The sequence below is a fragment of the Silene latifolia genome, chromosome Y (assembly GCF_048544455.1).
Source record: "Silene latifolia isolate original U9 population chromosome Y, ASM4854445v1, whole genome shotgun sequence".
In the NCBI taxonomy this organism is placed as follows: Eukaryota; Viridiplantae; Streptophyta; class Magnoliopsida; order Caryophyllales; family Caryophyllaceae; genus Silene; species Silene latifolia.
In genome coordinates, this window is record NC_133538.1 from 440585891 (window position 1) to 440657979 (window position 72089).

Consider the following 72089-nt stretch of genomic DNA (forward strand, 5'->3'; position numbering starts at 1 on the left):
TCCATAGTCATCAGTCTGTATGCACCATGGCCAACAACTCCTTCTACCTGGTATGGTCCTTCCCATTTGTAGGCGAATTTGCCCGCTTTTCAATTCTTAGTGTTTTGAAAAACCTCTCGAAGGACCAGGTCTCCTACCTCCAGGAGCCTGGCTTTCACATTCTTGTTATAACTCCAGGCCACATACTGTTTGTAGGCAGCCAGACGGATTTTTACGCTTGCTCGCAGCTCGTCAATTGTGTCCAGGCTTCTGGTCATCTCTGTATTGTTCAGTTCCCCTATCATATTTTCATACCTGTGAGTGGGAACTAGAACTTCTGACGGAATGACTGCTTCTGCGCCAAACACCAGGCTGAAGGGTGTTTGACCTGTTGCTATCTTTGGTGTCGTTCTGTCTGACCATAACATTAGTAGCAATTCATACGCCCACTTTCCTCCTAACTCCTGTAACCTCTTTCTCAGATTATCCATGATGATTTTGTTTCTGGATTCAGCTTGCCCGTTGGACTTTGGAGTCCTAGATGCTGACTTTTTTAAGGTGATGTTCCACCTGGCACAGTATCCCTCGGTATCGTTTGAGATGAATTGTGAGCCATTGTCACATATGATTTCTGATGGGATACCAAATCTGCAAATGATGTTACCTTTTATGAATGAAATGACTTGTTTGTCCTTTACCTGCGTGAATGCTTTTGCCTCTATCCTCTTAGAGAAGTAATATGTCATTGCTAGCATCCAGGTTCTATTTCCTGTGGCCCGTGGTAGAGGGCCTACTATATCCATGCCCCACGCCATGAATGGCTAGGGGGAAATAATAGGGTGCAAGGGCTCTACTAGCTGATGGATCATTGGTGCTGAGCGTTGGCAGGCGTCACATTTTCGTGCGTATTCTGCTGCATCTGCCTTTATTGTAGGCCAATAGTATCCTTTTCTGAGGGCTTTATTTGCCAGACTCCTGCCCCCTGCATGGTTTCCACATTCGCCACTGTGGAGAGCATGCAACACAGTCTGTGCTTCTTCCTTGTTCAGGCACCGTAGGTAGGGGCCTGCTAGCGATTTTCTGAACAATTTATCATCAATAAGTATGAATCTGGAGGTCTTTACTCTGAAAGCTCTCACTTCCTTCTTATCATCTGGTAGCTTGTTATGGCGCAGCCAGTCTAGGTAAGGTGTGCGCCAGTCGTCTGCTTGATCGGCTATTTGGTCGGTGTCCGCTTTGTTTGGTGGGAGTTCTCACTTTCCTCTCAGAATCGCTGGATTTCTTTCTCGCTCTGTGGATCCTCCAGTTCACCTCTGTCTATTTCGTCCGCCTTCTGAATAGACGGTTTCAGCATGTGTGCTATTGGAATGCTGGATAGCTCTGTTGGTTTAAATGTTACCCCCAAAGTTGCTAAGGCGTCTGCCTCCACATTCTGATCTCTGGGGATCTACTTAAGCTTGCAAGTTTTGAATTTCTGTTTTAATTCCTTTGCTACTTTTAGGTATGCAATGATCTTCAAATCTCTGGCTATAAACTCATCATTCACGTGGTTGACTATTAATAGAGAGTCACTCGATATGAGCAGGTGCCTGACCCCTAACTCCAATGCTAGCTTTATTCCTAATATCAAGGCCTCATACTCTGTTACATTGTTGGTTGCCTTGAATTCGCATCTTACTGCTTGCGCTATCAGGTCTCCCTGTGGTGACCGCAGGATTAATCCTACGCCTGCCCCCCTTTGGTTGGCGGCTCCGTCAATATGCATCTGCCAGACTTCTGTCTCCTTGCTTCCTTCTAAGGTGAGGATCTCTGTATCTGCCGAATTCTGGATGGCAGGACTGAAGTCTGATACGAAGTCGGCCAACGCTTGTGATTTGATTGCTGTTCTGTGGTCATATTAAATGTCGTACCCACTGAGGTGTACGGACCATTTTGACATTCTGCCTGACAGTTCATGCTTCCTTATGATAGCTATTAGCGGGTAGTTGGTCACGACATGTATTATGTGGGACTCAAAATAGGGGCGCAGTTTGCGAGATGCTACTACCAATGCTAGTACTAACTTTTCAAGAGATGTGTACCTGGTCTCTGCCGGCAGCAGAGACTTGCTCACGTAGTATACTGGCTTCTGCTCCTTTTCTTGCTCTCTGACCAGGACAGCACTCACTGCCACTTCTGTGACGGCTAGGTATAGGAATAATGGTTCTCCTGACTTTGGATTTGACAGCAGCGATGGGCTGCTGAGGTAGTGCTTCAACTCTCTGAAGGCTTGCTCGTGCTCAGAGGTTTATTCAAACTTCTGGGTTTTCCTTAGTACGTCGTAAAACAGCCTGCATTTATCTGAATATCTTGAAATGAACCTATTCAGGGCTGCTACCTTTCCAGCTAGTCTTTGAACATCTTTAGGCTTCTCAGGTGACTCCAGCTGCAAGACGGCTTTGATCTGCTCGATGCCGGCCTCTATCCCTCTTTGAGTTAAGATATAGCCCAAGAATTTGCCAGACGATACTCCGAAGGTGCATTTAGATGGGTTTAGCTTCATTTTGTATTCCCTGTGGGTTCTGAATGTTTCTGCCAGGTGCCGCATGTGATCTTTGGCCTTCTCTGATTTGACCACCATGTCATCAATATACACCTCCATTGTTCTTCCTATCTGTTCTTTGAACATTCGGTTAACCAGCCTTTGATATGTGGAGCCTGCATTCTTTAGGCCGAATGGCATGACGTTGTAGCAATATATTCCTCTTTCAGACATAAATGCCGTCTTCTCTTGATCTGCAGGATCCATCTTGATCTGATTGTATCCACTCCATGCGTCCAGGAATGTTAACAAATCGTGTCCAGCTGTTGCGTCCACCATTGCATCAATATGAGGCAGCGGGAATGGATCTTTAGGGCATGCTTTGTTGAGATCGGTGAAGTCCACACATACTCTCCACTTCCCATTCTTCTTAGGCACCACCACTACGTTAGACAGCCATTCTAGATATTTTACTTCTCTTATTTTCTTCGCTGCCAGCAGGTTATCTACTTCCTAGTTGATCACCTTATTTCTCTCCACTGCAAACTTCCTTCTTCTCTGTTGGACGGGCTTACACTTTGGGTCCACGCTAAGCTTATGTGTTATGATGGACGAATCTATTCCTAGCATGTCATCGTGTGACCATGCAAAACAATCCATGTTATCCTGTAAGAAGTTGTCTAGTTGCTGTCTTAAGCTTCCTGTGCATCCTGCTCCAATAAGCACGGCTCGTTCTGGGTGCAGCTTATCCAGGTTGATTTGATCCAACTCTTCTGCTGGAGGTTCGATGTATTCGTCCTGGATAGGCTGCTTCTGTAATTGCTATGCGGGGAGGGGGGGGGGGGGGGGCTGGTAGTGCACTTGAGTGCCTTCTTATAACAGTCTCTAGCTTCCTCCTGATCTCCTCTTATCGTTTCTACTCCCCATAGTTGGGGAATTTTCTGCACTGGTGGTATGTTGAGGGGACTGCCTTCATCTGGTGCATCCATGGTCTTCCCAAGATGACATTGTAAGTAGAGGGGCCGTCTATAACTAGGTACCTGACCTGCTTGTTGACTCCTCCCACATAGGTTGGGATGACTATCTCCCCTAGCGAGCTGGCTGTTTCTCCACTGAAGCCTAATAGCGGAATAGTCTTCTTCTGTAAATCCTTCTCGCTGAATCCCATGTTTTCTATAGTTTTCAGCATGATTAAGTTAACCGAGCTTCCTATATCTACCAAGACCTTTCTAACTGTGCAATTGGCCATTGATAAGGTGATAATATGTGCGTCATGATGTTCTCGCTCATCGTATGTATCTCCTTCATCAAAGCTGACTGCTGGTAGGTCACTGTGATAAATTCTGCACGAATTGGCTGGCCTATCTCCTTTGGTCTCTGTAGCATGTCTCTTAGCTGCTGAATATTTCAGCCTGCTTAAGTCTGAGCCGCATGTTATCACGTTTATGATTTTGGTGCATGTGGGTGGGTCTGCCGGTTTGGCGGACCCTACCTTATCTTGCTGCTTGCCCCCACGTGGTAATTGGTGGCTCAGCTTTCCTTGTTCATACAGGCGCTTGATCTCTCTTCGTAATGTATAGCAATCCTCAGTGTTGTGCCCAATATCCCGGTGGAACTCGCACTTCTTCAAGATGTCCTTTCTCCATGCTTGCTCTCCTACTGGTGGGTTGGGCCACCTGACTTCATCTCCCATCTCCCTGAGTGCCTTCAAGATTCCTCTGATACCTGTAGTGAATCCGTATTCTGCCATAGTGGGGAGTAGCTGATTTTCCTCGATTCTGTTGACTCCCCTCCCATATGGTCTGTATCTCTCATCCTTCTTGCTGGTGGTTTGCTTTCTTCCTGATTTCTCTACGGCTGAGGTACTCGAGATACTAGGCGCGCTTAGTAAGCTGGCTCTGGCTAACACATCTTCCTCCAACCTAATTGCGGCAGCTGCCTTCTCCTGTACCGCCTCGATATTATGGCATGGATGCATGGTTAACTAATTATATAGGTCAGAGTCGTGGTGGAGGCCTCTTCTGAAGGCTTCTACTGCTGTTGAGACATCACACTCTCGTACTGCCACCTTCTCATTGTTGAACCTAGTATTGTATTCTCCAATGCTCTCTCCTACCCCTTGGACGATTCTGTACAGATCTCCTGCGTGCCTCTATGGTTTTATGCTGCTTGCGAACTGTTGAGTAAATGCATTCGCCAATTCAGCAAATGTAGATATCGACCTGTTGGGCAGGCTCACAAACCATCAATGTGCCGGTCCTGTTAGGGTGGATCCGAATCCATTGCACATGCAAGCCTCCTTGACTTGCCCTATAGCTGTTACCGTCATCATTTTCTCTTTATACTGGCTGATATGATCAAAGGGATCTGCTGTGTCGTCGAAGAGAGGCATATTTGGATTTGTGAATCCCTTTGGCATGGCTGTGATGGATATGGTGTCCACGAATGGTGAGTCGGCGTAACTGTCTAGAGCTGCTTTCTCGAGTGGGGGTGGTAGCCCTGGGACCCTGCTCAGCATCTACTTTAGTTCCAAATACTGCTGATTGGTTATACTGGCTGAATTTGGGGTCCGCCTGTCAGCTGTCTGCATATTTCCTCCTGATCCGGGTTCTTGAAGGTTCTGATAGGCTCCGGCAGCTAGGGGGGTTGTAGTAACGATTGTCCCCTACTGCCCGTTCATTTGCTGGTTTGAATCGGATCCTGCTACAGGTGTCTGATCGATTGTTGCGGGGCTGCTGACGGGGAGGCCACCTGTTTGTGTCCCTATGCAGTTGGCCGGCTGCCAGCTATCTGGTGTGAGGTATCCTAACCCTCGTGGGGTTATTCTTCCATCTGACGGTACTGTAGGCAAATGTAATCTTGTTATTAATTCAGCTGGTATCTGCCTGCTGCCCGACGCTCCCCGTGTCAGATCTACCAAAGGAGATCTTCCTTCACCTGTCCCACTTACTGGGGTGTCAGACTGCTGCTTTAGGATATCAATCTGTGCCTATATCTCTCTATCTCTCCTTCTTGCTTCAACATCTGCTCTCCTTTGGTCTTCTCTCATGTTTTCCATAGCTTTTTGAAGATTTTCTACGCCAGTGAGTAAGATTTGTGTGGGACTAGGTGGCGGAGTGAGGCCTGAAGTTGCTGTTCCTTTATCTGACCTGGCTTGGGCCGCGACAGCAGGGGCTTTGGGAGGTAAAGATGTTTTTGTTGTCGGTATTATTCTTGAGGTGTGTCCGGGGACCTGTGTGGCCACTGCTGATGTTGGATTTTGAGTAGATGGTGGCGGTGGCGATGGTTGCCTGCTCCCTAACACGGCTTCACATGCTTGCTTTTCCATTGTATATCTAGAATATCAACGATTGACGACCACAATGCCCCACGGTGGGCGCCAAATTGTTTAGGTATTTTCACCCAAGTCGATTAATTAGGGTCAATGTAGTCTTTATTCGTTGGTTGATTATATGGTCGATCGTTCGTACGTCAATAAGTAAATAGAAAAATAAAGTGCGTAATGTAAATTAACACGTGAGATTTGGTGACGCGGAAAACCCGATGTGGGATCAACCGCGGGAGGGACGGTACCCTGCCAAGTATTGCCCTATATGAATAGGAGGATGATTACAATTATAGCATGAAGCTAATCCTGCTGGCCCCTGATGTCAGCCTGCAAGATCTTGACCGAACGTATATTATATGTCGTGATGTGGTCTTGAATATGGATGTATGAATACGGGGTGTTGAATGAATGCCTTCTTGATTTGCTCATTTGGCTATTTATGGCTATTTATAGGGTATGAACCCTAGATATATCCTACCTCGAATATGGAAAGTGAATATAGTTTCCATAAGGACTCTTTCCAAATTCGGACGCCTTTTCCAATTCTCCCTGATCTCCCTAAATTCTCCCTAACTTCTCCCTAACTCCTCTTTCCTTAATCCGGGCGCCTTCTATGATGGGCTCCTGTTCTCCCTTGAGTCTGTTTCCTCTTTCTCAAACCGCGGGCTTCCTTCCTCCTTATCACTCCTTCCATAGCTTTTATTTTATTAAGTGGGCCTTCTTTGTTGTGCTATTTTTAGCCCAAACAGGGTCAATGTAGTCTTACTCGTTGGTTTGATGGTCGATCGTTCGTATGTCAATAAGTAAATAGAAAAATAAAGTGCGTAATGTAAATTAACACGTGAGATTTGGTGACGCGGAAAACCCGATATGGGAACAACCGCGGGAGGGATGGTACCCTGCCAAGTATTGCACTATATAAATAGGAGGATGATTACAATTATAGCATGAAGCTAATCCCGCTGGCCCCTGATGTCAGGCCTGCAAGATCTTGACCGAACGTATATTATATGTCGTGATGTGGTCTTGAATATGGATGTATGAATACGGGGTGTTGAATGAATGCCTTCTTGATTTGCTCCTTTAGCTATTTATAAGGTAAGAACCCTAGATATATCCTACCTCGAATATGGAAAGTGAATATAATTTCCATAAGGACTCTTTCCAAATTCAGACGCCTTTCCCAATTCTCCCTAATTTCCTTAACTTCTCCCTAACTTCTCTTTCCTTAATCCGGGCGCCTTCTATGATGGGCTCCTGTTCTCCCTTGAGTCCGTTTCCTCTTTCTCTAACCGCGAGCTTCCTTCCTCCTTATCACTCCTTCCATAGCTTTTATTTTCTTAAGTGGGCCTTCTTTGTTGTGCTAATTTTAGCCCAAACACCCTATATCATTAATACTAACATGTGTTCAGGATATGCCTATCACAAAGAAAAGATAAAAAACTTACTACCTGACGAAGAAGCCCCTGAAGCTTTGGCACCCCTAACAGCCTTATAGGTACTCAATTTAGCCTTCTTAAAATGAGGCATAGGCGCTTGCCCAAGGCAGGCATACCACGCCCTCTCCTTATCAGGCAGAGCCATAAAAGCATCAATCTGGCCAACCGACCCCTCAACATCAGGATTATTAGCCCAATCAGCCACTACAAATACAATTCAAGTAAGTCTATCTTCAAAATTGAATATACAAATTGTTCTAACCAGAATTGAATGCAGGGAAAAGAATTTACCTCCCTTAACAGCAAGATAGTTGAGGTAATCCAAGTCAGGGGCAACAGAATCTGCCCTGATGAACATATAGGTTGTAGCCCAACCCTTGTCATCGCCTGAATCAAAATTTGTAATCAGATGAGTCATTTTTGCACTGACTCGAAGATTGAACTGCCCAGTGGTATTGCTTTTCAAGTGGTAAACATTCTTGAAATCCTCAAGAGTAATTTCTAACTTATGTTTGGCACATAACTGTTCAACAGAGTGAACAATCTTCCAAACCATAGGCATAAGTTGGAAAGGGGCAACTTTGACAGCCCTGAGAACTTTAACCATGAACGGAGAAAGTGGAAGCTGACAGCCTCCTTTAAACGCCCACTCAAAGATACAAAACCAGCCCTGACTGGACCATTCTCAGGGATCCAGACTTCAGCTTCAGAAGGGAGAAGACCCATACCTTTCAAATAATGCTCAAAAGAAGGCTTCAGTTGATTAGCCTCAAGGAAAGAAGTAGACAGAGACTTTACAGGGGCAAAAGTGACACCCTTGTACGACATGGACATAATTTATGGGGGAGTAGGAATTTCCATAACTTCATCTTCAGGAATAATTTCTGGAACGTCAACCACCACATGAGCCTGTTCAGCCCTAGCAGCAGCCTTGGATGCAGTAGTCTTCCTCCTTCCTCCGGCCATTTTTTATGATTGAAATATGAAGATGGTTTTTTTCAGAGAAAGAGTTATTTCATAAGAGAATTAAAGAAGAGAAGGAAATTTTAGAGAATGGGAATGTGAAAGAAAAACAAACGGTGCAAGGGTTTTATAGCCGTAAAAATAACGGATAACACAAGCGGACAAATCCAATCATGACTCTCCTAGGGTTTGATGAACCTACCTCATTTATGAAGACTAGTCGTTATAGAAGTTGAAGGGAACTCAAACTCTTTTCCGGTAAAATATTCTTATACATTTTTTGCATGGCCCGAATTTTTATCTCCTTATTCTTGGCCAGATCCACTAGGGTAAGAATATAAGGGACAATTGGTGGGCCTAGAATTACCCTGCCTGATCAGACAAGAGTCAGGCAATATCCAAAGCTAAGCCTGAACAAAAGACATTCTACACAAAGCATCTGAGCACCTGAGTAGGTACCAAGTAGGAGGGAAAGACAGGTCAGGCATTCGTTAAGCTATGCCAGAGGGGACATCTCACCAAGCCACATGGTAAAGCATAACACAAAGGCGTCAGACAACATCAAAAGATCTTCAAAGTAGTTCCTATTTGTACGGAAGACTTATTCAACAATGTTCACAACAACTATTGATGCGGTCAAGCTGGCAGGAAAACAGGGAACCACTTCTGAAGTCAACAAAACTACTCCCGGGTAAATAGGGCACGAGGCCTATTTACCAGGAAACCCTAAACCAACCTCAAAGGACCGTTGCAAAGCTACTATAAATAGCAAAGAACAAGAAAAGAAGATACACACTTACTTACTCACTTATTTACTCGTACTTTTACTCTCATACTTGTAATCAAAACTTTACTTAGCATTATTATTAAGCAACCACACCTAAATCCTTCACCTGACATATACATTCCCTGTCAGGATAAGTAAAATCATAGTGATAATCCCTCCTGGCTTGGTGCCCGTGGTTTTTTCCCTTATTTCCAGGGTTTTTCCACGTATAAATTCTTGTGTCTCACTTTCTTATTTATTCTTTATTCACTTTGTCGTACTAGTCGGGCTACTTATTTTGAGTTAGATCATCCTGCAAAACTTCCCTGGCAGGACATTGCCTCTTTGAGAATTTCTGCTAAAATAATTGCAATCGTACGTTTAATTATTATTTACTTCGTTTCATCATGTTTAGTTTAATTTCCATTATTATTGCTGAGTTTGTCATTACAGTTATGCGTAGCTAATTTCTTTATGCTGGGATTTAGGGGATCCATGGTTATGTGAAGGTATTTAATTTCTATATTAGATCTGGTTTAACTACTGTGTTTGAATTGTTAATCGTAGCAATTAATTTTATTTAATTAGTTGAATGCATGCGACTAGTTATTTAATCTGATAAACTCCGACCTAGATCAAAATATTGGAGAGAGTGAGACCTACTACAAACAATAGAATACCCTAATAAGAGCGAGAGCATATTAGAAGCATTCTAGGGCGAATAGCGGACTGAGGGGACCTTTTCATTACCCTTTAGACCGTAATTATGCTGATCTTTGACCCTTACTTTTAACCGTTATTAGACCATGGTGAACCGACAATCCTAGGTATCTCCCCTTATATTTTTAGACTCGTTTACTACTTGTTATTTCTCTGCTTTTCATTACTTTAGTATAGTAAACAAACCAATCAAACCCCCTGATTTGTTACTTAGACAGACTTATAATTAGCAGATAGAACACATTTGTCTCCCTGTGGATTCGATCCCGACTGCCTCTACTGCATTAGTTTAGGCCGGTTGGTTTATTTTTGATAGGTGTGCGATTTAGCCTGTCACCATCTTGGCGTAGTTTACCAACTGATCTGGATATATTACAAAGCTTTCCAATCTACATAGGTTCCTACATGCATCTCCATACCCAATAATGGACTTTCCCCAAAAAAACAATAATGATTTATCGATCAAGAACAGAGAAGCATCTGATCCTCAGCAAGCTAATACAATTCAAAAGTTTTTGGACTGGAACATGAACCCAGTCTGCAACTAGTTGCAGACACCTCTTAGTAAAGTAGCATTCCTGAAATAAATGCAGGTGACTTTTAGGTTCCAAACCACACAGAAAACAATCTTCAGGCACATCCATTCCTCTCTACTTTAGTCTATCAAGTGTGAGTAGTCTTTGGTGTTGTATCAGCCACATATTAAACTTCCATCTAGACATATTATATCTATTCCATACCACCCTATACCATGGAACTTTAGTGCTTGATGTCTCAGCCAATTGTACCCATTAACAATAGTGTACCCCTTATCTTTACCTCTCCATTTATCATTGATGTAGCCTGTTTTGAGTTTGTACTTCACCTCACAGATTTTTCTTTAAGCCCAAGAACTATAGGCAGTAGGTTCATAAGACAACCAAGGATGACCTTTTAAATAAACATTATCAACCCATTTGATCCACAAGTGATCTTGTTTTGATGCAAGCCACCAAACAAGTTTACCTATGGCTGCTATGTTCCAAGCCTTGCTATCAATTATGCCCAGACCACCCTGCTCTTTACCTTGACATAGCATATTCCAAGCAACAAGAATACTTGTCTTCTCCTTCCCATAAGAAATTCCTGCATAAAGCTTGAATTCTGTCCATAACACCCAGAGGCAAAACAAAGATCTGAGACCAATAGTTATGAATAGTAGAGAGCACTGCTTTAACCAATACCAATCTCCTTGAATAGGAAATCTTCCTGGTATTACATCCTCTAATCCTACTAATCATCCTATCAATCAAGATATTGCAATCAATCTTTACTCCCAAATATTTAAAGGGCAGCTCCCGTTTCTTAAAAGTCGGTGCCATTGAGCACCTTCTGAACTGTTGCAGCAGCCATGCCATTATAGTAGAAGTCATATTTCTCAGAGTTGATGTGAAGACCAGAAGAATTAGAAAACCTTTTAAACATCTCCATAATAATGTAAATGGACTTTACCTCCCCTTTGCAAAATAAAAGGAGATCATCTGCAAACATAAGGTGATTCAGCTTAAAAAAATTGCAAAGGGGGTGATAATGAAACCCAGGTAAATCACCAGCTAACTTCAGTAATCTACTCAAGTATTCCATATAGAGTGTAAACAGCAAGGGGGACATGGGATCCCCTTGCCTCAAACCCCTGCAGCCATTGAAAAAACCATGTACTTGCCTATTTAGTCCAATAGAGAAAGAATTAGTACTCACACATTGCATAATCAACTTAATCAGCTTGGGAGGGAAATTAAGACCATTCAACATTTGTTCCACAAAAACCCACTCAATAGAATCATAAGCTTTCCTTAGATCTACCTTCATTAGGAATCTAGGAGAAACACACTTCCTAGTATACAATCTGACTAAGTCTTGACTAATCAAAATGTTACCAAGAATGCTCTTATCTTGAATAAAGGCACACTGGGCAGGATTAATAATCTTTGATAAACAGCCACTGATTCTATTGCATATAAGTTTAGATATCACCTTGTGAAATATTTTATAACAGGCGATTGGCCTGAATTGCTTCAGTGATTTGGGATAGTCCACCTTAGGAATTAGGACCATGCTGGTGCTATTTATTTGTCTGAGTAATCTTTCATTCTAAAAATAATCTTTGACAGCATCACAAATGTCTTTATGAACAATGTCCTAGCTGGCTTTGAAAAAGCAGCTAGTATAGCCATCAGGACCCGGGCTCTTGTCATTTGGGATTGAGAAAATAACCTGCCTAATTTCGTCCTAAGTAGGTGTAATACCTCAGATATATGAGCTGTTGGGTACTCTATCGAGTAGGGCTTACTTTGTCAAGTAAGTTAGTTTTGCATTCTGGAGTACGTTCTGCCTGATGGGTACTCGATCGAGTAAGGGCATCTCGATCGAGTACCTTAGTTACTCGATCGAGTATGTCGAGTTTTACGGTTTTCGGCCGGGTTTGATAGTAACGCGTGAAGAGTATATAAGAGTTTTCGTCAATTTCTTTTTACTATTACATTTATTTCTCTAACCTTTTACAAACAACGACGTTCTTCTCTTCACTCATTGCTATCAAATCAAGGGCTAGGGTTGTCGGATTTTGGAGTTCTTTATACCTTTGTGATTGTTGTATTGTGGGTAAGATCTTTGTACTCTTTTTATGTCAATTGGTTAATGTTGTTTAAAACCCTAATTGGGTGATTTGGGGGTTATTGGGATTGTTGATGTGATAGATTGTAATTATGTGATTAATTGATTATAGGAGGTGATTTAGTAGAAAAAGGTTTTTGATCTGCTGCATGTGGTTAATTATTGGTGATTTCATCTCAGGTAGGGTTTCCCTACTCATTTATTGTGTAAATATTAAAAGATAGTTATTTGATTGTTTGGCATGTTTATTGTATCGGTAATTGGTATTGGCATTGGTTACATTGTTATTGTGGTTGGTTGTTGTTTGTCTGTGGTTCGCGAGGTGCGCCCTCGGCTGACTGTAGTCACTTGCAGGAGTGGCTTCACGCCCTTGATTTTCCCCTTGTGATTCCCATCATAAGGGGTGTGCACATTAATGGACATGGGTTATTCGCTCGATGGAGATGAGCGGGGCTTAGGTGGGAAAGGTTGCAGTCCCCCACTGGCGGTGTGGAATATCTGTTGCAATGGATATTCTGGCAGGGCTACACACTTTAGTGTGTAGTCAGATGTTTGGTGATGTGACGGAGTTGGAGGATTGTGATTGTGTAACTGTCTGTTGTAGTTTCTTATATTGTTTTTGGCAGTAACTGACCCCATTTAAATGTTTTGAAAACTGTGATGATCCATTCGAGGATGGTGAGAAGTTGTTTAGCAGGTATATCTTGGATATACACGGGATCTAGCTGGGATTGAGTCCCCACGTGTTAGAGTCGTAGTCTTCCGCTGTTTTGTCATAACACTTGTTACTTTAGTTGGATTTTGGTTTTGAGACTTTATATTTTACATTTCAGTTGGTTTTGATGTACGCACATTTAAACTTAATTACTTAAATACGTTTCTTGATGGTCACTTTTGATTCATATACCTCCGTTAACCGAGATGGTAGCATTCTCATGTGCTAGGTGGTCTTGGTAAGGCACCTTGGTGTATGGGGGTGTTACAAAGTGGTATCAGAGCGACGGTTTTGGAACCTGTAACTAATGAACCCAATGAATTAGTGAGACAAGTTAAAATGAACCAGGGTAGGAGTTGTTCGGAGCTAATGCAAAGGCTTGGGAGACGTCTTAAAGTCGCAAACTCGCCCTATAACTTTGAACCGGTCACTATGGGGTATCATGGGATCGCTACTTGTTTACTGTTATTTCATATGCATATGTTGGATGAAGGGTATGATGGATAATTTGGTGGAAAAGGTGAAGTAATGTGCATAAGAATATGATTTCATGATTTAAGCATGTTTATTGGATGGAAGTGAATTTATAATGTGGCTATACTAGTAATATGCGGTTAGGGGATGTGATATCGTATATATATGTTGTTGTTTTACATAAAGTATATTTTAGAAATTATTAATCTCATTATACAGCATATTCATATATGTTACAATTAATTTAGTCATAAAATTAAATTTAGATCTTATGCATGCAAACATGAATAAGAATAGAGAAGAAATCGTTTTCCTTAATATAAAATTTCGGATCAAAGGGCACAAGTAAGATCTCCTTCTTACTTGTTCTTGAGCTTTCCTTATATGGATGAACAAAGATTCAAGATTAGAATCCCTCCCAAAGATGAATACCCAAGATAACCCCTTAAAAGACTAATATTATTTGAACTAGAACTATATTAATCTTACTAAAAATTGACCCAAAATATTGTTGGTACTCTTGTTTATTCGGTCAAGAGTAAGGAAGAATTTTTGGAGTTTTTGTCTCTTATCTTTCTATATGTTTTATGAGAGATATGTTGAATGAATAATACACTAGTTTGCATGTAGTGTAAGAGTGAAAAATTAAGCAAAAATATTTGCTCTTTTCTTATGAGAAAACCGGAAATGGGGAGGGGAGAAAGCCAATGCATGCTCTCCTTTTCTTCCCAAGAGAAAGTTATGTATGCAAGGCTATGTGTAGGTTTTATAATTATGTTTTTCACTTATAAATAATCAACACAATTTTTATCCTAATACTCCCTCCATTTCGGTACACACACATAAAATGGTCGAGTCCATTTTATTTGTGATTTTGTCAATATGTCACATGTGACACATTACATGACATCTTATATATAAAATGTATTTTTAACAATTAAAAATCAACATATTAATAAAATATGTCACTTATAAAAATTAACATAGTAATTCACAATTACTTGTACAAAAAATGGTTTACCAATTTATAAATCACAACGTCTTGTATTTATAATAAATTATTCATTCCGTTTCAATTGTTTCCGTAAACAATAATTTCATCTAAGTAATAAAACAATTCGATTACTAAGACTGTATCTTATTATAATCAAATTACAATAAGACACGTAAATATTACTTCCAAAATCATCCGTCAATTTTAAGCAATTTAATTAACTCGTATCGACATACGATCAATTAAATAATCAATTAAGAGTGTTACCCTTTAGGTATGACCTAAGGGGATCAATTGATCACCACCGTCGCACGACAGTAATGTCAAACTTTAGTCAGCCAATCATTATCGATATGTGTGGACCAGTTGACTGTAAAATATTACTTCCCACATGTATTCTTAAAATGAGACTTAAACACGTGATCATCATGATCGACATTTGTGATCGCATTATTGTCGGAGGACACATATTCCAACAATCTCCCACTTGTCCTCGACAAGTGTGCATCACCAATTATCTTGTCATATTACTATCTCCCACTCAATCCAAGGTGTCTTTCAGGTCGTACTTGCAAGTGATCATATCGAGAGTGGTTTCCTCGATCTGGAGAATAACTGATTGACCGGATTTATCTACCATAGATACCTTCCGAGCGTGGCCACGCATTTCCAGTTCATTACTCCTCGAGTGGCCCTGAGATATTGTTATAACCTTGACAAAGGGTGGACAATTCCTATCGCACTTATTCCCTTTGACTGCCATAGCCATCATAATAAAAAATATGCCCATTTGACCCCATTTACGAAGGTCGTAGTAACATAAATCAATGTTAATCTGAAACTGTGCCACCTTAGGCGAACAGTCTTTAGTCAAAAGAATCGACTCATTAGAATACTATTGTAGCTCTCGCCACGACCAGGCTATATAAATTTGTCAGAACTCTATAAGCGGTCATAAGGCCCGACAAAGTGTTCCTAATAGTCTGCCTATGTGATCGACTAGTCATTCTCATATGACTCCATGGGACTTGAACTTGCCATCAATCACATCACACTCTAGTCACTTCGAGACGTCACCTCATACAAGTGACTATGGGCGAATACAATGTTAATCCGTGTTCACTTTAACGGGGTTCAATTGTCACTACAACCCGTTTGGATGTAACAATGTATAAAGAAAAGATAAAAGACAAATGCGATTATGAACATAAACAAAAACAACACTTTTATTTCAATTCAAAATCTAACACAAACTTGGTACACGTTTAAGTCCCATGGACGCAACATGTCCATCATGCTTAGCCTGCAATAAAGGCTTGGTGATTGGATCAGCTATGTTATCATCCGTCCCAACCTTACAAATCGCAATTTCCTTTCTTTCAATGAAATCTCTAATTACATGATATTTTCTAAGTACATGTCTAGATCTATTACTAGACTTCGGCTCTTTAGCTTGGAAGATCGTCCAACTATTATCACTATAGAGAGTGATGGGATCATTGGCGACAGGTACTACTCTTAGACCTTCCGTGAATTGCCTGATCCACACAGCTTCCTTGGCAGCTTCTGATGCTGCAATGTACTCAGCCTCCTTTGTTGAATCCACAATGACAGCTTCTTTGAAGCTTCTCCAGCTAACGGCACCACCATTGAGCATGAAAACGAAACCAGCTTGTGATTTCATGTCATCTCTATCCGTTTGGAAACTTGAGTCCGTGTAACCATTAACACGGAGCTCGGTGTCTCCTCCAAACACTAAGATATAATACTTAGTTCTTCTCAAGTACTTAAGGATGTTCTTGACGGCTATCCAAAGGACTCTCACCGGATTTCCTTGATATCTACTCGTCATGCTCAAGGCATACGAGACATCAGGACGTGTGCATATCATGGCGTACATGATTGATCCAACAGCGGAAGCATAAGGGATCAACTTCATGCGTTCAACATCATGGGGTTCGGAAGGCGATTGAGACTTGCTCAATATCGTCCCAGTTACCATATGTACCAACCTCTTTTTTATTTATCCATGCTGAAACGTCGAAGAATCTTATCAACATAAGACTCTTGACTTAGTGCCAATATCCTCTTGGATCTATCTCTATAGATCCGAATACCTAATATGCGTTGTGCCTCTCCTAAATCCTTCATTTGGAAATGGTTACCTAACCACTTCTTAACATAAGACAACATTGGAATGTCATTTCCAATCAGTAGTATGTCATCGACATACAAGATTAGGAACACAACATTGCTCTCACTAAATTTCATGTATAAACATAGTTCATCAACACTTCGAGTGAAACCATTCTCTTTTATCACATGATCGAATCGATGATTCCAACTTCCAGATGCTTGCTTAAGACCATAAATGGATCTCTTAAGCTTGCACACTTTGTTAGGATTTTTAGAATCAACAAAACCTTCGGGTTGTATCATGTACACTTCCTCTTCTAAATTCCCATTTAGAAAAGCGGTTTTGACATCCATTTGCCATATTTCATAATCACGAAATGCGGCAATCGCTAACAAATCCGTATGGATCTAAGTATGGCTACGGGGCGAAGGTTTCATCATAATGGAGACCTTGGACTTGGGTAAATCCTTTTGCCACTAGCCTAGCTTTGTAGACATCATCATGTCCTTCTATGCCATTCTTGACTTTGAAAATCCATTTGCATTGAAGAGGTCTTGCCCCTTTAGGCAAATCCACCAAGTTCCAAACTTGGTTTTCATGCATAGAATCCATCTTGGACTTCATGGCTTCAAGCCATAAGGAGGAATTTGGACTAGAGATTGCGGCCTTGTAGGTGGCGGACTCGTCACTTTCTAAAAGCAACACATCGAGTGTTCCATATTCTTCGATAAGTCCCACATATCGATAGGGATGGCGAAAAACACGGCCCGTTCTTCTAAGTGGAGGAGAGACAACCGCGTTAGATGCCGAAGGAACATCTTCTTGCGTCTCTACATCGGTTTGTGTTTCTTGAACTTCATCAAGTTCAAAATTTCTCCCACTCTGTCTCTTAGAAATAAATTGACTTTCTAAAAGACAGCCTCGCAAGACATAAACACTTTGTTTTCTTGAGGTTTGTAGAATTAGTATCCTCGAGAGGTCAAGGGGTAACCTACAAAGATGCATTTTTCGGATCGTGGGGCAAGCTTGTTGTCGGTCTTTACCTTGACGTAAACATCACATCCCCAAATTTTCATGTAGGATATATTATGAACTCTTCCCTTCCATATCTTATATGGAGTCTTTTTGGTTGTCTTCGTGGGACTATTATTCAAAGATCTAATTGCGATTTGAATCGCAAATCCCCAAAACGAGTTTGGTAGCTCGGTTTGACTCATCATTGATCGAACCATATCAAGTAGGGTTCTATTTCTCCTTTTGGCAACACCATTGAGTTGTGGTGATCCGGCTGGAGATAGTTGTGATATTATGCTTCACTTTTATGCTTCATTAAATAGATATACCCATATCTACTCAAGTCATCGGTGAAGGTTATGAAGTAGTCATAATTTCCTCGAGCGGTGATACTCATTGGTCCACATACATCGGTATGTATGAGTCCCAATAGTTCACTTGCTCGTGTCCCTTTACCACTAAAAGGATTTCGAGTCATTTTGCCAAGAAGGCAATATTCGCATGTTCCATATGATTGATAATCAAATGGTGTAATCACATTAGTCGAAATTAATCTTTTGATGCGATTCTCGTTTATGTGACCTAATCGACAATGCCAAATGAACGATTCATTTGGATCACTTGATTTGAGTTTCTTTGATTGAATGTTGTAGATGTCATTAGTCGGATTCGAGGTTTCTAAAATGTAAATGCCATTAATGGAAGGAGCTTGGCCTATAACTAAGTCGTTCCTTGAAATAGTACAACGATTGTTCTTAATGACAAAACAAAAACCGTCCATGTCTAACATAGCGATAGAAATAATGTTTTTAGAAAGTATAGGCACATAAAAACAATTATGTAAATAAAACTCAAATCCATTTGGCAAAGCTAATACAAAAGTTCCCCTGGATTCGGCCGCTACTCGAGCTCCATTTCCAAGGCGTAGATCCACATCTCCTTTGCTAAGCCTCTTCACGTCTCTTAACCCCAGTAAATGATTACAAAGGTGAGAACCACAACCGGTATCCAGTACCCATGTCGTAGTGGAAGTATAATTTACATCAATAACATAAATTTCCTTAGGAATTTTACCTTTTGGAACGATGATTCCTTCCCTTATATTTCGCAAATATACGGGACAATTCCTAAGCCAATGTCTCATGTCATAGCAATAATGGCACTCATCTTCAACTTGCTTGAAGTTTTTCCCTTTCTTTCCCTTCTTCTTGAACCTTTTGCCCTTAGAAGAAAGAACTTGATTGCTTGAGCTCCCACTAGTTTTGGCATCTTTCTCTTCCAAAGACAAAGATCCTATAGATTTTATGAGGCGGTCTTCCTGAGACCGGCTCACAAGAGATCTTGTAGTAGTAGTAGATGGTTTAGAAGAAGTGATGAAGTTTAGGTTTCCATCCGAACCTATCCCAAAATGAAGCTCTCTAGTAGTGTCGAAATCATTGTTGAAGCAAACGTCGTCAAAAACATTGTGGCAAGACTCAATAGTTATCGGTGTAGTAGCGTTTGATGGATTCATTGTAATGAACTACGAGTATGGAGGAAAAGGAAATATTAACATTTGTCTTTTTAATATCATACTTATAAATAAATTAACAAGATATGAGCATTTATATAGTGACCTCTACCAAACTATTATAAATGATTCCAAGACCCAAATTCATATTAACTTGGGCACGGTGTGGCTGATGAAACCCTTATCAATATAACTCGGTGGATTAACTCTTTAATCGATTCTACTTTTAGAACTCTTGGTCGATAAATTACATTAACATTTATCTTTAGCCCGGAACACATGAAACTACGGTCACGAATACTTCCGTTGAGCTCAATCCAAATTTCGAATAAATGTGTCCATGATCCAAACCAACATTAATTTGGGCACGGTGTGGCCGATAAATCCCTCATCAACATGAATTCGGTGGATAGACATTTATCACCCACTTCCCCTACGTAACAAGGTTTGTACCCCGGTGTGGCCGAGCTCACTCCCTCACGAAATAGGTTTTCATGGTTTCTACTTTTTCGTAAGGCTAAGTCTCAATTGTTTGTTTTAGCGAGAAGTCATGTCAATTTATTATCTATTACGTTTTAAGTGAAATAAAGCGGTGAACTACGATAATTGTAATTGACACGGTCGATAAACTCGATAAAAAATGACAATGCATGTTTTAGTTATGGCGATTTAGCGATGCATGCAACATATAAATAAAATGCAAAGCATAAAAATAAAATCCATATGGCCTTCCTAAAATAGTAAATCTAATAAACTATTACAAATTCGGAAACCAACTCCTTTGGTCCCTTGAACTTCGGTCTTGGCACGCATCTTGAGGTAACACCGTCTTCATGGAAACTCCGGGAAATTACAAAGTAATAAATAAAATTATAAATGAATTACATAATTTTCTATTATACATTTGTAAATAAAATAAATCTATTAAATTACAAAACGGTGATACGAGATCACAATAAATTACAACCGAATTGATATTCCCATACATTTCGGGTAATATCAATTAAAACTATGGCCATACTAAGTAAAATTACATAATTCAAAATTACATAAAAATAAAATTATGACAATCATAAATAAAATGCAGCATTATAATATGTATGAACATGCCCAATTTTATGCTAAATCGCCTTTAAGGAGCCAATATCGTATATTAATCGGTTTTTACTGATTTGCGTGATTTAACCTTTTATAATCACAATAATTATATAAATTCATATTTATGTACAAGTTAATTACCCTAACCATCTTAGAACTCAAAGTTAGTCTCCACTAACATATTGACAATAGTTAACTTATATTTCTTAAAATTGTTCATAAAAGGACTCAAAATTACAATATTATGTCATAACTTTAAATAAATCATAAAAATCTCAAATAAATTCAAAATTTGAAATTTAAACTCATGAAAATTCTGGAAAAATACCATGACACTCATAATGTTCAAAACTTAGGTTAAAAATTTCGAAATTTATCGAGAAAAACAATGTTGCGGTTTATCCGATTTATCAATTATTTCCATAAAAAAAGAAAAATTATTTTTCTTAAATTTTCACTTTTAGATCTGAAATATGTGATAAAATGCAACATGTGATGTTTTTCCTTAGTCGTGAAGTATGTTTTAGCTATTTTTACTAATTAAAGTCACTATTTATGTGATTTTTCATCAAAAATTCATAAATCATGCATAAAGACTTCATTGTAGCCAAATATTTTACACACATCTTGTAAAATTGCATGTGACAACATACTAAATTTCTATGACCATATTCGAAATATATCTTGTATTACCTATTTATCAATTTAAATACGATTTTAATTTGAAAAATCCATATTTCGAGCATAACAATTCATATTATTATGAATATTTACAGGCCAACAGTATATAATATATGTGAAAACATATCCAAAACCACTGGAAAAGTCAAAGTTTAGCTATTTTTAGTCCAAAAATGACATTTTAATCATAAAAATCACATTTTAATGCCATTATTAATAAAAATGAACAATAAAATCCATAAATAAACCAAAATATTCTAAAAAAATTTTAGGATTAGAAACTTTAACATGCATAATAAATTTCGTGATATATCATAATAAACACAAATTTATAAGTTTTATTTGTTAATCGTATAACTCGGAAAAACAATAACCGATTTGCATGCAAACAACCTAAAGCTCATGATACCGCTTGTTAGAAATTATTAATCTCATTATACAACATATTCATATATGTTACAATTAATTTAGTCATAAAATTAAATTTAGATCTTATGCATGCAAACATGAATAAGAATAGAGAAGAAATCGTTTTCCTTACTATAAAATTTCGGATCAAAGGGCACAAGTAAGATCTCCTTCTTACTTGTTCTTGAGCTTTCCTTATATGGATGAACAAAGATTCAAGCTTAGAATCCCTCCCAAAGATGAATACCCAAGATAACCCCTTAAAAGACTAATATTATTTGAACTAGAACAATATTAATCTTACTAAAAATTGACCCAAAATATTGTTGGTACTCTTGTTTATTCGGCCAAGAGTAAGGAAGAAATTTTGGAGTTTTTGTCTCTTATCTTTCTATATGTTTTATGAGAGATATGTTGAATGAATAATACACTAGTTTGCATGTAGTGTCATAGTGAAAAATTAAGCAAAAATATTTGCTCTTTTCTTATGGGAAAACCGAAATGGGGAGGGGAGAAAGCCCAATGCATGCTCTCCTTTTCTTCCCAAGAGAAAGCTATGTATGCAAGGCTATGTGTAGGTTTTATAATTATGTTTTCCACTTATAAATAATCAACACAATTTTTATCCTAATACTCCCTCCATTTCGGTACACACACAAATCCATTTTATTTGTGATTTTGTCAATATGTCACATGTGACACATTACATGACATCTTATATATAAAATGTATTTTTAACAATTAAAAATCAACATATTAAAAAAATATGTCACTTATAAAAATTAACATAGTAATTCACAATTACTTGTACGAAAAATGGTTTACCAATTTATAAATCACAACATCTTGTATTTATAATAAATTATTCATTCCGTTTCAATTGTTTCCGTAAACAATAATTTCATCTAAGTAATAAAACAATTCGATTACTGAGACCGTATCTTATTATAATCAAATTACAATAAGACACGTAAATATTACTTCCAAAATCATTCGTCAATTTTAAGCAATTTAATTAACTCGTATCGACATACGATCAATTAAATCATCAATTAAGAGTGTTACCCTTTAGGTATGACCTAAGGGGATCAACTGATCACCACCGACGCACGACAGTAATGTCAAACTCTAGTCAGCCAATCATTACCGATATGTGTGGACCAATGATCAAAATATTACTTCCCACATGTATCCTTAAAATTAGACTTAAACATGTGATCATCATGATCGACAGTTGTGATCGCATTATTGTCGGAGGACACATATTCCAACAGTATAATGGCATGCGGGTAGTGTAATCGTGAGCATGACTCGATCGAGTGGGGGCAACTCGATCGACTAGGGTGGACTCGATCGAGTAGGCTTGGCTCGATCGAGTAGGCTTGTACTCGATCGAGTGGGTATATGTATACGTTGGGCAGTAGCTACTGGAGTCGTGCTACTCGATCGAGTGTCCAGTACTCGACCGAGTACGTATGTGACTCGATCGAGTAAGTTTTATGTTAGTACTGGGCAAGTTCAGGAGTTGGGGTACTCGATCGAGTGTGTAGCTTACTCGATCGAGTGACTCCTACTCGATCAAGTATGTGTGGTTACCCGATCGAGTATGTCTTTGTGCGAGTCATATTTATTTTGAGCTGTAGGCTATATGCTTACGTTTATCTCCCTTTTATAGCTCAAAGATATGCCGCCAAAGAGATCAACTTTGTATGTTAAGGCTCAAGAGATGAGCATCGAGGATATTGCCAAGATGCTTGAGCATCATGACGCGCTTACTGAAACCCTCAAGAAGATGGGAAAGATAAGAAGGCCGGGGTAGACTTTGCCAACATGAGCATTACGATATCTCGCTTCAACCCCACTAATGCGTGCCTTTTTGACGTATTTATTTACTTATTCGGCACGCATTTATATGAATTTATTTGTTATATTCTCTCCATTTTCCATCCGTATTTGCTACTTTGGTGTATTTCATGTCCTATTGCAGGATTTGAAGCGCATTTACGCATTTACAAGCCAAATCCGTCTCAGTAAAGCAAGAAGGAGGTCGATCGACTTCAGCTTATATTTTGCTAGACTTCAGCATGTTTACATGTTTTATCGCTTAAGTTTTTGTTTTACTTTCTTGGTGGGCTTGGACTATATAAGCTCCTGTAAATTTTCTTTAGGGCATCTCGTTTTCATTTGGAAAAAACAAAATTACGTTGCTTTCTTCTATACTTTTTAGATCTAGATTATTTCTCTTTCTCTATCGCTCACACTCAATTTCCAATCAGTAATTTTAATTCCTCTTTTCCCTTAATTCCTCTTTGTTAATTTTATTTATTTCTCTTTTATTATTATTAGTTTAATTATGTTGTTTAATTTCCGAATTAATTTCATTATGAATTCTTTCCCTTTATCATCTTATTCAATTATTATTGTTTTAAATTTCATTATGAGTAGCTAAACCTCTTTTGCTAGGATTTAGGGAAGCCATGGATTGAGACGGTATTAATTGGGTAATTAGTTTAGTCGATATAATTGGTCTATGTTGTTAATTGTGATATTTAATTGCTTTTAATTAGTTAAGTCGACGTAATTGATTAATTGAATTGGTAAACCCTGACCTAAGATCGAGAGCCTATAAAGGGTTAGACCTGTCACACACATTAGAGTGCCCTATTAAATTACGAGAGCCCGCTAGAAGCATTCTAGAGAGAATAGCGGACTGAGAGGACCTTTTCACTTCCCTATAGACCGGTAATTGAGACTGACCTATGACCCTACCTATGACCCATAATAATCCATTGTGCATCGATGTCCTAACTCCTTTCTCTTATATTTTTCTCGACTCAATTTCTCTCTTTAAACCTTTTATTTTATTGCTTTAGCTTAGAACAAAAATCAAACAAACCCCGTTGGTTACTCAGAAAGACTTAAATTGACAATTAGATTGCAAATAGCCTCCATGTGGATACGATCCCGACTTCCCTAGCTATATTAGTTAGAGACCAGTTGGTTTATTTTTGATAGGTTGCGACAGCCGTATCAAATTTTGGCGCCGTTGCCAGGGAGGCGACGCATTTTTCAATTTGTTTTATTTTAGTTTGTCTCTTGTCTCAAGGAACCTATGTTCCTTGAGGTCGTTTCTCACCTTTCAGTGCTAGTTTTGTTTATGCCCAGGTCTTTTAGGTCAGAGCTTATACCGTTTGATCCAGAACCAGAAAGGACTCTCTGTGCTAGACGAAACTTTTGGAAAGAGATATATCAAATAGAAGACTAGAGTACGCTTGATTCAGCTTATGCCGCATTTATTGCAGAAAATCGGTCTTTAGAGGAAGACACATATACTTTTGCTCCTACTACAATCATGCCTACTTTGGCAAGTCATTCTGAGCCCACCCTTGCCTCTCTTGCCAAGTGATTCAAACTCCCCACTACGGATAAGGGTACTTTTGAAATTAATCCATCTTACATTAATCTGGTGGAGCAAAATTTATTTGGAGGAGGAGCTGGTGAGGACCCCGCTAAACATATGGAGAAGTTCGTTAGTTACTGCTGCTCTGTCCCTTTGGCTACGGGGGTGACTCAAGACCAAGTCAAACTAACTCTTTTCCCTTTCTCCGTGCGAGATGATGTAGCGGAGTGACTACGTGACTTGGATACGGAAGCTCATGGTATTACAGACTGGAATTCGTTAGCTCTTACATTCTACAAGAGGTACTTCCCACCCCAGAAGACTAATGCCCTTAGAAGCCAGATTACGAGTTTTAAACAAGGTTCTACTGAAGACTTTAATGAGGCGTGGGTTCGTTTCAAACGACTAGTTCGATCTGTTCCTCATCATGGCTTCTAGACCTGGTTCCTTTGCAACCAGTTTTACAACGGGCTGTATGACGATCATAGAGCCTTACTTGATTCAGCTGCCAACGGAAGATTCCAGGACAACACTAATGATGTGAATGCCTGGAAACTAATTGATCAGATAGCTACCCAAACTGCTGAGTATGGTAATCCAAGAGGTAGCACAAGAGGAGGTGGTACAGATAGTGCAGTTGCAGCTCAGTTAGAGGCTATAACTGCCCAAATTGCCGAGATGAGGAACACCCAATCTTTGGGTCCGCCACAGATAGTTGATGCTTTGATTCAACAGGAGGTCCCTTGTGAGAGATGTGGTACCCATGGTCATGTTGCAACTGGATGTATGAGTACTTTAAAACAAGTTCATGCCTATCAATATTTCAAGCAAGGTACTCCTTACTCTAATTTCTTCACTGAGAGGAATCATAATGTGTTTCTTCCTACCCCTCCGTTGACCAATCCCTACATCATCCCTCAAAATCATGGTAATCAAATATAATGGAACTTTATTAGGCCGCCTCAACAGCATTTTCAACAGATGCAGCCTCCTCCTCAGGCTTCAAACAGTGATATGTCGGATATTAAATCTATGTTACAACAATAAATAGCGGCTTCACAAAAGCAGGAAGCTCTAATCGCTCAATTGTTGGCTTACAATAAAGCCTTGGACAATCAAATTGTGCAGTTATCCAGCCAAAATACAAGTAGGAAGCCAAGTGCGTTGCCGTCTAAGCCTGATAAGCCTTATGAGACCGTTAATGCGATACATCTATGAAGTGGTCTTACAAATGATGGACCAGAGATGCTCCGAGTGAACAACGATATTATTCTTGAGGATCTGGATGTTGATGCTGTTAACAAGTGCGCCGAAGAAGCTGTTTTGACGCCTGCAAAAAGTCAACCAACAAGTGACTTTAGTCGATCGATTGGAGCAGATAGTCGATCAACTGGTTGTGATGGTCGATTGACTTTTCTGCCTAACGGAGTTGCTAATCCATTACCCATCGCTGATGGGACGTCTACTAGAGCTGAAAAAACACCCAATTCCGATAAAGCGAAGGGAGCTGCTGAGCCACCCATTGCAATCAAACTTCCCTTTCCGACCCGACAGCTGAATACGAAGATTGAGCAGCAATACGGGAAGTTTTTGAAGGTCATAAAGAATTTGCAGATAACGGTACCTTTCACTGAAATTATTACTCAGATTCCCTCATATGCTAAATTTATGAAAGAAATTTTGTCTCGTAAGAGGAGTTTTGATGAGATAGAGACCATCGATCATAGACTTACTTAATGGGACGGGTACTTCGGGATTGGTGACTATGCTAAATCACACGTATGAACCACTTACTTATGAATTCTTTAGTAGCTTTTGCTTTGAACCTCGAAATGTGAAGGAAAACAGGCCTGATAGTTGGGTCTTCTTTTGGCTTTTAAATAAAGACTACCGAATTACATTGGCACGTTTTCGTAGTCTTCTCAGGGTTCATACAGATGGTTCGACCACACCCCCACGAGACGAGGCCTACAGAACCCTATGGGGGACCCTTACGGGCAGCCCCTGTCCTCGGCATCACATCAACAACGTTGAACACCCCGTTCCCCGTTTTTGGTTCCGTTTGCTTTGGAGGACTATCTTTGGTCGTCCTAAACCAAATAAGTTGAATGCCATCGAGCAACAAATGCTTGCAGGTTATTTAAATACGGATCAAGGTGAGCCTTTTTGTCTTAAATGTGGCCCAAGCTGTGGCCGAACACTTTCTCACCATCCACACTCACAGGGCGATCCACTGTGGGGTTATCGTGAGTCATCTTGCTTCTCGACTTATCCTTCGTTTTACCCCATCTGACCTTGTGCCACATAACCTTAGGACTGGGGACACTGCTTTAGCGGCTAGCCGCTTACTTCACACTAAAGCTTTAAGTAAAGGCCATTGGCTTCTTACCAAGCCTTCCATTAATTAGAAGCTTCCGGACGCGAGGTTACTACCTCTACCTTGTCCTACTTTACCTCCCATCGTGTCTATGCCTAAGTTTGATCCCACTCTTGACCCAAAGAAATCGAGGCCCCTTACCCCGAGTTATCGACTGTCAGCTGGATGGTTATCCGAGACCATTATTACTGAGGATGAGTTACTGGATGTAGGGAGTAGCCATGCTCCCACTTGCACTACCACTCCTACACCCACCATTACTCTCACACCCACACCTCTACCTAGTACTAGTACTGAGCCACAGTTTATTTTTCCAGCACGCTTTATTCCACCTCCGCTATTTGTGCCCCATGCGGTCACAGACCAAGGGTGCCGTGATGCTGTAATACCCGCCCTTTTAGAGACCCTTTGACCAGCGTTGACTGACCTTGGGAGCGGTAATAGTCCTTAGAAATGCATGCCAAAGTTATCTTGAGTTGTGAGTTATGTGTGGTACTCGATAGAGTAGAGGCTACTCGATCGAGTAGCGTGGTTACTTGATCGAGTAGGGGGACACTCGATCGAGTAGGTTGGACACTCGATCGAGTAACGGGTTTTCAGCGAGGGTTTTCAATCGCGTTTTGTTAAATCCGCAAATCATTTCCGCCTCTTTTCTTCAATCCTTTAGTCGCCTCTTTCCTTTCCCTTCACCATAAAACCTCCATGGAAGCTTTTGAAGGTTCTTATGCCTTAGGAGAGCGTAACTTGAGTCGGGTAGCGGTCTTTTGCCGGGTTTCTCCTTGTAGGTATGTCGTCATCATCATCCGTATCCTTATCTTTGCAGTTAGGGTTTTCTTGGTAGTAATAGATGATTGTGTTGTGGTTATAGGCATTGCTTGATTGCGGGATATGTCGTATGTTGGCATGGATTGGTTGCAGTTGCTTAAAGGTAGGTTCGTCGACTCAGTTTCTGTAGATGGTCTAGTGTGTTGATTGTTGTGGTTGTATTGTGGTTGTGTTGTGGTGGTGTTGTGTTGCTGATAGTTGTGATTATTTGTCTCTGGTTCTCGAGATGCGTTCTCGGCTGAGTGGAGTCACTTGCGGGAGTGGCTTCACGCCCTAGTTTCGCCCTCCGTGGAACCCGCCACGGGAGGGGATGTGCACATTAATGGGACAGGGTTATCGCTCGGTATGATGAGCGGGGCTTAGGTGGGAACGGCTGCGGTCCCACACTGGCAGGGCTGGTCCGGTGGACAGTCAGTGACGGAGATTGATTGGAGTGGGTGTGATTGTGTGCGTGACTGATTGTGTTGTGTTGTATTGCTAGATGTCGTTGGTATTGCCATGTCTTATCTCAGTACTGAACTTGTGTGGTTGTCTTGTTGTTTTATGTGTCTGTCGTGATCCCTTATGGTGAGCAGTCTGTCTTAGCAGGTGTTGATGTCGTTGTTAGCTGGAGTCCGGGCAGAGGTGAGTCTTCGCGAGATTTGATAGTAATAGCGAGTAGCCATTGAGTTGTATCTTTTATATCGTCTGTTGGCTTTAAATCACTTGTAATGTAACCTAATAGTTCTTTTATCGACATTTGATTATTACTGTCCTCGGGCAACCGAGATGGTAATGCCCTTATATGCTAAGGAAGGCTTAGTTAAGGCTCCTCTGGATATGGGGGTGTTACAAAGTGGTATCAGAGCGATGATTTTGGAACCTGTAACAAATGAACTTAATGAACGTAGCGAGTCTAATAAAATGAACCTGGTGTATGTGTGATGGGAGCCCCAGCTGATGCTAGATTTTGGATGAGTAGGCGCCCTCATTTGAAAAACTTGGCCCCATGGTACTTAAGGCAGTCACAGGGTATGGGGATGTGGAGTCCGTGTGTATGTATGCAATGTGTATGTTAGTTGTGTCGGAGTTATTTGTGGTCGAGTCTTTGTTAATGTAGAGATGGGTATGGTAGTTGCGATTGGATGGTGTATAGTGAATAATTGGCATGATTAGTGAGCTTGTACGATGATTATGAGAAATGTGACAAGAGTTTATTTGATAGAATGCGTGAAAATGTGAAAGTGCATGCCGTAATATGAAGGTGATCATGTTAGTGTTTGCTTCAGGTTGTTAGTAACGGTAATTATATACGAGTTTATAAGCCCTACCGTAATTAAAATTATGATAGTTAAAGAAGTGTTGAGTTATAATATGAGAAATAGCATATAGTAATGCGTATATGCCTTGTTTATTGGTTGAAACTTTTCGCTGCGTGACGATCGATTTATGTTGAATAATTTGCTTATGATTGAAATTGGAACATGATAGGCCTTAGTGTGCTATGTAGAGTATGCATTTATATGACATATGAAAGAATGATTAATCGTTAATTATATGTTTCGTATTGTCGTGGACATGAGTTTGCTAGTAATGTGGTAAGATAAGTTTTAAGTATAATATGGTGATGTAATTGTGTATGTAAATGGCTCGGTAGCAGGTAAACCGAGTTGGGTAAATTTGTGGTAGCATAATATGACATGAATCTTACCTGTTGAGACGTATGATATGCTTGGGTACTAATGGTAATACGAGCAAGTGTGATAATTAGTGCCGAATTCCGAACTTAGTTTGGAATCGACACGCGATATTATTTTTGCAGGAATCTTCAAATTTATCTCGTATTTCTGACCGGGTACTTAACCTTACTTGACCGAGTGTGAATGCTTACTAGACCGAGTAGACCTCACTCGATCTAGTTAGGAAGCTATGACGTCGGGATGTGGAAATTTTCTGCAGATACTCGACGAAATAGCACCTACTCGATCGAGTAGAGGGCACTCGATCGAGTACCCTAGGCAGTCGATCGAGTAGGCTACAGTACCGAGCTTCTTACGGGTTTCTTAAAACCCCTATTTCTTCTTACACTCCTCATTCTTTCCTCTTGTTTCGAACCCTAATCCCTAATTCTCTCACAAATCTCTCCTCTTCTCTTGTGTTGGTGGTGATTATTTGGGTTATTAGCTTGTTAATTTCATTCTTTAACTTTCCTATCTAGCCAAGGTATGAACTCCTTCCTTATTTATGTGCTTTTATTACTTTGTATTTGTTAGGATGGTGGTATAATCTGAAACTTTCGATTCATAGGGGCGAATTATTGATTTTAATTGTTGAAATATGATCCACATGCTTCCCTTTCATGAATATTGGTGATTAATTGCTGTAAAGATAGGCTAGAAATTGCAAAATTAGGGGCGAAATTTCTAGGGTTACAAAATCAAAATCGATTTTTGGTTGTTTCCTATATGTTGGATGATGTAATTGAGTGCTATATGTTACACATACTATGTTAGAAGTTGGATTTTGGTGATTTTCATCTTAAAACTTGCCTTAAAACTCCGTCTTAAATGTGCCCCAAATTAAAATTCGTTTTCTACATCTGAAATTTGGTGTTGGATATGATTGTTTAAGTAAGGGTTAATTTTCAATATGATAATGGTGATGTTAATTGATGGTGAATATGTTAAAACCGTTACAGCTGTAGAGACCGTCTGACAAGTTTAAATGAGTTGTTTGTTTCTAATATTGAAAGTTGATGATGATATGTATTAAATTTCCTTTCTATGAGTATGTATGAATTTCTCACATAATGTTAAGTAATTATATGAAATAGCGTATTGAGTCATTACATAATATCCGAACTGGTTGAGTAGATGTTGTTATCATGCTAAATCATTCAACTATGGAGATCGTCTGAATTACCATAAACTGAGATTATATATTGAATTGGGAACTTGTTGGTGAATGTGTGTACCTAGCTCAGAATTTAAAGTTCGATTGCGTGAATTATGTGCCTTATATGTTGATGCAAGTTGGTTTAAGTTATATGCTGAAACAGATGCCAAGACTGAACATAGGGACCCGACAGAGCAAGAGAGGGTGGGCTTCACAATCCGAGCCTGGGGAAGGTAGTGGACCCGTAGTACCCGCGGTACCGGAGTACCCTACGGTAGTGTTTGTAGATTTTAAACAGAGAGAGCGTTTTGTGGTTTTGCAAAAACGCAAAATGAGGCCAACTCGGTGTGTGGATACCACACTTTTGACTGATTTGGGAATAAAGACGGATGTCCGTCACATATTTGAGACTTTGGGGTTTACGGGGTTGTATCGGCTGAGGAAACATTCCTACCCTTTTCTTACTTTGGAGTTTATGAGCTCCTTTAGTTATGACCCAACTGCCCAAACCGTTGAGTTTCGGTTAATGAACACAAGTTTCTTGCTGACCATGGACCTTTTCGCTTCTCACCTTGGGTTGGCCAAGCCTCCCAAGGATTCCATCACTGATATTCCTGCTGAGTGCGGTGTGTTCCGCCTAATGCCTTGTCTTACCAGAAAGCCAGCTCCCACCTCAAGCAACATGTTGATTAATGATGTTCAGCATGTTACCTTGAGGATCTTTCTTCGTTCTCTTTTGCACCTCCTTTATGATAGACCGGATATCAGTAAACTAAACAACCATGAGGTGTTGCTTCTGATGTTTTACCTCAACCCGGAGTGGACCGAGAGGGTGGTCTTTAATGCTCCTGCCATAGCCTGCACTAGCCTTGCTTTGATGGCTACGGCCACTTCCCAGTACTTGAGTTGTGGCGCTATCGCCACTCGGCTAGGTGAAAAGCTAACCACCTTTGAGGCTTCGTCCGAGTATGTTCCTCTGGCTACACCGGTGCCTACTATGGACCGTGACTACTACCTCGACCTGAAATGGTTGAGAACGTTAGCTGATGGCAGCCTAGCATGGAGGGTGGGGGCATGAGCTGGATGAAGATTCCGGCTCCCGAGCACCTCCCACTGACAGAGCCGTTAGACCCGGTGGTTATAGCAGTGGACTCCGATGAGGAGGAGGAGGAGGGTGATGGTGGACCTCGACAGTTGCGGACGTACATCATCGATGACACGATCCTCCAGGTGATGCCCGAGCCGAAGAAGGGAGAGAATGCAGCCGTTGTGGAGGAGAGGCCTAGGTTGGGGAGGGGACCCCGTCGAGTGAAGGAGAGGACCGCTAAGACTAGACCACGACCGGTAGCACCACCGCAGCAGCACCCTTTTCCGTGCTACCCCTACCTCGACACCCCGGAGACGTGATCGAGCTACTTGGCAGAGAGAGTGTCATCCACTTTGACACTCAGGAATATGCATGAGATGGCGTACACTCAGGGGATAGGAACCGAGGGACCGCATCCGGTATGGTGGAGTGGAGTTGGGGATTATAGTGGAGTTTTCCACTCTTACGGGGTGGATCAGTCAGCTTGGGGGACATCGCAGTCCTTTGTCTTTGGCGGCTTGACCCCATGGTACGTGAGTCCTGGAGCTGGAGCGGGGGTTGATACTGGTGTTGGGTCATCGGGAGCGGGCACATCAAGAGGCGAAGGTGGCGGAGATGAGGTGATGGAGGAGGAGGAGCAACAGCAGCAGGAGTGATACTCATATTCTTTACCTTTGTGTTTGGTTGATGGTAGTCGTTGTTAGCTTATGGTAGTTATTGGTTGTTAGAACTTTTATTTTCGGATTTATATGGTTGGCTATAAGGCCGGATTTACTAGCTTGACTTGATTGCAGGATTTTGTGAGTCGGGAAGTCATTCTGACTCAAGTTATGTGATGATTATGTATATATGTATGCGGGTTATGACAGGTTTTCCAAGGTATTTGACCTGTAGGTACTCGACAGAGTACCCCATACTCGGTCGAGTAGCTACAGGTGTGACAGAATTGAGGCATTCTGATCTCAGGGCTAATCGATCGAGTAGCCAAGACACTCGATCGAGTAGCGGGCACTCGATCGAGTACCACTACATACTCGATCGAGTAGCACTGTTACAGGAACCTTTCAAAAATTAAAATTGTTTAATGGTTACATAATTACATGTGTGATGTTTAGCATGGTTATTGATGCTTAGTAACACCTTTGAACCGTTAATTTCATAGGTTCGAAGTCGCGCTTGGGTTTTATATGCATATTGGTAACAAATAGTGAAGTAGTGATTGTTTCTTGTTGCTTTAATCCTACATCCGCCATATTTACTATCCATTCATCGGCGTTACATCTTTTCATACACTTGTACATATGCTATTAACATGCCTTCTCGATGGCGGCTAGTTATTCAGGTGGGTTGTGTATGTTTTCTAGTTTAATGAGTATATGATTAATGAGTATTGTCCATAATAAATAATATGGTTTTGATTTATGTTACGATGCAAGTAATAGGTAACATGTGTGGTAATTTGGTGGTGAACTTCGGGGACGAAGTTCCTTTTTATAGGGGAAGAGTAATGTCGCAAAATGAAAAGGCTGATTTACAAAGTTTTCTATTACTTTGGTCACATTGCTTGTATGAAGTTGTAAGTGGTTACCTTAGTCGTTGAGTAATTCATGCGTCGAAGTGAAAGTTGATAGTATGTTGCCATGTGTCAGGTGTCGTAATAGAATCGCGTTGTTGAGTAACATGGTGGTATAGTCATGCGGCATGTTGATGTGAGATACGTTTCGTGTTGTGTGTTGTTACTAGTGAGTGGGGTAATCTCATAATATGTTGGGTAATCGTTGATGGTGTTGGTTCGTATTGCGAGATTGGTATTTTATATGATAGTTTGTAAGAGCCGATATATATATATATATATATATATATAGAGTGTTAGACAGTGATGATGATGACATGGGGGATGGCATTTCAGGGGAATAGTGACCTGTGTCGAAAGAGTAGTGATGTCGTTGTGTTCCGTGTCTTGTGCTTTGAGTTATGTGAGTTGAACTTCGGGGACGAAGTTTTTTTTAAGGGGGGGAGACTGTAATACCCGCCCTTTTAGAGACTCTTTGACCAGCGTTGACTGACCTTGGGAGCGGTAATAGTCCTTAGAAATGCGTGCCAAAGTTATCTTGAGTTGTGAGTTATGTGTGGTACTCGATAGAATAGAGGCTACTCGATCGAGTAGCGTGGTTTCTCGATCGATTAGGGGGACACTCGATCGAGTAGGTTGGACACTCGATCGAGTAACGGGTTTTCAGCGAGGGTTTTTAATCGCGTTTTATTAAATCCGCAAATAATTTCCGCCTCTTTTCTTCAATCCTTTAGTCGCCTCTTTCCTTTCCCTTCACCATAAAACCTCCATGGAAGCTTTTGAAGGTTCTTATGCCTTAGGAGAACGTAACTTGAGTCGGGTAGCGGTCTTTTGCCGGGTTTCTCCTTGTAGGTATGTCGTCATCATCATCTGTATCCTTATCTTTGCAGTTAGGGTTTGCTTGGTAGTAATAGATGATTGTGTTGTGGTTATAGGCATTGCTTGATTGCGGGATATGTCGTATGTTGGCATGGATTGGTTGCAGTTCCTTAAAGGTAGGTTCGCCTACTCAGTTTCTGTAGATGGTCTAGTGTGTCGATTGTTGTGGTTGTGTTGTGGTGGTGTTGTGTTGCTGATAGTTATGATTATTTGTCTCTGGTTCTTGAGATGCGTTCTCGGCTGAGTGGAGTCACTTGCGGGAGTGGCTTCACGCCTTAGTTTCGCCCTCCGTGGAACCCACCACGGGAGGGGATGTGCACATTAATGGGACAGGGTTATCGCTCGGTATGATGAGCGGGGCTTAGGTGGGAACGGCTGCGGTCCCCCATTGGCAGGGCTGGTCCGGTGGACAGTCGGTGAGATTTGATTGGAGTGGGTGTGATTGTGTGCGTGACTGATTGTGTTGTGTTGTATTGCTAGATGTCGTTGGTATTGCCATGTCTTATCTCAATACTGACCTTGTGTGGTTGTCTTGTTGTTTTATGTGTCTGCCGTGATCCCTTATGGTGAGCAGTCTGTCTTAGCAGGTGTTGATAGCTGGAGTCCGGGCAGGGATGAGTTTTCACGAGATTTGATAGTAATAGCGAGTAGCCATTGAGTTGTATCTTTTATATCGTCTGTTGCCTTTAAATCACTTGTAATGTAACCTAATAGTTCTTTTATCGACATTTGATTATTACTGTCCTCGGGCAACCGAGATGGTAATACCCTTATATGCTAAGGAAGGCCTAGTTAAGGCTCCTCTGGATATGGGGGTGTTACAGATGCTATGCTTTTAGATTTGTGCACTCGTGTGGCGAGGATGGAGCGGGACCACACATTAGTTGGTTTTCTTGTATATGACTGATATGCTCGAGACGGGAGGTTGCCACCTCCCGATTGGCCCCATCCATCTTGTTACAGGTTTCTTGAGGGCCGAGCTGCCACGGATACTGCTGATGTTGCGGCGACTGTTCCTAAGCAGCCTTCTACGACTGCTACAACTACTACTTTGGAAGAGGGTACGAGAAGTGATGGTGCTGAGGTGGGAGCCCTTTCTGATGAGGATAACCCGGATTTTATGGGCGCTTAGTGGCATCTGCTGGCCACGACCTCCCCATGTTTGTTGCTGGTTTGGGGAGGTCTGTATTGTGGTGTGTAAGTTCTCTTTTCTTTTTTTTCATATTCATTTGCATTTCATTTTAGTTATGTGCCCCTTTCCCCTAATTTTTTGTATGCTGTTGTTGTTTGCTAAACACAATGAAGGCATTGTATGATTTGGTTTGGGGAGGGTATACATATGTCTGTTTGGCATCCATATGCATATTTCTTGCATTTCCGCATGCATTTTGTTCAAAAAAAAATTGAAAAATTTCAAAAAAAATACAAAAATATGTTTGCATTTAATTTGCATTTAGGTAGAGTCTTAGGTTGATTCGGAGTGGTCATATAACAATGAAGACATTGCTTTTATACTCTTGCTAACTCATTCAAGCCTTGCACTGTTGGACACCCTATTTTGATAAATTTATTTACATAGTCTACGAGTTTTTAATAAATTCTACCAAACAAGTAGACTTGACCTATATGTTGGCAAACTACTTATACATTCTAAGGTTTAGAACTTATAAACCGGTGACATTTATGACCGGTTTTATTTAGGATGTGAGTAGTACTCCTTACAAAGCATGTAATATTAATTTGCACAAGCATGAAATTTGTCTCTTATTACCTACATACACTCGGGTTTGTGGCGGTGACACATGAAGAGAGGCGACCCTTCCTTTATACTTTACTCTTATTATCTTCACATTAGCGAAATTTGCCTTGTTTTGACCCATTTATTCAACTACATTCCTATATGGCCTACCCCTGTCAAGCTAGTCTTGTTGGTAAGTTTTGGAAGCCATGTTGTGGTAATTTTATGAAGAATGCTTGTGTTGGAAGGAAGGTGAAAAATTGATGAATGAAAAAAAAGTATTGAAAAAGAAATGAAGAAAAAAGTGATGGAAAAAAAGATATGGAAAGGAAAAAAAATGAAAAGGAAAAAACAAAAAAAAAGAAATGAAGTTGTAAAAGAAAAAAAAAAAGAGTGACATTCTTTTTACTCTTATGTTGATTAGATTTATTATTTGAGGAGTATTGTTGATATTGTGAGTGAGTTTATGCCACATTTGGCATTGTGCTTAATTTCAGATATTGGATTAGAAGTGGAATATCCTTACTTTTGGTTGTGTTCGGTGCTAGCTTGGCTTTTACCTCCACATATCTAAATCATTTTACCCCTTCTTACCCATTTACCTCACCTCACATTCATATGTAAGTCCTCGACATGTGTTATGGACCTTGTTTGGTTGGAGTGTATGTGTACGGTAGCAAGAGATATCTATCATGTTAGACTGCATGCATTCTTTTGTAGGTCGTAGTTAGGTGAGCGACTATTATCCTTCTCTCTTACAAAATTTGTACTCACCTTGTGCTTATAATGAGAGATGAGTGACCCGTGAGAGTTCGACATAAATGTTCATGTAAGGTCGATGGTTTGGTAGTTTTTGGTCATTTATTTAACTCGTTTGCACTTGAAATTTGTGTGCTTAATCGCTTTGGAATTTGTTCCTTAGCAAGGGTGTTACATTTGCATTAAATTGGTTTATCGAGTCTTTTGTATAGCTAGCTCTGAGTTTTATGTTGCTCCATTAGCCCCATTTTATGTCTTGTGTCTATTACTTGCTTGAGGACAAGCAAGGGTTTGGTTTTGGGAGATTTGATGCTTGCCTTTTTGACGTATTTATTTACTTATCCGGCACGCATTTCTATGAATTTATTTGTTATATTCTCTCCATTTTCCCTCCATATTTGCTACTTTGGTGTATTTCATGTCCTATTGCATGATTTGAAGCGCATTTACGCATTTACAAGCCAAATCCGTCTCAGTAAAGCAAGAAGGAAGTCGATCGACTTCAGCTTATATTTTGCTAGACATCGGCATGTTTACATGTTTATCGCTTAAGTTTTTGTTTTACTTTCTTGGTGGGCTTGGACTATATAAGCTCCTCTAAACTTTGTTTAAGGCATCTCGTTTTCATTTGCGGAAAAACAAAATTACGTTGCTTTCTTCTAAACTTTTTAGATCTAGATTATTTCTCTTTCTCTATCGCTCATACTCAATTTCCAATCGGTAATTTTAATTCCTCTTTTCCCTTAATTCTTCTTTGTTAATTTTATTTATTTCTCTGTTATTATTATTAGCTTAATTTATGTTGTTTAATTTCCGAATTAATTTCATTATGAATTCTTTCCATTTATCGTCTTATTCAATTATTATTGTTTTAAATTTCATTACGAGTAGCTAAACCCCTTTTGCTAGGATTTAGGGGAGCCATGGATTGAGACGATATTAATCGGGTAATTTGTTTAGTCGATATAATTGGTCTATGTTGTTAATTGTTATATTTAATTGCTTTTAACTGGTTAAGTCGACGTAATTGCTTAACTGAATTGGTAAACCCCGACCTAAGGTCGAGAGCCTTGAAAGGGTTAGACCTGTCACACACATTAGAGTGCCCTAGTAAGTTGCGAGAGTCCGCTAGAAGCTTTCTAGGGCGAATAGCGGACCGAGATGACCTTTTCACTACCCTATAAACCGGTAATTGAGACTGGCCTATGACCCTACCTATGACCCGTAATAATCCATGGTGAGCCGATGTCCTAGCTCCTTTCTCTTATATTTTTCTCGACTCAATTTATCTCTTTAAACCTTTTATTTTATCAAAAAAACCCCGTTGGTTACTCAGACAGACTTAAATTGACAATTAGATTGCAAATAGCCTCCCTGTAGATACGATCCCGGCTTCCCTAGCTATATTAGTTAGAGACCAGTTGGTTTTTTTTATATAGGTTGCGACAGCCGTATCACCCACTACCTCTGCGGGTACAGGTGCGCCGATTTTGCTCGACAACTGGCACCATGAGATGGAGAATGTGGTGGGATAAGGTGAAGGACATTGCTTTAGATATCTATAGGAAGCAGGGTAAGACTGCAATCCCGTGGTCTGAGTTCAAGAGAGCTATTAGGCAGGAGTTCGTTCTGGAGCATGTTCGCAGCAAGCTACGTGATGAGTTTGATTCTTTTAAGATGACGGAGGACATGACAGTGACAGAGTACTATCACAAGTTCAATAAGAAAACAAGGTATGCTGAGTATATGGGGCTAAATCAGGAGAACTTAGCACTTCGCTTTGAGAAAGGGTTGACTTATCAGACTATGGAGAAGCTACTGGCGGGGACGGACTAAGAGGTTGGTCGAAATGGCCAAGGAAAATAAAGAGAAGGGCTCGGAAAAGATGAAGGTCGAGAGTGATGGCGGTGTCCAATCTAGTTACAAGAGGGGTAACCACAATCAGGCAAGGGCTTATTCTTATAGGTCGGGCTTTATGAAGGATCTTCTTATGGGCATGGTCGTGGTAGTAGCAGCAGCTGGGGTATCTCGTGTTTTAACTGTGGCGGTGTTGGTCACAAGAGGCATGAGTGTACTAGCGCAGAGGGAAGGGGCTTTCAGAGACAGTCTCAGGGGAGCTTTTCACAAGGACCGACGCAAACCTATGCTAGCAACCGGCCAGCTGGGTCGTGGAAAAACCAAGGAGGGCAGAGTAACAACAATGGTGGGTTCAACCGCAATGGCGGTAATTCTTATCAGAGACCAGTGGCTAATACCAATCAGGTGTCAGCTGCCAAGCCTTCTACATCATCTAGTACAGTGTAAGGGGGAGGTCAAAAGAGCAGTGGCAAGCTTTTCATGATGGATAAGCAAGCTACTGAGGATGATGCTCACGTGATCACCGGTACTTTTATTGTTAACAACGTTTCTACCTTTGTTTTATTTGATTCGGGGGCGTCGTATTTATTTGAATAGTCAAGTCATGCTAGGTCTATGGGTTTGAGAGAGTTTGAGTCTGTAAAAGATGAGGTTTTTATACCGACTGGTGAGTCAGTGTATTGTGGGAAACTGTATAAAGGGGTGTCCATGGTTGTTGGGCAAGTTGATCTTCCAGTTGACTTGTTGGAGTTTCCTATGGGTGGTTTTGAGATGATAGTCGGGATGGACTGGTTGGGTAAGTATAAAGCTAGAATAGACTGTCACCAAAAGAAAGTTTCTTTGAGAGGTCCTAAGGGGGCTAGTATGTCTTATCGTGGGTTTGTTATTAAACCCAAAGTCAAGGTGATTGCACCGGTGACATTGAAGTCTTACTTGAGGAAGGGGTGTCCTTTAATCTATGCCATGTGAAAGATACTAGTATGGTAGAATCGACAGCAGCTAAGATACCAATGGTCGGAGAGTTTCCATATATTTTTCCAGATGAAATACCCTGTTTATCGCCAAAGAGGGAGATCGATTTCAGTGTGGAGTTGAAACCAGGGACGGTAGAACCGACAGCAGCTAAGATACCAGTGATCGGAGAGTTTCCAGATATTTTTCCAGATGAAATACTGGGTGTACCGCCGAAGAGGGAGATCGATTTCAGTGTGGAGTTGAAACCAGCGATGGGACCGATCTCTAAGGCCCCGTACCATATGGGTGTTAGAAATTATTAATCTCATTAATTTACATATTCATATATGAATCAATTTATTTAGTCATATAATAAATTCTAGATCTTATGCATGCAAACATAAATTAAAAGAGAAGAAATCATCAACCCTTACTATGATAATTTCGGTTTTATGGGCATCAACAAGATCTCCTTCTTGTTAGTTCTTGAGCTTTCCAATAATGGATGAACAAGATTCATGTTTAGAATCTCTCCCAAAAGCATATACCCAAGGAAATCTCTTAATAACTAATATTATTTTATACTAGAAATAATATAAGTCTTACTATAAAATTGACAAAAAAATTATAATTTTGCTCGTGAAAAATCGGTTCAAGAGGGAGTAATTATGTGAGTTTATTTCTCGTCTCAAGCCTAGCATGTAAGTATGAGGGTGTAAAAATCCTCTTCTATCATGTTTTTCATCTGTTTTATGACTATAACATGCTAAAACATGCATAACATGATCCAAATATGGGTTAAATGAGCCAAAACCGGATTTTGGCCGGAGACAGGGGCTGCTTGTATAGCAGGGTGGCTCGCGCCTAAACCCCCTCTCAGGCCTTAATCCAGCCGTGTTTGGTTTCATCTTCCCCTTTAATTCATTTCTTCTTTATAATCGGTTTTTACCATTTCAAATATTTCAAATCATTTTTTTCATGATAAACTTTTAACCATAAAATATTTTTCACCCTTGGTTCCTAAAACCATGACGGTTTAATCCGTGTTTCGGTGATAATATTTGGTTAAATACATTATAAAAGGTATTTTAAAACCATTTATTTCATTTCTTTACATTTTCAAAACAAATGCATTAGTCATAAATACAAAATCATCATTGGTTCTACATATCATGTCGGATTTTAACCCGAGTATGATGATAAAGATTGACTAATAACAAACAAATGAAATTAAAACAATTTGTTCGTAATCATTTTCAAAACTATTCATGTCAAGCTTGTAAAACCGAACCCGACATCGAATATTTTCAGTACAATGATAATTATTCAAGTCTCGTTCTTCACATTAACACAAAAGAGGTCTAAACGACCTTTTCAAACCAAGATGGGTTCAAACACCCTCTTTTCAAACCATTTTACAAACCTTTTAATGGTCAAAAGACGTCCCTTCAACCGTCTGTTGACCCGCGCTTAAACAGGCTAATCATTTTCCAATTTTCAAACCAGGACAGGCCTGTTTGCATCGCCTAATGGCTCGCGCCTATATAGGTTTCCTGATGCAGACCATGTTTCCTTCCAGCACTTGTCTAGGACGATTCTGACTTCGGTTAACCCGAATACAGGACGGATCAGTTGACGAATCTGCCCATTTTACATTGTATTTGCAAAACGCCTTACTAAGACAAATGGATTACGTTATGCACCATAAACCTAACTTGGTAAATGGATGTTTATTTTCCGTCTTGCATGCAAATCAACATTAAATCCAACTCGACATCAAATACTTGATACTTTGATTAAACAACCGACGTAGAAATCTCACATGTTAGGTTCAAACTTGTGGATGCGCATTCATGCATTTACCCGTTTTATCAACTTTTGCATTTAACCAACCAAGATCGATCAGTAGAGGCCGCTACCGCGGACGAGATTGGGTGTCCGATTAAAGGGCTTCCCAATACCTACCTTCACCTCTTACTCAGAAACTTTGGATAGTGGACGACCTTATCCAGGGCGTACGAGAGTCATTCTAGAGATAGGATGCTAAAGAGGAACGATTTCTTATCATTAGTACCTATGTCAAACACCGCTTTTTGCCTTGGTTGACCTCGGTATAAAGTGGATTCGAACGGGTTCCAAGCATCCCACAAATGCTTGGTGGCGACTCCAAACATCTCTTGCATCATTTTGATGGTCACGCGGTTATCACACGCCAAATCAAACACATTTATATTCTCAACAAACAACTAGTAAGTGGTTAAGTCTTGGTCGATTCACGGGACGGTGTGCTTTGGGTTCTAAGTCTATCTATCTCAATTTATGCTAGTGTCACAATTGATTTGGGTTGGAGTTGGTGAGTCTAAACTAATAGAAGCAATAAAGTAAAACAAGCAATAAATTAAGATATGTAAACAATTGATTAAAGTACTAGGATGTCATGGGATCATAGGGGATTCATGGTAATAGATCATACAAACATGTTCTTAAATAGATGCAAGCAACTTATTGTTGTGATGGAATCGAGTTAGTGTATATCTTACAATTCCTAGGAATATTTAGGTCCCGGAGCCGAGTCGATCAAGACTTTACAACACCTACAAGTCGACTTAGTCTCTTCCTATTCAATTCTATACATGGTCTAACAAGGCTTGAGTTGGCTTATATCTTACAAGCCTCATTGAAAAGATAAGAGATGGGTAAAAAATGCAAAGTTACCTCTAAAACTTGATTTATTGAACTAAGGACTTTAGCCTTGGTCTCCTCTTTGATGCTTGGTCGTTGGATGTTATCAATTTAGCTCTGTTTCACTCCGTTTGGGTAAGGTTAGTACTCCTCTTCTACAAAGGAGACCAAACCTCATAGAATATGCATAATAGGAAGCTAGAGATAAGAAACGACCCTAATACACACTAAAAAGCATAGGAACTAGGCTAGTTAAGGGACTAAATGTGCGTAAATATGAGTCAAATCACGTTTCGAGACCCTTGCCGAGACGAAACCAACCGATCTAAAATGATCCGGTCGAAAGCATTTTTTACGCCGCCAAGCGTGGCTTTCAAAAGACCGCTACACATCCGCAGATCGGCTGGGCGCGTAGGTGGCTATGTCCACAGATTGGCGACTCCGCTGGGGAAAACCAGGACACTTGTGTCTTTATGTTCCCTAGATGGTGAGACTCGAATGAGGTCTTGGTTGAAATGCATTATTTGATATTACGGTCATAGTCTGGTTCCTTGTCCGGGCCCATAACCTAACCCTTTTCGACCAATTGGCTCGTCTCGTCGGCGTGAGTTTTCTCATCCCCGCATTTCGAATCCCGATTGAGTCAAGCATACCGTTGACGTTACACATTTCTGTTTCGTCAAAGGGCTTTCATTTCCTTTGAGCATGAGGCTAGGGCACCCTCCTTACACATTTTGTTTGGATTGGTATCCCTCTCGGAAATTGGGATTTGATCGCTTGGTGTGTAACCCACAATTTTAAGCCAAAACCCGTGTCAGCATTATGCATAATATAATGAAACTGCGAGTGCTTATGTGTTATGTGATCATAAGTCCTTCTGTGTCATTTCAAACTTTCAAAAAAGAAACCCCCTTTGCGCTGTTATAATGGCCATTTCAAAACTCGGTGTTTCGCCGACCGTCGCATTTCAAAAGCACGCCTTTTTAGGCCGTCATAATCACGATTTTCAAACCCGGTTTTCTATAACCATTTCAAATAACACGCATTTTTAGGCCGTCGTAATGACGATTTTCAAACCCGGTTTTCAATTTCAAACAACACGCCTTTCTAGGCCGTTGTAATGACGATTTTCAAAGTTGGTTTCACAACCATTTCAAAAAACACCTTTTTTACGCCGTTATAATCCCGCGTCAAGACACGGATTTTAACCCATCTCGCGCCAACACAATGGCTCTTTCAAAACACGAGAAAGGCACACACCCCTTTCTCAAAACATTTTCAAATCCCGAGGACCATACACCATCCCCGAGACCTTGTCAAACATTTCAAAACTCGATTTTCAAAACATACAATTTTAAATTTAAAAAATACCGTCTTTGGAAATAGTACATTGTTTTCAGGGCCGCCTCAACTCAAACTCGAACCGTCTTTCGAAAGCAAACTTAAGGCAACCTTTTCAACTAACCGACTTCTAAAGATCCCTATCCTTCGGGAGCCGTCCATAAAGCGACAAACGAGTCTTTTGAAAATCTCTATTTTTGAAAGCTTCAGTCCACCATTCCAATTCCGCCTCGTGTCTATCGAGTCGAAGGAAGCGTACTTATGGGTCTTTACTTATGATTCGTCTCACCTCGAGACTCATTCAACGGCATCACGCCATTATGTTGGACGCGAGTCAAAGTCCGGTCAACACCGTCACGTTATAAATCGAGTCAGCACCGAGGCATCACACACGGTCGCCCTCGTCTTGTTGAGTCTGGTCTATTTTCCCGTCCTTTGTGTTGCATGTGTTTAGCCGTTAAATCATGTCAGATTGAGAAGAAATGTAAGCCGTTTTCTGCCTTAGACCCATGGCTGTTGGAGTATGTGTCCTCAACAATAGTGTGATCACATGTTTGAATCTCTAATTAAGAATATGTAAGGGATGATTCATTTATATAGTCAACTGATCAACATTAATCAGTAATAATTGGCTAACTAGAATTTGACATTACTGTCGTTTGACGGTGGTGATCAGTTGATCCCTTAAGGTCACACCTAAAGGATGAGACTCAAATAAACAATTAATTAATTGTATTCGATACGGATTAATTAATCCCTTATTTATATGAGTTGGATTTTGTATCTTATTGTAATGTGATTAAATACGATTCGATTTAGTGGATTAATATATTAATTTACTAAATTATGTTGAAGTTTTATAAATATTTCGAGGTAGAGGTAATTAGTTATTTGCATTTACAAGTGGTTGTAAATTTAAGTAACTAGCTATTATGTGACCCATTATATGTTGATATCATGGTAAAATATTACTCAATAAGTTGAGTGAATATATATGTTTATTAATTTGTCACATATTTGTTGTATGATCAAATTAATAATTAATTATGTAAGATAATTAAACATAAGACTTATAAGCATTTGTGGGACAAATATTATAAGATAAAAATGACCAAAATAGAGCATGGCCACCGGTTTTTAGAGTAGATAGGACACTTGTCCTAAGGCTTATATTTTGCCTAAAAATCTTATGACACAAGCACCACTTGTGATGTTGCCTCTAAATAATATGACACTGCCAATAAAGCATTTGCATGTGATTTTTGAGAAGACAAAAATGCTCTATAAAGAGCACTTTGGCCGGAACTTTCAAGATGTGAGAAGAACATTTGTTGTTCTCAATATTTCTCATTTTATTCTCTCTAAATCCTCATCTCTTCCTTACATGCAAAAACCTCAAAAACCGCTCAAATACAAATATTTATTATATATTACTAGTGTAGTAATATTAGTAATATTAGTAAATATTAAGGGTGCATTACTACATAATATCTAGTTAACATTAGTAGTAATTTTGGATTAAATCGTGGGTGCAATCAAAAGGAGAGCTCCTAATATAGAGTCTTGGAGGATCATCCTAATACTTATCATAGCTCAAGAACAAGTGAAGGTAGGAGACCTTACTTGTGCCCATTTCGTGCCACACAACAATGTTAGAACCATTGTTTTCTTATTTTATCTCTATTTTTGTTATGCATGCACTAGATCCACTATGACAAATTTAATATGTTGATTAAATCACTATTAGAAATGTCTAATAATAGGTATATGAACCTAACAATTGGTAACAGAGCATAGGGGATGTTGCATGCCACTAATAAAAAAAATTCGCTTTTCTAAAATGGGAATTTAGAGAAGGATGTGTACGAAACACAAAACCTTAGATAAAGATCTAAGAATCCTAACATATTATGCAAAGCTTACTTAGGCGATCCTAGAATGGTCTTAAGCAAGCATCAAAGGATTGTAATTATCATACTTTCGTTCATGTGATAATTGAGAATGGTCTCATTCACATTGTTGGAGAATCATGCTTATACATGAAGGTAAGTGGGAGCCATAATTATTTTTCCCATGTCTTATATGTTGATAACATATTCCTCATTAAGAATAATGTACCAATGCTCTCCTCTGTGAAAGAGTGATTGGAAGACTAGGAAAAGGTGCAACTATTCTAGATTTCCGAATCTATGTGTTAAATTTGAGAGAATATTGGCATAGAGTCGAGAGCCTTATGATGATAAGTTCTTTCATATCTGTTTAACATCAACAAGGTTAAGTAGGTTATTCATATTGATGAAAGTGGAATTACTATGATAGAGTCATAATCATTCACTGAACCTAATAAGTTGTTGATCACATGAAATCGATTGCTAATGTTTCCGCCATTAGAACGATCATGTATGCCATAATATGCACATGCCATGATGAATCATATGTTTGGAGCATAATAAGTCAATAACAAGTTAATTCGAAACAAGGTCTTTTGAAGGCTTTAAGGAACATCACTTAAGATTCTTGACGAGAATTGGGGATTCATTCTTAAGTTTGGATGATATACTAACTTGTGTGTTTAAGGGTCGCACAAACTCTAGTTTCCAAACCTATAAGGATTTGTCGAAATCCTAGGCTGATTTTATTGACTTAGGAGTAAGAGACTAGAGAAATGTTTTAGTTTCAACCATTGCAAGTTCTACAAACATAATCTAAGTACATTCTGATAAGATGGTCAACATAGGGAATGAGAATATATTCCTCTACCAAAGCCTTTATCACAAGTTATATGATAACAGTGGGAGCATCTTCCAAGTACAAGAGCCCAAGTCTAGTAAGAAAACTAGACATCTACTTAGATAAATTCATGTCATTAGAAATAACATTGAATAGGAGGAAATAGCAATTCATAAAGTTGGAATGAATGGATACATGGTATATCCACTTACAAAGCTTTTATTGCTATTTAACTAGTGTAAAATGTACACTATAGATTATGAGATATGAAGTAGTAATAAAGTATTGACTATTCATATATGATAATCGCATTTATCGTTTGAGTTTCTTTAAACTCATTCATTACTTTGTTATATCCAAATGGGTTGTTGAGACAATATTCAACCCCATTGAAGTGAACTGGATTAACATAGTATGCGCCCCTGGTTACTTATAGGAGGTGACGTCTCGAAGTGACTAGAGTGTGATGCGATTGATGGCAAGTTCCAGTGTCATAGGGTCATGTGGGATAACTAGTCGATCACATAGACAGACTGTATGGGACACTCTGTCGGGCAGTGCCCGCTTATAGAGTTCTGGAAATTCATAAAGCCTGGTCGTGGAAAGAGCTACTATAGTATTCTTATGAGTCAATTCTTTTGACTAGAGACTATTTGCCCAAGTTGGCATAAATTTTTGAATGGCTTTGATTTATACTCTACGACTATCATAACTGATGTCAAATGAGTATATTTTGGGTCATAATGAACTGTGGCTATACGAAGGGAATAGTGCGATAGGAATTGTCCACCCCCTTGTCAGGGTTGTTTGAAATCTCAGGGCCACTTGAGGAGTAGTGAACTGAATATGCGTGGCCATGCTCGGAAGGTATCTACGGTAGATAACTCCGGTCGGACAGTTACTCTCCAGATCGAGGAAACCACTCAAGATATGATCAAATGCAACTACGACCCGCAAGACACCTTGCACTGAGTGGGAGATTGTAATAGGACAAGAGAATTGGTGACGCACACTTGTCTCGGACAAGTGGGAGATTGTTGGAGTATGTGTCCTCAACAATAGTGCAATCACATGTTTATATCTCAAATTAAGAATACGTAAGGGATGATTCATTTATATAGTCAACTGATCAACATTAATCAGTAATGATTGGCTAACTAGAGTTTGATATTACTGTCATTTGACGGTGGTGATCAGTTGATCCCTTAAGGTCACACCTAAAGGATGAGACCCAAATAAATAATTAATTAATTGTATTCGATACGGATTAATTAATCCCTTATATATATGAGTTAGATTTTGTATCTTATTGTAATGTGATTAAATAAGATTCGATATAGTGGATTAATATATTAATGTACTAAATTATGTTGAGGTTTTATAAATAATTTGAGGTAGAGGTAATTAGTTATTTGCATTTACAAGAGGTTGTAAATTTAACTAACTAGCTATTATGAGACCCATTAGATGTTGATATAATGGTAAAATATTACTCAATAAGTTGAGTGAATATATATGTTTATTAATTGTCACATAATTGTTGTATGATCAAATTAATATTTAATTATGTAAGATAATTAAACATAACACTTATAAGCATTTGTGGGACAAATATTATAAGACAAAAATGGACCAAAATAGAGCATGGCCATTGGTTTTTAGAGTAGATAGGACACTTGTCCTAAGTCTTCTATTTTGCCTAAAAATCTTATGACACAAGCACCACTTGTGATGTTGCCTCTAAATAATATGACACTACCAATAAAGCATTTGCATGTGATTTTTTAGAAGACAAAAATGCTCTATAAAGAGCACTTTGGCCGGAACTTTCAAGATGTGAGAAGAACATTTGTTGTTCTCAATATTTCTCATTTTATTTTCTCTAAATCCTCATCTCTTCCTTACATGCAAAAACCTCAAAAACCACTCAAATACTAATATTTGTTATATATTACTAGTGTAGTAATATTAGTAATATTAGTAAATATTAAGGGTGCATTACTACATAATATCTAGTTAACATTAGTAGTAACTAGTTTTTTTGCCCGTGCGTTGCACGAATATTAAAATAATGTGTGATAAATTTCATAAAAAAATGGAATATAGACATATAGTACATCGTTCATGTCTACGATTTTTTGTATGCCGCATGACCAACAAATAATTCCCGTTAACATGATACTGATATAAGAATAAAAGAGAGTTTGATTAATAAAATACCTTTTTTTAGGAAAATAAAGATAGTTTTTAGAATTTGTTCATTAATACCTGTTTGTTTATCAATTGGTCAAGGAAAACAATAATATCTACTCTGCAAATCAACTCAATGATGCAACAAATCTCCTTTTTTCGAATAACAACCATAATTTAATCATTACTAGATCGAATAACAAATCTCCATTTTTATTCCCTATTCACACACATGATCTAAAACAATCTCATCCCTTGAAAGATCGATCCTTGTCTCCGAAACTTAATTATCTCAAATTTATCCAACCAAGTGAAAAACTAAACCTCTACTTCTAGAAAAATCCATAATCCAATGGAAACTAACCCTTGCTCTCGACAATGTTGTTAGAATTAAGATTTTACTTTAATTTGGATTGATGGGGTCAGGATTAAGTTTATCAGTATGATCTTTTGAGGTTTCTTGTTATTATTCATGTTACCTATATGTTTTAATGCAAGCAATATTTTTGCTGATAAATAACCTTATTTATTATCACTATCCTCGTTAAACTCATCACCCTCCACAAATGCACCCTCCCTCCACCCCACTAATTTACCCGCAAAATAAAACATCAGCCACTGTGATTTGTTCTTACTACTTGAAACAACCTCCAATCCACTACCACTATCACTACCTTTCTGCCACGTTTTACATCTAAGAAGTCATAAATCACATTCAGCTCCATGAAACGCCAATCTTTACTCTAGATGATATGGATCGATCCTCGTCTCCCTTATCGAAGACAATTTATTTCTCCTTCAACAAAGAAAAATTTAAGAAGCAATCTTTCCTCTAATCTCTCTCCCTTTCTCTTCCTAGTGTTTTTCTCGTCCCCTCCCCTACCTCCATTCCAGATACTCAAACAAAATGTTTGATGTTTGGGTACTATGTTTGTAAACTGAATAAGTTTGAATATTATATATATAAACACGAACTTTGCTATTTATTTCATTTTGCATAAATAAATCTTACTACCTCCATCTCATTTTTATTGTTCTTTTTTCTTCAAATTTTATTATCTCATAATTATTATCCCCTTTTTAGATCTAGAAAGGAAAAACTTTAGTCAACCAACTCGTCCCAATCAACCTCATTCCCACTCGAAACAACCTTTAGCCCACTACTTAATCCCTTCGGTTCACGCATAAAACGGTCTAAAATGCAAAGCTTTCATCTCTCCCTTGAAAAGTTGATCTAACTAACAGAAAACTAACCGCTACTTTCTGAACTTCATCATTTTTACATCCCGTAAAGATCAAGTTGAACATGACAAAAAAAATGCAGAAACTTAGGTTTTGTTTGATAACAACAGATTGAACATTTTTTTTTAGCATTTTGAGAGTTTTTACGCAATTTAAATAACAAATGTGATATTTTGAGTGTTGATCATCGACCTATTGAAATAGTAGATTGTGGTGTAATTTCCTGTTTTACATTATGACCTTTAATTAGTATATTATAAGAAAATAAAAATTGAGTTTTTTTTTATCTCTGAGGAAATTAAAGATCAAACGTTATCTTTATCATATTTATAATTAATATTCTTCACTTAAAATATATAAATTTAAGCAAGTTCAAATAAGTTAGCTAAAATTTATAAATCACAAATTGTACGAAGCAGTATAATCATTTTTTTTATTAATATGAAATAAATGTCATAAAGTTCGAGAAAATATTAATGCAGTAGAGAACTATAGAAGAGTTGGCAAGTACGTGACCCCCTTTTAGGTTTAATTTTTTTCATTTATTATTAAATTTTTGCCTAAAGGTGGTTAAAGCATCGTATTATGCATGACGAATATGTCTCACCCTTTCCCAGTTCGTATCTCTCCCTAAATTATAGTGATGATATGCTCAATTTACACAAAAAAAAAAAATTATAGCATCAACAATAATTAGTTTGCTCCATATAATTGAATAGTACCGTTTTTTATGCATGTAAATTTGTCAGAAGAAAAGCTTGAGAGAGACGGTATTCACTATATTAGGGAAAAACTACTCTTACACTTTTATGTGTTTATCATGATTTTTTTTAATGTTGATCGTTGCTTGAATTGAATCTTAACCTTATACATATTTCTATTATAAGTGTATCTAATTTACCTTCAAGCCTCGTTCAAATCTATTTTATTACTCGTGGTACCATTTTTACTTTAAATTGTAAAACAATCGCACAATAAAGTTTTTCAAAACATTTACTCATTTGTCATAATATGATATTTCGATTCGCATATTAGCAGCAACTTTCTTTATCTTTTAATACTCCTTGAAAAATAGATATCAAACTTTGTACTTATCAATAATTTGTGAATATCTTATTTAAATTTTGATTAATATACTTTTATATAACGGAAAATGCACATGGTGCCCTTGAGGTTTGCCATTTTGCACGATATACCCAAAATTTTGATTCGAAAAACTTTAAAAAGTCATAACTCGTGTTTAAGAGATCGGAATGTGACGGTTTTTTTTTCAATTCGATCGTCTTTTCGAGAACTACGATTTGGAAAAAAAATTTGTCGCATTTGGATCCCGTGGCTAGGAGTTTTTGCATGTCAAAGTTTTTTTTTACTGAACAAACTTTGAGTAACCATATCTCTTGGTAATGAATTCCACACTCAAATTTATTTATTTTTTCAAATCGTAGCTCTCAAAAAGACGATCGATTTGAAAAAAAACCCGTATAAACTTTGAGTAACCATATCTCTTAGTAATATTTCATTCCTAATTATAATAGAAAAATTGCAAATAATTAATTATCTCCTAATCGTAATGGTAATAGTATAATTAGAAAAAAAAAGCCTCCTTTAGTTATATATATTGATTTTGGGTTAAATCTTGGGTGCAATCAAAAGGAGGGCTCCCAATATAGAGTCTTGGAGGATCATCCTAATACTTATCATAGCTCAAGAACAAGTGAAGGTAGGAGACCTTACTTGTGCCCATTTCGTGCCATACAATAATGTAAGAACCATTGTTTTCTTATTTTATCTCTATTTTTGTTATGCATGCACTAGATCCACTATAACAAATTTAATATGTTGATAAAATCACTATTAGAAATGCCTAATAATAGGTATATGAACCTAACAATGGCCCCGTCTTCAACTTCATCCAACAACAACGATGATAACAGAGATCTTACAACTGCTCAACTAGCCAGCCTGCTCACCACTATTAAGGTCCGCCTGTACCGTGTCGAGACCCGTATCGATACCCTGGAAAACAAGGAAAATGGAGAACACAACACTCCGCCTTTGACTGAAATTGAGAAAAGGCTCAAGCTTTTGGAGGAAGAACTCCTAGCCCGTGGTAACAACATCCACCTTGAGAACAATCGAAGATTCGAACCCGTTGGGGATCAAATACCCGACAACTTTACCTTGACTGATGTACCCAAGTTCAAGGGAGTGGAGGACCCACTCAATCACATTCGGGCCTTTAAGGATTACATGGCCATCAAGGGGGGGTCAAACATGAACTCTTCACCCGGATCTTCCCATTATCCCTGGAACCGATTCCCCGCCAGTGGTACTATTCCCTCGACCCCAAGAACCTTACTACTTGGGACGAAGTCGCCGTTGAATTTTCTAAAAAATACGCCGACAGTGTCGAAATCCAAGCTAATACCCGCACTCTTGAGGTCCCGACACAGAATGATAAGGAAGGGTTCACGGAATTCCTAACCCGTTGGAGGAGGGTAAGCACTCAATTGGTCAGTAAGCCGAGGGAATCAACTCTGGTGGAGAAATTTGTCAACAACCTCTACCCGGTTTATGCCAACCTGCTGAGATATCAAAACATCAAAACGTTCCAGGACCTACAGATCCTCAGGACCCGCATTAAAGACAACCTCCGCAATGGTGTCCTAGCCAAAACCACTGGTCGAGGCTATCAAGGATCTACATCAACCGGATCTCACCCCTATGTGGTCAAACGAACAAAATTGATGAGGTCAATCTCCTTGAACCAACAACAAAGAAAACTGAGCGTCCTCAAAGGGTATTCACAAACTTGGAGTCGACCTATGCCAGTGCCTTAAAAAGACTCATGGACCAAGGGAAACTACAACCAATTGGGCCCACTCCGGACCCATCCGAGCGTAAGAAAACCCGTTTCTGGAATCCCAATGCCTATTGCCAGTATCACCAGGGAAAGGGTCGTGACACAAAAGCGTGCTTTAAACTAAAGCACATCATCTAAGATATGATCGAGAAAGGATAGCTACCTTTACCTCCGCCCACAAAACCAAACAACAAAACAAACCCCTTGGGAATCCATGCCATCTCTGATGACGAACCGACCTTGGATTGCTCACACCTCATCTTGCAAATTCATGACGAGGTAAATGGCTTGGAGAAGGATACCCCCGATGGGATATTCGTATTCAAAGCCGCGACCATGATCACCATGTTCCCAACAAGTTGAGGAGGCCATTACCAATCTCTCAGAAAGGATTACCCGACTTGAGGACGCCTACCACAGGTTGATTTTCAACCAACCAACACCAACACCGCATCGGAGGGAAGGTCCTCCAAACACCAAAAACTACCCTCACCAGAAAGGATTGCTCCCGCGACCATTCTGGCATGCACCCCATAATAATCAACCCCTCAAAAATTACCCTCACAAAAACTTCCCCTACAAACACTATTCACCGAGGAATACCCCTCCAAGGTACCCTCGAGTTCCCGAAATCAACTGTATCTGGAGAGACGACGCAGAGGATACCTATATGGTTTCGGGAAAGGGCAAACAAACAAAAGAGATCGGTCACCTTACCCGATCCGGACGCCCCTACCAAAACTCGAACAATGCAACGGTCATTACAACAACGAATCACCAGGTTGTCCCGGACACGGACACCCAACCCAAGGCTCCCGAAAACTCGATCCTTAAACAACTGCAAAAAACAAAAGCCGAGATTTCAATTTGGCAATTGATCGCTACATCCTTCGAACATCGGCAAGCTGTGCTACAAGCCTTGGGAAAGTTGATAGTTCCCCATACCTCCTATCCAGAAGAAGTGGTAGCACACATGACAAGGGGTGTCCTCGACCTGAGCAACCCGGTCATCTTCTCTGACGAAGATATCTCTCCATTCGGAGTCAACCATAACCTGGCCCTATACATCACCGTACAATGCCCCAAAAAGAATGTGCCTATGGTTCTAGTGGATGACGGATCTGCGTTCAATGTCATTCCCCTCACGACGGCTCACAAACTGGGTATCAAAGAAGCTGATTTGGTCCCACCTAACCAAGGGGTACGCGCCTATGACGGCACTCGTCGCAAGGTTGCGGGGCTTATCCCCTTGACCATTGCAACTGGACCCTTGGAAAGACAAGCCAGTTTTCAGGTGGTCGACATCGACGACTCTTTCAACATGCTTCTGGGACGCCCCTGGATACACACCGTCAAGGCCATCACCTCAACCCCTCATCATAAAATTAGGGTCCCTTTCGACGGGAAAACAATAACGATTCCCGCCTCCCCGATCAAGGCTATCATGAAGAAGGGAATAGCCTCTCAGGTCATTGAAGAGGACGACATCGAGATGTGGGGATTCCAAGCTGTGAATGCCCTAACTGATGAATCAGCATCCATTGATTGTGACCCGTTCTCCAACCTCACAGTCAACTGCATTTTGATGTGCCAGGTTATTTCCCAGGTCTACCACTCAATCCGCTGAAAAGTACCTTGCCTCCCTTGAAACAGGCTAAGGTCCCTAACATCCCCTTCGGGCTAGGCTTTGAGCCTACCGACGAAGACATCCAGAAGATGAACCTTCTAATACGGAAGAGCAAAAAGCACGGAGTCATCCTCCGCCCCTACCATCTGACTCTCAATGGATACCTCGTCTCCTAGGGAGAATCCGAGCTCTAGAATGGCTTTCCTGAGCCAATCTACAACTCTGTAGCTAAGGTCAAACACCCGGGCGTAGAGGTCTTTCAAGACTGCTACTTCATCCTTGACAACGCCAAAGCTGCGTCGACCAAATATGAGTCGACTCCATGCCTGGATGGAGAAGCCGTCAGTCTCCTTTTCGGAGAAGACAACATCAAGCACCTCAACTATGAGGACATTATCAACATTGCTTTAAAGGATAACCAGTTCGACCCCACCGCCTTAATCTCTGATACTTACCCAGAGAAAGCCACACAAGGCTAGAGGAAAACTGTCTAGTGGACCTATTGTTAAGGCCACATTTTCAAGATTACAACTAGAGAAGGCCCTATGTTCAAAGAGGGAAGTGAAGATGAGAAGGAGTCTGAGTCCGAGTTAGAGTCAGAGTTTGTCTTAGCTCCTAACACTCTTGATGTCCCAGTCAAAGTCCCTTTTCCACTCTTTTATCACAAACTTGTGGTTGCTTCAGAGGATGAGTCAACTAGGGTCATCCCTCCTCCCGGAGAATGCAGTAACCTGGAGCTTGTTCCAGGGGCCACCTCCTTTGTTGTGTCGCCTCTGACTGCCCATGAGATGTCTGTCCTCTCCGAGATTTTCGCTCAAGTCGACTTAATGAACGTTGAGTTTGCTTATGACTCGTCTCATTTTAACTGCAATGCAATACTGAACGAACATGAGGAATTTGACTTGAGTGACTACCCACCTCACCTAGCCAAAGAACTTGACAAACGAGATGATAGGACCCCAATCATTGAGGAGACCGAACCCATTAACGTAGGAACCGACAATACACCTCAAGAACTTAGTATAGGGACCACCCTCGACCCCTTGGAAAGACAACAGTTCATCAACCTCCTATACGAATACAAGGACGTATTCGCCTGGTCCTACAAAGACATGCCTAGGATCGACAGGGAGATTGCATAGCACAGGTTACCCATTAAACCCGGAGCTAAACCCGTAAAACAAAAGTTGCGCCGAATGCGCCCTGAATGTACCTTGAAAATCAAGAGGTAGACAAGCAGTACAAAGCCGGATTCATCAAAGTGTCTGAAAGCTCTGACTGGGTGGCCAACATTGTTCCTGTACCCAATAAAGACAGGAGAATTTGGGTTTGCGTTGACTTCAGGGATCTAAAAGAAGCAAGTCCAAAAGACGACTTCCCTCTACCACATGTTGACATCTTGTTGGACAACACCATCGAGCATGCCCTGTTATCATTCATGGACGGGTATGCTGGGTACAACCAGATCAAAATGGCTGAGGAAGACATGCACAAGACTACATTCACCACACAGTGGGAGACATACTCCTACACTGTCATGCCCTTTGGTCTGATCAACGCCGGAGCAACTTATCAATGAACCGCCATCACACTCCTACATGACATGATACACAAGGAGGTGGAGGTATATGTCGATGACATGATTGATACGTGCATTTTATATAGTCTTTTTAGCCTAATTTATGCGCGTATCTTTATGCTTTTATCGTAGTTTTATGCTACGAAATGCCCCGAATGTGCTACTTTGGGTTATTATGTCTTATTTGCAGGTATGGATCCGAAAGTAGCGAAATCAAGCCTTTTACCGTCCGTTTAGCATGCATTTGGAGGAAGAGATGATTTGGAGCGGGAAATATTGCTGTCTTGGGATGCGTGAAGGTGTTTCGGGAGCTAAAAGGACAAGTCAAAGTCAAATTGACAAGAATGATGAGCTGCTGAAGTCAAGTTTCACTTGATCGAGTGATTTACTACTCGATCGAGTGGTCTAGGAGTCAATAATCAGTCGATCGAGCACATTTCTTACTCGATCGACCATTTCCTTTATAGCCTTACTCGATCGAGCACTATTCTAGGTCGATCGAGCTGTTTCTGAGTCAAGTTCACTCGATCGAGTGATTTAATTGCTCGATCGAGTGGATTTTGCTGACGGGCTGGGCTTTTTGCTTTAATTCCATCATTAGGTTTAATTATACTCCTATTTTCTTATAAATAGGAGTTAGGTCGACATAATTAGGGTCTTCTCCTCTCTAATTACTCTTAATACACTGTCACTTTTACACTGTTACTTTGCTCTTTCTTTTCCGGATCACTTAATTCAGTAATTTCTTCCCTTATTCTCTTTTAATGCTTATTTCTTCTTTAATTATTGTCATTGCTTATTTTATCATGAGTAGCTAATTCCCCGTAGTATGTTAGGATTAGGGAAGCCGTGGTAGCAATGTTTTAACTGACTTATATAGATTAGTCTTGCGATAGGAATTGTATTAGGCAATTTAATTGTTATCCGGTCGAATGAATGCATGCAGGAGACCATAAATTTAGTTAACCCCGACCTAGATCGAAAGATTGGAAGGGAAGGCTTGCTTAATTACAATAGGGTATTGCAGTGAGGGCGAAAGTTAAGCTGTTTACGCTCTAGGGTGGTTTAAGGACCGAAAGGTGACGACCATAGCTCTTCTTATCAATAGTCTAATCGCCTTAGTATTCCCGATAGTATAAGATCTGATAGCTGCCACGGTGGACCGACTCTTAGCATACTTCCTTTCTCTTACTGTTAATTCTCTTACTCATTTCCCTCGCCTTAATCTCTAGTTTAGTTAAATCAGTCAAAACCCCCAATTGTGACATTTAGACAGATAAATAGACAAATAGATAGTACACCGCCTCCCTGTGGAGATCGACCCTACTTACCGCTGACTTCTGTTAGTTGTACTTAGGTATTTATTTTTGGTACGAAACGACAGTATCAATGATCATCAAATCAAAAGAGCGGGACGGCCACATCAGGAGCCTTCGAAAGTTCTTCGCTCGCCTCCGCAAATACAACATGAGACTAAATCCTCAGAAGTGTGCATTCGTAGTCACCTCCGGAAAACTCCTGGGACACGTCGTCAGTAAAAAGAGGCATCGAGATTGATCCTACCAAAATCAAGGCTCTTCAAAAAATGCCTTGGCCTAAAACCGAGAAGGAGATTCGGGGATTTCTTGGTCTAGTCCAATACATCAGCCGCTTCATAGCCAGACGCACTATGATTTGTGAACCAATCTTCAAGAAGCTTCGCGCCTCCGATCACTCAGATTGGGACGACGACTGTCAAAAGGCCTTCGACAGGATAAAGGAAATCATATCCAAACCTCCTGTCCTCATGCCATCTCAATAAGGAATTCCCTTATCCCTATACCTGACTATCACCGACACAGCCATGGGGGCAATGCTAGCACAAACAGTCGAAGGCGAAGAACGAGCCATCTACTACATCAGCAAAAAGTTCATCAAGTATGAGACAAGGTACACCCAACTAGAAAAGACATGCCGTGCCCTGGTCTAGTCAACAAAGAAGCTGTGACACTACATGCTCAGCTACACGATTCACATCTATTCCAAGATGAACCCGGTCAAATACATCTTCGAAAAACCTGCACTAAATGGAAGGCTGTCTAGATGGACACTCATACTATCTGAATTGATTCAAGTTCGTACCCCTCAAGGTTATCAAGGGAAGGGCAATTGCCGATTTCCTAGCAGAAAACCCTGTCAATAAGGATCGAATGACGGACACATGGTCACTTCCTGATGAAGACATCCTTTGTGCCGACCCCGACGCATGGGACTTATACTTCGACGGTGCATCAAATCTAAGAGGCTTCGGGGTAGGAATCCTTCTAATATCACCATAGGGAGAACATGTTCCAATCTCAGTCAAGCTAGACTTCGCCATCACCAACAATGTCGCCGAATACGAAGCATGCCTCATCGGCCTACAGGCAGCCATAACACTTGGCATCAAGAGACAGAGGGTCCACGGCGATTCCTCACTCATCATCAATCAGGTGTCCGGATCATGGAAAATCCGAAGCGATAGCTTAGCACCCTACCAAGCAAAAATCAATCAGGAGGCCTAATTATTCGACCACGTCGACTACTTCCACTTGCCACGAGAGGAAAATCAATTTGCTGATGCCCTGGCAAACCTTGTCGCGCTCGTCAACATACCTGACGACAGGACATCGATGCCCTTATGTGTTGAAAGAAGGAGCGATCCAGCTCACATCTGCGCCATCAAAAAGACGAGGAAAACCATGTCCAACCTTGGTACCAAGCTATCCTCAACTAAAAAACCAAAAACGAATTCCCTCCCAACTCTAATACAAGAGGACAAATAGTCATCTGTTTATTTGCATCACAATTCGCGATAAACCAAGAACAACTATACAAAAGAACACCCCTAGGGATCCTCCTCCTTTGCATTGATCACCACAAAGCCAAAAAAAATCATGGGAGAGGCCCACGACGGAGAATGCGGCCCTCACATGAGCGCAATGATGTTGACCCGAAAAATCATGCGGTTAGGCTACTACTGGACCACCATGGAAGCCGATTACAGAAACTACGTCAAACATTGCCACAATTACCAAATCTTCGCCAACATACAACACATACCACCATCCTTTTTATACCATGACATCACTCTGGCCTTTCTCGACCTGGGGCATCGACATCATCGAGAAAGTCAACCCGATAGGCACCAAAGGACACTGCTTCGTCTTCGTCGCCATCGACTACTTCACCAAATGAGTGGAAGCACTGTCCTATGCAGTCTTGACCGCCAAGCCAGTGGCCAGGTTCATCCAGGACAACATCATCAGCAGATATGGGGTACCCCATGAAATAATCAGCAACCAAGGCTCCCACTTCCGGGTGGAAACACAAGCCTTGCTGGATAAGTACAAACTCAAGCAACATCGATCATCCCCCTATCGTCCCCAAACCAACGGAGCGGTAGAGGAAGCAAACAAAAATCTTGTCACCATCATCGAAAAGATGCAAGATAATTATCGCGATTGGCCGAGCAAACTCCAGTTCGCGCTCTGGGGATACCGAACCTCCATTCGAAAACCCACAAGAGCCACACCCTTCTACCTAGCATAAGTTATGGAGGCGGTTGAACCATTAGAGTTGGAGGTCTCACCTCTACATATCCTGCTGGAGAGTTAAGTTCCTGAGGTGGAATGGACCCATCGAAAGTTCGAACAACTCATGCTTCTAGACGAACGGCGACTCAACGCCTTGCCCAACGTCCAGCTATACCAACGACGTATACAATGGGCATTCAACAAAAAGGTCAAACCCAGAAATATCAAAGAAGGCGACTTGGTCGTCAAGTCGGTTCGAGCACCACTACCCGTCGATCCGAGGGGGAAATTCAAACCCAATTGGGTCGGGCCATACCTGGTCAAGAAAATACTTTCAGGGGGCGCAGTGAGACTGAGTGACCTAGACGGGGAGGATATCACAAACCCGACCAACCTAGACCAACTTAAGAAATACTACCCTTGAACCCTAATAGCAACAAACCTTGCCCTAGTTTTACAACTAGTAACCACAATATCCCTTTTAATTCAAATTCCTCAACGTGTTCTGGTTTGAAATTACATGTTTTATCGAGTCTAAGTGGCGACACCTTGCCACGTTTCAAACGTCCTTTGATCTGTCAAAGGCAACATCCATTTGCACTCAAACCAAACACCTGAACTACGAGCATGGTTTTATTTCACCTTTTCAGGTGGATACGTAGACAGTCCTTTCTTACACAAGAAGGATACAACTACAAAACCCAAATAAAAATTAACAAAACCTTTCGAACTACGAGCATGGTTTGATTTCACCTTTTTCGGGTGGATACGTAGGCAGTCCTTTCTTACACAAGAAAGATACAACCATCCCCACATACAAAAAAATCACCCATATCAACTTCAAAAAAAGAAAGGGAAAAACATTCCCTTTCCTACAAAAAGAATAGGGAAAAACATCCCCTTTCCACAAAAATACAAAAAAAAAGAAGCCTTTCTCCCTTCTCACAAAAATCCCATTTCCCAAGTGCAATGTTTAGGATAATTCAAATCGAATTGCCTTTACAAAATGGACGGAAGAAACAAGCGTTCTCAATTTCTTTTAACACAAGCAATCCTATTATTTAATTAATAATGAGAAGGATTACAAATTTGACAACAAATGAAGGAAAGGAAGTCTACAACTTGTCAAAGCTAGAACGTCGACTAAGACATCTCACATAGTAAAACTAGCACAAAATACACGATACATAACTAATACAACATAATAAAAAAAAACTCACAACACTAATACAACATAATAATAAAATGGGTAATGGAGGTCTTCATTCTTCCATTCTACCCTTGCCTTTTCCCTCGGGGTACATCTTCCTCTTGTTCTTCTTGTTGGCCCGCCTAGCACGAACTTCCTCTTCGGAATGCATCTACAATGGCGACGGCCTCCGGTTTCTTGCAAGACCCCATACTCGGTCCAAGTCGAGCCCATACACGGCCCACTACCTCTTTGTGACCCGAGCTTCTCCTCTTTGGTGGCCTCATTACATCCGGGCTAGCTCCATCAACAAAGTCGTCAAAAAAGGCACGGTTGGCCTTGCAAACATCTTTATACATCAAGTCGACGACCTCGTCCTTACGAGATTTGGACCTCTCCTCCAAGGTTTGAGCTCTTGACCACTTGACATAAGCGGGAGTCACCCATGTCATGGCAACGGGGTTTGGTACCTCCCAAATCGGCCGAGTGGCCAACCACCTTTCCAAGACCTCGACGAGCTCGGAGTTCCGGAAAACACTCTCTTGGACGAGAGTATCTTCAGCGGGCACCTTTTGTTGACGCCCCATTTGCCTCATAAGCCTTTCGGGATAGATGAAGGAAGCAACCTTCAAACCCACCACCATCAAAGAACAAGAACTATCGGCCGAAGCGGGCAATCCCGTGAAGGACCTCAAGTGCCACCATGGCATCACCCAACGGATATGAGGACCACCCTCCTCCACCAATCTCGAGGTCCAATAGGCCTCGGTGGACGCAAAACTATCCGAGTACAACTTCTTTCTCATAGTAAGGTGATGGAAGGAGTAAAAAGAAGAATCGGCCGAAGGCTCTACACACCTTAGCCTCTCCAATAGCCACACTTGGAGGATCCTTGGAGATCCGAACGAGGGAGCTTGTCTAGAAGAGCCCTTCTTTTCTAAAGCTTCGATGATCTCGCCAAGCACCAACCATGATGGATCCCTACCATGCTCCATTTGCTCTACTTTATGCACAAGGGTCATACTACCATAACACTTTGACCCTTCCTTCTTCAAGGCATCGATAAGGACGTATTCATGCACTAGGCAAAAGGCAAGAGCCCTTCTCCTAGCCACCTCCGAGACATTGACATCCAACCGGTTTAAGAAAATGTCAATAAGAGCCAACATATCCACACCATGGGGAGCAAGGAGAAAGTTCACTTGACTTTTTGACAAGCCCAACATTGAACGAAACTTCTCTTTGTAACACAACCGAGTCGGAGGAAGCACCGGAGTACAACCCGGCCATCAACCAATGGCGCCTACTTCTTCGGCAAGAGGACAAATTTCACCTTTTGGGAAAACTAAAACATGAAGTTTCGAATCCCAAAACCGAGAGCATGCTTCAAGAAACGAGGATTGCACCTTGACTTGATGAAGCACCAACAATTGACCAACTACCATTACAACGAGTTGATACTTCTCGGGAGGTGACAAATCGCGACACCAATGTCGCAACCTATTTTCAAAAGCATCTATGAATTATTTTGTGGAAGAAGAAGAAAGGTTTTCGTAGAGATGTTTTTCGTGTTTCGGATGAGGAAACAATGAAGCACAAACGTCCCTATTTATAACAAACAATCAGCGCTTTTTTCCGAAAAAAGGGGAAGCTCTCTTACATCGCCCATGGCCTCGCGCGCCTTTGGGCTGGTCCTCAGGATCCGCACCTTGATTTGTCCCTATCAAGTTGTGTTTCTTCCTGACACCTAAATCCTCCTGCCACAGGGCTCGCGCCTCTTCGGGCCTATCCAGGAGTTTTTGTGCTTTCTCACACTCACATTTCCTTGTTTTCCCGTTTTACGATATCCGACACGGTTTCCATGGCGCAGCTTTAAACATACGGATTTTCTCTTCTTTTTTTAGGGGGGAAGGGCTAGTCGCCCCGATCCGCGACGGGTCGTTTCCATATCGGTCGAAAATTCTGAAAAATTTTCGCTTTTTTGCATTTTCCCAAAAAATTCGAAAATTGACAACAGGACGTCAATTTTCCTTCAAAAATTCAAGCTCTTGCAAATCCACGTCTTGATCTCACAAAAATAAAATCAAATACACTCGCAAAAAAATCTTTTTTGAAATTCATCCGTGACGGTTTGAGTTTTAGTTTTTCGAGTCACAAATCAATTTTCGGCAAAATTCGATGCAACTCAATTCAAACACGAATTAATTTCTCAAAATTTGAAAACAATTTCATTTGAAAAATCCAAACGTGACGACCTGTCGCGGAATTTTCAAAATTTCAAAATTCAAATTTTAACTTCGAGTCATCGTGGTTATTATTTTTTTTTTCATCAAATGCTTTTGAGTGTTTACGTTTATGCGTACGTGCTACCTGTTGCTTCTTTTCTACGCTAACGATGCAGGAACAAATGCAAAGCAAAAGGGAATCAGCAGCTGACCGTGCTTATCCGAAACACAACACAAAAAATCCAAACACAAATAAACTACAAACCAAAAACACATATATACAAACCGCCTCATGCAAAAGACATCAACACAAGTTTGATACAAACAAATGACCATACAAATAGGATCCGGTACAAGTATTTATCATACAGACACTGGCCTAAAACAACGAACTGGGGCCTATCCGCCACCTACCGAACTAAACACTCCATATCCTTCTGATCGTAAAAGAAAAGGAGCAACATGGAAAAGAAAGGAGTACCCACGGAAACAGAGGTGATTACCATGACGTTAGTACCCCATTCCAACTCCATAACAAAAACGGAAAAAATGCCTGGCATATTTCGGACAACATGACAATCAGGAATTGTGACTCAGTGCATCGCCCCGACGTTAACCCCCAATCGTCGAAATTCGGCGATGAAAGGAGCCGTGACATAGGGCGCCACCCCAATGTTGAACCCCAATCATCAGAATTCAACGACAATTGAAAACGATAACGTAGAACGATACACCCGTCTTGACCCCCAATCATCAGATATCCGAATCTCTGCAGACAACAGCCAATGATCAACACTTGATCAAAGGCTGGACAAAGGCCGCCAGGGAGAAACACAACTCGATAAGGACAAGGCGACAGCTGTCTCTCCTCCTCCAGGATCATCCTCCTGCTCTAGAGCCTCAGTAATGGATCCAGCGGGCCCAGAACACTCCCCTGCAATCAGGACAAAACCAAAATACGTCAGCCAAAATTTCGATATTACGACGGCACAAAATGTACAAATCCAAAAAAAAAACACCTGCAAATGCAAATGCAAAACAAAAACAAGGGCACGCCCGCCCAAACCCAACCAAGAAAAACACTTCACAAAAACCGCACAAGAAACGACTCGCCCTTCTTTTCAAGCAAAAGACGAGTCAAAACGACAACAAAAATTTTCAAAAACCACCCAAAAACCTCAAGGCCCACACAGGGCCCGCAAAACAAGAACAAAAATTCCCGACACAACTGGGCATTTTTCACAGCTCAAAATGGCAATTTTACGCCAATTCGGGAACAAATAGGTCAAAAATTCAAAATACGACCACAACAAAGAAACATGATTTAATCATATCTCAAAGTGACCTGAACTACTGTTAAGGTCCATTTCAAGACGCTTATTTCATCAGACATAAGACCGTTACAAAACGGCAAAAACTCAAATTTTGCCCACAACACCCAACGAAGGTTCAATACGGCAAAGACGGTTTTCCCCGACTATAATACAACCTAGTGGGGCCTACAACTCATGCAAACAAACTTGGAATTTGTGAAATAAGATGGTTTTTTCGTCTCATTCGCGTTTTTCAAGCCTAGGGAGCGGGAACGGGGACCAAAATACAAACTAAAGCACCCCTATACTCCTAAATTGGTTTCTAACCTAATGCAATCATCAATTTCACTCGAAAGTGGGCTAAACAAAAACACCCAATTCAATTTTCGAAAGTTTAGGGTTTCACCCTAATTCAATTAACCAAAAGACAAACACATTCAAATGGATTCAAGAGGATTTACATACCTTGAGATGACATGATGACAATGGCGCAAATGCAAGCAAGAAAGCAAGGTCGAAAATGGCGTTTTTTTTTTTATTATCGCGTGTTTGTTTGACGAAGACGATGGGAATGGGAAGCTTCCTATCCTTGCGTCTTTTTTACAGAAAATAGGGAAGCCCCCTTCCCTCGCACAACTGCTCGCGCCTCATATGGGTGTTCTCTGCTCATTCAGCGGAATTTTGGGCTTCAGCCCAATTCCCCACACAAATTCACAAAATTTTCAACGATGGCAATAAAAACCGTCATCTTTCAAATACAAAAATAAGTAGTGAAATTCAAATTCGTTATTTTCACAAATTTTCGTCGGCGGCAATAAAAATCGTCATCTCTCAAAAACGAAAACAAAGTAGCGAAATTCAAATTCGCTATTATCACAAAATGTTCGACGACGGAATTAAAAACTGTCACTTTCAAACGAAAATCAATAGTGAAGTTCAAATTTGTTATTCTCACAAAATTTTCAATGACATGTTCAGACCTCAAACAAACGGCATTAAAAACCCTCAAACCTTCAAAAAGGGGTGGTCAAATTCACTACCCTTCACAAATCTCAAATCATGGGAACACGAAATTAAAATCGTCCTCCCCAAACACACATCAGTTAGCAGAATACACATCTGTCCTTTTTCTAAAAAACAAACGGCAATAAAAACCGCTATCTCTCTTCGAGATTCAAGATCACCGCCGACCACGGGAGCCAAGATCACGAGCCTATCCCTTTCCGGCGCGACAGAGATCTGATATAAACGCCGAGATTCAACCAATAGGATATCGGAGGCTCCCTCGCGGAGCCCGCTAACTCAAACAACTTATTGAAATAGGCCAGTCCAACGCGGCTATTTCCCACAGTAGAACAATCGACGTTCAACATGGCTGGCGAACCTCAAAACGGAACACATTCAACACGGCTAGCTAACCTCAAAGCGCATCACATTCAATGCGGCTGGCGAGCCACTTCATATCCGCAACGCGGCTGGCGAGCCCCTTCATATCCACAATGTGGCTGGTGAGCCCCTTCATATCCGCAACGCGGCTGGCAAGCCCCATCATATCCGCAACACGGCTGGCGAGCCTTTGTTCGCAAACAAGAAATGACTCAAGGACATATCCCGAAGATGCCTCAGGTATGACTCCCTGTTATGGCTGGCGAGCCTTTGTAAGTAGTCCAACGGACTTTAAACGACCCGCACGGACAGTCAAAAGACTCTAAACTGTTCCCGACGATAGGTCCTTGACTCGTATCCTCGAGTCACCTTGGCGTCGCCCTTCCCGAAGGCACTTCATTGGCCCAAATTTTTTTTGAGCCGCCTCGACGTCGCTTCGTTCTCTAGGTTGTAATCTTCGATTGACCTGGGGGCTATACTTTGACTTTCGTCCTGTCCAAGCCTCAGTCAAAGTGGGGGCTCTGTAGATACCCTGTATCTGTCAAGTCTCTAACAAACACTCGATGATTATTGGACAACAACATGCTTAGGAATCGCAGCGTTTAATCGACGGTTTTGTACTACTATACGTCGAAAAACTTAAAATGATTTCGAAAATAAATCTTTTCAAAAGTACCTGGAGTGTTTAATGCATGACGACGGGGTCACAATGACATTAACTGGAGTCAAAACCGACACCGGACCAAAATCGACTCAAAATTCAAATCCCGACTCCAATAACGAGTCAAACCGAGTCAAACACAAAAAAACAAAACTTTTCAAGACTTCCATGTTAAGTATTCCCGAAATACTTCATGGTCAAGTATAAATCATGTTATCCAAAACATAAGATAGAACAAATCATGATTACAATTGCGTGATAGTGACAAGACACCTCGAAGACCCGCGAAATGGCTCGCGCCTCTTCGAGCAGCCCATGCGGCCAATCGCTCAAAACGCTAACAACCACCCATTTCTCTATAAATACCCACCTTCACACACCATAATACCTTATGCGAGTGTCATCCCCCTCATTTCTCCCTTAAGATTCTAGATTCGACTTCTCAAGTCACAAACCGACACGTGTTTTTTACCTACCGATAGAAAATACAAGCCTTACACATTGTTTGGTACCGTCATCGTGCATTAAATCACTTGACCGACCATCTCGACCAACTAAACCACCACTAAACTTAAAACACTCTTTTACATTGCTAAAACGGTTTTCAAACGGAGTTTTCCGACCAAACAAGTTGATACACTTTCGTCGATTTCTCGTCTCAAGCCTGGCATGTAAGTATGAGGGTGTAAAAATCCTCTTCTATCATGTTTTTCATCTGTTTTATGACTATAACATGCTAAAACATGCATAACATGATCCAAATATGGGTTAAATGAGCCAAAACCGGATTTTAGCCGGAGACAGGGGCTGCTTGTATAGCAGGGTGGCTCGCGCCTAAACCCCCTCTCAGGCCTTAATCCAGCCGTGTTTGGTTTCATCTTCCCCTTTAATTCATTTCTTATTTGTAATTGGTTTTTACCATTTCAAATATTTCAAATCATTTTTTTCATGATAAACTTTTAACCATAAAATATTTTTCACCCTTGGTTCCTAATACCATGATGGTTTAATCCTTGTTTCGGTGATAATATTTGGTTAAATACATTTCCTTACATTTTCAAAACAAATGCATTAGTCATAAATACAAAATCATCCTTGGTTCTCCATACCATGTCGGATTTTAACCCGAGTACGATGATAAACATTGACTAATCACAAACAAATGAACTTAAAACAATTAGTTCATAATCATTTTCAAAACTATTCATGTCAAGCTTGCAAAACCGAACCCGACATCAAATATTGTCGGTACAATGATAATTATTCAAGTCTCGTTCTTCACATCAACACAAAAGCGGTCTAAACGACCTTTTCAAACCAAGACGGGATCAAACACCCTCTTTTCAAACCATTTTACAAACCTTTTAATGGTCTAAAGACGTTCCTTCAACCGTCTGTTGACCCGTGCCTAAACAGGCTAATCATTTTCCAATTTTCAAACCAGGACAGGCTTGTTTGCATCACCTAATGGCTCGAGCCTATATAGGCTGCCTGATGCAGACCCTGTTTCCTTCCAGCACTTGTCTAAGACGATTCCGACTTCGGTTAACCCGAATACACGATGGATCAGATGACGAATCTGCCCATTTTATATTGTATTTGCAAAAAGCCTTACTAAGACAAATGGATTACGTTAGGCACCATAAACCTAACTCGGTAAATGGATGTTTAATTTCTATCTTGCATGCAAATCAACATTAAATCCAACTCGACATCAAATACTTGATACTTGGATTAAACAACCGACGTAGAAAGCTCACATGTTAGGTTCAAACTTGTGGATGTGCATTCATGCATTTACCCGTTTTATCAACTTTTGCATTTAACCAACCAAGATCGATCATTAGAGGCCACTACCGCGGGCGGGATTGGGTATCCAATTAAAGGGCTTCCCAATACGTACCTTCACCTCTTACTCAAAAATTTTGGATAGTGGACGACCTTATCCAGGGCGTACGAGAGTCATTCTAGAGATAGGATACTAAAGAGGGACGATTCCTTATCTTTAGGACCTATGTCAAACACCGCTTTTTGCCTTGGTTGACCTAGGTATAAAGTGGATTCGAATGGGTTCCAAGCATCCCACAAATGCTTAGTGGCGACTCCGAACATCTCTTGCTTCGTTTTGAGACCCTTGCCGAGACGAAAACGACCGATCTAAAACGATCTGGTCGAAAGCATTTTTTACGTCGCCGCGCGTGGCTTTCAAAAGACCGCTACACGTCCACATATCGGCTGGGCGTGTAGGTGGCTATGTCCACACCTTTACCAAGGATAGATGATCTTTTTGACAAGTTGAGTAGAGCTGGTGTCTTTTCGAAGATTGATCTAAGGTCGGGGTACCATCAGGTGAGGATTTGGGATGAGGACATACCAAAGACAGCTTTTCGATAGAGGTACGGTCACTATGTGTATGTGGTGATGCCGTTGGGGTTGACTAATGTGCTAGCAGTGTTTATTGATCTGATGAACTGGGTTTTTAGCCAGTACTTGGATTAGTTTGTGGTGGTGTTTATAGATGACATCTTAGTCTATTCTAAGACTAAGGAGGAGCACGAGGAGCACTTACGATTGGTGTTAAAAACTCTCCGTGACAACCAACTGAACGCTAAGTTGTCTAAGTGTGAGTTTTGGTTAGAAAAGTGGCCTTTGTGGGCCATATAATCTCTAAAGAGGGTGTAGCTGTGGATCCTTATAAGATTGAGGCGGTATCTAACTGGGAGGCACCAAAGAATGTGGTCAAGATCAGGAGTTTCTTGGGTTTGGTAATGTACTATCGACGGTTCATGAAAAGACTTTTTAAAAAATTGCTAGACCTATGATAGCTTTGATGAGGAAAGAGAACATGTTTCATCGGGATGAAAGTTGTGAGACGGTGCTCCAAACATTAAAGGAGCATTTAACCATAGCTCCAGTCTTAGCTTTACCTGAAGGGAGTGAGAATTTCGAGGTGTATACAGATGATTCGAAGAACGGGTTGGGTTGTGTGTTGATGCAGAATAGGAAAGTCATTGCTTATGCTTCTAGGCAATGAAGTCTTATGAGGAGAACTATCCGATGCATGATCTAGAGTTGGGTGCAGTTGTTTTTGCTCTCAAGATATGGAGACATTATCTATATGGGGCGACCTTTAAGTTGTTTTCTGATCACAAGAGTATAAGGTACATCTTTACTCAGAAGGAGTTGAACATGAGACAGAGGAGGTGGATTGAGCTCATAGGAGACTATGACATGAATATTATATACCATGAAGGGATTAGGGAAGGCTAATGCGGTGGTCAATGTGTTGAGCGGGAAGAGTGTGCATTCTCTATGAACTGTTATATGTCACTTTTGAGGCTAAAAGATGAAGTGACCAAGATGGGGATACATGTGATCCAGAAGGGGGATTCTAGGGGAGATTTGACAATTCAACCGGATCTTTATGATGATATTCATAGGAAACAAGCTCTTGATTCTAAGATTCAGGAGTGGAGAGCTGGAGTAGAGAAGGGGAAAGTGTCTCGGTTCTCTATTCATTGTGATGGGAGTGTTCGGTTTGATGGGAGATGGTCTGTACCTAAGGATGAGGAGTTGAAAAATATAATCATGATAGAGGCTCATTGCACTCCATATTCAGTGCATCCAGGTGGTGAAAAGCTTTACTGGGATCTTAAGAACACATTTTGGTGGCCTAAGATGAAGAGGGAGACAGCTGAGTTTGTGGCTCGATGTTTGACTTGCCAGAGTGTCAAAGGGGAGCAGCAAAGACCGCAAGGTAAGATTCAGTCTCTTGAGGTACCTAAGTGGAAATGGGAATCTATCTCCATGGATTTCATTGTGGGATTACCGAGGAGTCATCAGTAACAAAAATGATATGGGTGATCATTGATCGTTTGACCAAGTCAGCTCATTTTATTCCCATGAAAGATACGTGGAGTAAGGTGCAGTTGGTCAATGGCTACAAGAAGAATGTAATGAGGTTACATGGAGTGCCAAAGGACATTGTGTCAGATCGAGATGCGAGGTTCATTTCTCGGTTTTGGCAAGAGTTGCAGGAATTGATGGGGACTACCTTGAAGATGAATACTGCATTTCATCCTGCGATAGATGGGCAGACAGAAAGAACAATCAAGACCTTGAAAGACATGTTAAGGGCTTGTGTGATGGAGTTTGGTGGTAGCTGGGAAGATAGGTTGGATTTGATAAAGTTTTCTTACAACAACAGCTACTATATGAGTATTGGGATGGCTCCTTTTGAGTCTTTGTATAGGAGGAGATGCAGGAGTCCTATTTGTTGCGATGATAGTGCAAAGGCGGCGGTTTTAGGCCCATAGATGGTACAAGATATGGTTAAACATGTGAAGTTGATTCAGCAAAAGATGAAAGAGGCGCAGGATCGACAAAAGAGTTATGCGGATTTACATCATCTGGACATCGAGTTCCAAGTTTGGGACAAGGTTCCTTTGAAAGTGTCACCTATGTGTGGGGTGATGCGATTTGGTAAGAAAGGGAAGCTAAGACAAAAGTGTTTTGGTCCTTATGAGATTTTGGATCGTGTGGGAGAGGTTGCTTATTGGTTAGCTTTGCCACCAGCTTTGGATCGTGTACATAATGTGTTTCATGTGTCTTAACTCTGGAAGTATGTGAGTGACCCTTCTCGTGTGCTAGAGGTTGAGCACATTGAGTTGGATGAATATTTGTCTTACCTTGAGGTGCCAAAAGAGATCCTAGATCGCAAGGTTCGCAAGACTAGAACTTGGGAGAGAGTATTGCCAAAGGTTTTATGGTCTAATCACAACGTTGAGGAAGCAACTTGGGAGGTGGAGGAAGCTATGAAGGAACGCTACCCGTCTCTTTTTGATGAGGTATGTGTGGTTACGAGGACGTAACCATGTTTCTGTAAGGGGGGTGGGGGGTAGGAGATGATTGCATAAGGTTTTGGTACAGCTTTTGGTCAGTTTTGATAAACTTTAGTGTTGTCTGGGTTATAACGAGTTATGTTTAAGTTTTGTTTTTGAGTTGTCGTTGTGTCGTTTCGTTATAGTTGAGTAAGTAAGTTTGTTTTTTAGTATGGGTTTGAACTTTGGGGACGAAGTTCATTTTTAAGGAGGGAAGACTGTAATACCTCAGATTTATGAGTTGTTGGGTACTTTATCGAGTAGGGCTTACTCTGTCGAGTAAGTTAGTTTTGCATTCTGGAGTACATTATGCCTCATGGGTACTCGAGGCAACTCGATCGAGTAGGCGGTACTCGATCGAGTACCTTAGTTACTCGATCGAGTATGTCGAGTTTTACGGTTTACGGCCGGGTTTGATAGTAACGCGTGAAGAGTATATAATAGTTTTCGTCAGTTCCTTTTTACTTTTACCTTTATTTCTCTAAACTTTTACAAACAACGACGTTCTTCTCTTCACTCATTGCTATCAAAACAAGGGCTAGGGTTGTCGGATTTCGGAGTTCTTTATACCTTTGTGATCGTCGTATTGGGTAAGATCTATATACGGTTTTTATGTCATTTGGTTAATGTTGTTTAAAACCCTAATTAGGTGATTCGGGGGTTATTGGGATTGTTGATGTGATAGATTGTAATTATGTGATTAATTGACTATAGGAGGGGATTTCGTAGAAGAAGGTTTTTGATCTGCTGCTTGTGGTTGATTATTGGTGATTTCATCTAAGTTAGGGTTTCCCTACTCAGTTATTATGAAAATATTATATTTGATTGTTTAGCATGTTGGTTGTATCGTTAATTGGTATTGGCATTGTTTACATTAGTATTGTGGTTGGTTGTTGTTTGTATGT

General features: G+C 40.5%; 1 non-coding gene across 1 annotated transcript; it reads right to left on the bottom strand.

Moving 5' to 3' along the window:
• Positions 1-25126: 25126 nt before the first annotated feature.
• On the bottom strand, positions 25127-25233 carry LOC141635998 (small nucleolar RNA R71). Its single transcript, XR_012540644.1, has one exon. It is a non-coding gene; the product is annotated as a small nucleolar RNA R71 (small nucleolar RNA).
• Between the last annotated feature and the right edge of the window lie 46856 nt (positions 25234-72089).